This window comes from Malania oleifera, chromosome 10 (assembly GCF_029873635.1).
Source record: "Malania oleifera isolate guangnan ecotype guangnan chromosome 10, ASM2987363v1, whole genome shotgun sequence".
Taxonomy (NCBI): Eukaryota; Viridiplantae; Streptophyta; class Magnoliopsida; order Santalales; family Ximeniaceae; genus Malania; species Malania oleifera.
The window spans coordinates 37,030,148-37,102,236 of NC_080426.1; the positions used below are offsets into that span (position 1 = coordinate 37,030,148).

Consider the following 72,089-nt stretch of genomic DNA (forward strand, 5'->3'; position numbering starts at 1 on the left):
TGACCCTAACCAATTTAAACCTTTTTGTATTAATTTAATTGTTAAGAAAAAGGTTTTTTGTGAAGTGCGTTGGTCCCTAGGGTCTGTCTACAGTTGTTCTGAGCTATCCATTCACATCATGCATGTCATGCATTATTATAAACCAAATTATAAAAAAAAAAAATGCAATATAATTTAAAATAGATATCTTCTTCTGTCTTGCTCTTCAAACTTCTTGGAATACGCCAGGATGTATGATCTTGAGGTCTTTCTGGCTTCTATTTTCCCTTTACCTCGTGTGCATGTTAAGATATAAACATGTTCACACTCTAAATGCACACATAAGATACAGACACTTTCTTAGCATCAAAATTAGGATCGGACTCAGAAAGTCAACACGAGGGTAACACAGGCTCATCCGAGCAGTCGTTGAATTCTTCCAAGTCGTGTGCTTGGCTTGGTCCGTGCCGCTATCAGCTCGAGTTGAATATACTAGCACTGAGCTATTTTTCCTACGGCTGAGCCATTTTCTCGACTTATTTTGTTATGTTATTGGCTCATCTAAGCCGATTGATCTCACATAAGCTATTTCAGCTTCTGTCAAGCCATTTTTAGGTGGTTGTTCGGTCAGCTCATTGGCGCAATTCGAGCAGTTGCCTTGTTTTTTTTTTTTTTTTTCATCAATCCAAGTAGCTGCTCGGCTGATATTTCGTTGTAGGCCAATAAATTTGTTAGGGGAATCTGAGCATCATGAGTTGTGCTCATCTATTGAGATTTATTAGTGAGCAATGCTCAGTCTTTATTTTGCCTTATGAGCTGTGCTAATCTAGTGGGCTGTTCTTCACACTTCATGAGTTGTGCTCATTAGTTGGGCTAGTTCTTCGAGCCTCATGAGATATGCTCATCAATTAGGTCACTCTGCTGAGCAGTGCTCAGTCTTTGTTTCGCCTCATAAGATATGCTCATCAAATGGGCTGGTCTTCAAGCTTCATGAGCAGTGCTCATCAATTGAGCCTGTTCTTCAAGCCTTATGAGCTCTGCTGATTAGTTAGGTCGTTCTCCTAAGCAGTGCTCAGTATTTGTTTCACCTCATGAGTTGTGCTCATCAAGTGGGATGGTCTTCGGGCCTCATGAGCAGTGTTCATCAGTTGGGTCAGGCTTTTGAGCTTGACATCGACTCTTATTTGTTAAATAAACTTTGTCCAATTATGATTAGATATAGAATAAATTAAAAGGAAAAAGACATTGACTCTCCCTAAGGTAAAATAAAAAGATAATGATCTCTCTTGAGGTTTCAAAAATTTTAGAGATCTCTCTTGAAGATTGCCAAAAAGACACAACCTCTGCTTGTATTTTGCAATAAGTTTTTTTAGGGGATATATGTATTTTTTTTGGAAAATATCAAGGGTGGTATGTGATATTTTTGGAACCTCAAGAGAGGTCTCTGTCTTTTTGTCAAACCCCAGGAGAGGTGAGTGTCTTTTACCCTAAATTAAATTATAAATTTATGGGGTTGTTTCGAAATAAATCATTTTATTTATGGACATTCTCAAAATAATAGTTATCATGTATAGTTATGCATGTTGGGCTTTTGTAGAGCCTAGTTGTGTTAAATTTGGATGATGTCCCGACCTTTATTTAATGAGATATTTCTATCATAAGGCTTAGTCAGAACGGAACCCTATGCGCAACATATAAAAGGATTGCTTTTGGGTGATTAGGGTTTGTGATCAAACTTCGAGAGAGAGCGAGAGGGAGAGTATTGTACCGCTACATTCTCTGTAATATTTCTCCCTGATAATAGTGAAATCCCTGCAACTCCGTGGACGTAGGTAAAATTGCTGAACCACGTAAATACTGTCTTGTGCGTGTGATTCATTTTTCTTTGGCGTGTATTCTTTCTCTATTTTGTTTCTCATAGGTTTCAGAATTTGTTTTTAATTCCCAACAATTGGTATCAGAGCCTAGGGTTAGGTTCGAGTGGGAGCAATTGCAGAGGAAGCAGAAAAGGCATCTGGAATAGAAAAGTTTGATGGCACAAATTTTGGATTCTAGAGGATGCAGATCGAGGATTATCTTTATGGGAAGAAGTTACATCTACCACTTCTAGGAGAAAAACCTACTATGAAGGACGAGGAATGGACTCTCCTTGACAGACAGGTACTGGGAGTTATAAGATTAACTCTGTCTAGGTATGTTGCACAAAACATTGTGAATGAGAAGACTACAGCAGATCTGATGAAGGCTTTGTCCAACATTGTGAAGGAGAAGACTACAGTAGATCTGATGAAGGCTTTGTTTGGTATGTATGAAAAACCATTAGCAAATAACAAGGTACATCTCATGAAGAAATTATTTAATTTGAAGATGGCAGAGAATGCATCAATCAGTAGCCCAACATCTGAATGAGTTTAATACTATCACAAATCAATTATCGTCTGTAGAAATTGATTTTGATGATGAGATTCGTGCACTGATCGTTTTGGCTTTGTTGCCAAACAGTTGGGAGGCAATGAGGATGGCAGTAAGCAACTCTACCGGAAAAGAAAAACTGAAGTATAATGATATACGAGATTTAATTCTGGCTGAAGAGATTCGCAGAAGAGATGCGGGTGAAACCTCAGGATCTGGCTCTGCCCTAAACCTTGAGACCAAGGGCAAAGGTAATGACCGAAATTCAGATCGGGGTAGATCAAAATCCAGAAACTATAATCGAAACAGAAGTAAATCTAGATTTGGCCAAAAGGGACAATGCTGTAACTACAGGAAAACGGGTCATTTTAGGAGACAATGCAAAAGTCTTAAAAATAAGAGTGAGGATGATTCTGCTAATGCTATAATAGAAGAGGTACAGGATGCACTACTTCTTGTAGTAGACAGTTCACTTGAAAATTGGGTTTTGGACTCAAGAGCTTCGTTTCATACCATTTCACACCATGAAATCATACAGAACTATGTAGTAGGAGATTTTGGTAAGGTGTATTTGGATGATGGTACAACCTTAGATGTTGTGGGTATGGGAAACGTCCGAATGTCGTTGCCCAATGGGTTTGTTTGGTAACTGGAAAAGATACGACATATTCCTGCCTTGAGAAGGAATTTAATTTCTGTCGGACAGCTTGATGATGGGCATGCAATGTTGTTTGCTGGTGGCACTTGGAAGGTTATAAAGGGAGCTAGAGTATTGGCTCGTGGAAAGAAATCTAGTACTCTATACATGACCTTAAGTCCAAGAGACACAATTGCAGTTGCTGAAGCAAGTACTGATACAAGCTTATGGCACCGTAGACTTGGTCACATGAGTGAGAAAGGAATGAAAATGCTACTGTCAAAAGAGAAACTACCAGAATTAAAGTCCGTTGATTTTGACTTGTGTGAAAGCTGCATCTTAGGAAAGCAGAAAAGGGTGAGTTTCTTGAAAAGTGGTAGAACACCGAAGGCTTAAAAATTAGAGTTAGTGCACACAGATTTGTGGGGGCCTTCTCCCGTTGCATCCCTTGGAGGTTCAAGGTACTACGTTACTTTCATTGATGACTCAACCAGAAAGGTATGGGTTTATTTTCTGAGAAATAAATATGATGTATTTGAAACTTTTAAGAAGTGGAAGGCTATGGTTGAGATAGAGATAGGTTTGAAAGTAAAGTGTTTGAGGTCGGACAACGGAAGAGAGTACCTAGATGGAGGGTTCAGAGAGTATTGTGCTACACATGGAATCAAAATGGAAAAGACCATTGCTGGGAAACCACAACAGAATGGTGTGGCTGAGCGCATGAACAGAACTCTCAATGAGCATGCTAGGAGTATGAGGTTGCATGTTGGACTACCAAAAACTTTCTAGGCTGATGCTGTTAGTACTGCAGCTTATTTGATAAACTGAGGACCTTCAGTTCCCATGGAGTTTAGACTTCCTGAAGAGGTTTGGAGCGATAAAGAGGTAAAGTTTTCTCACTTAAAAGTTTTTGGTTGTGTTTCTCATGTTTATATTGATTCTGATGCTCGTAGTAAACTTGATGTAAAGTCCAAAATATGCTATTTCATTGGCTATGGTGATGAGAAATTTGGCTATCAGTTTTGGGATAAACAAAACAGGAAAATCATCAGAAGTAGAAATGTGATATTTAATGAACAGGTTATGTACAAGGACAGGTCAACTGTAGTGTCAGATGTCATAACGATAGATCAGAAGAAATCTGAGTTTATTAACTTAGATGAGTTGACTGAAAGTACCGTCCAAGAAAGGGGTGAAGATGATAGGGAGAATGTAGAATCACAGGAAAATCAAAATACACCTGTAGCTACGGTCCGTAGATCTTCCAAGGCCATTAGACCTCCACAGCGTTATTCACCTACTTTAAATTATCTCCTGTTAACTAATGGTGGTGAGCCAGAGTGTTATGATGAAGCCTTGCAGGATGAAAGTTCAAGCAAGTGGGAGTTAGCCATGAAGGGTGAGATGGATTCCTTGTTGGGGAATCAGACATGGGAACTAACTGAATTACCAGTAAAGAAGAAGGCTTTGCACAACAAGTAGGTATACAGAATAAAGAACGAACATGATGGTAGCAAGCGCTACAAAGCCAAATTAGTTGTCAAAGGGTTCCAGCAAAAGGAGGGCATTGACTTCATAAAAATATTTTCTCCAACTGTGAAGATGTCGACAATTAGACTGGTACTGGGAATGGTGGCTGCAGAAAATTTACATCTTGATCAGTTAGATGGGAAAACGACATTCCTTTATGGTGACTTGGAGGAAGACGTCTACATGATTCAGCCAAAAGGGTTCATTGTCCAGGGACAAGAGAATTTAGTCTGCAAATTGAGAAAGAACTTGTATGGTCTAAAACAAGCTCCAAGACAGTGGTATAAGAAATTTGATAGTTTTATGCATAAAATTGGGTTCAAGAGATGTGAAGCTGATCACTGCTATTATGTTAAGTTTTTTGACAATTCTTACATCATTTTACTTTTATATGTAGATGATATGCTCATTGTAGGGTCTAGCATTGAGGAGATTAATAATCTGAAGAAGCAATTGTAAAAACAGTTTGCAATGAAGGATTTGGGAGCTGCAAAAAAAATCCTTGGAATGAGAATTATTAGAGACAAGGCTAATGGTACATTAAAGCTTTTACAGTCAGAGTATGTGAAGAAAATTCTCAACAGGTTCAACATGAATGAAGCTAAACCAGTGAGCACACCCTTGGGTAGTCATTTCAAACTAAGAAAGGAATAGTCACTGAAGATAGAAGAAGAAAGGGACCATATGAGCAAGGTGCCCTATGCTTCAGCTATTGGCAGCTTGATGTATGTTATGGTGTGTACAAGGCCAGACATTGCACATGCAGTGGGAGTTGTGAGCAGATTCATAAGTAGGCCAAGAAAGCAACATTGGGAGGCAGTAAAGTGGATTCTGAGATATCTGAGGGGTTCATCAGATACATGTCTTTGCTTCACAGGTGCAAGTTTGAAACAGCAGGGTTATGTAGACGCTGATTTTGCTGGTGATAATGATAGTAGAAAGAGTACTACTGGATTTGTATTTACTCTGGGTGATACAACTATATCTTGGGCTTCAAATTTGCAAAAGATTGTTACTTTATCTACTATAGAAGTTGAGTATGTTGCAGCAACTGAAGTTAGAAAGGAGATGATTTGGCTACATGGTTTCTTAGACGAATTGGGTAAGAAGCAGAAGATGGACATTCTACACAGTGACAATCAGGGTGCAATTTTTCTTGCCAAAAATTTGGCTTTTCATTCAAAGTCAAAACACATACAGACAAAATACCACTTTATCCGTTACCTTGTTGAAGATAAGTTGGTAATACTTGAGAAGATATGTGGATCTAAGAACCCGACAGACATGTTGACTAAGGGTGTTACTATTGAGAAACTGAAGCTGTGTGTAGCTTCAGTTGGTCTTCTAGCTTGAGGATAGGAGGTTGAGTTGCAGGGATGAGAGATTGTTCATTCGGGAGGATTGCAGTTGATATTGGTGATTGAACTAGTCTCCAAGTGGGAGATTTATTGGGCTTTTGTGAAACCTAGTTGTGTTAAATTTGGATGATGACCCGTCCTTTATTTAATGAGAGATTTCTATCCTAAGGCTTAGTCCATGGAGTGAAGGCACAAGCCGTACTCGTGGGGGTTCGAGGGCAACGCCCTCGAGAAAATTTTTTAGGCCCATTCGGAACGGAACCCTATGCGCAACATATAAAAGGATTGCTTTTGGGTGATTAAGGTTTGTGATCAAACTTCGAGAGAGAGCGAAAGGGAGAGTATTGTATCGCTACACTCTTTGTAATATTTCTCCCTGATAATAGTGAAATCCCTGCAACTTCGTGGACGTAGGCAAAATTGCCGAACCACTTAAATACTATCTTGTGCATATAATTCATTTTTCTTTGGCGTGTTTTCTTTCTCTATTTTGTTTCTCACAGGTTTCAGAATTTATTTTTAATTCCCAACAATGCACCAATTAATTAATAGAATAAAATATAATAAGGATAATGGCTATCAACTTATATTTTAATTTAATTATGATTATATTTCTAGAAAAAAATTGATTTAATTATCATCAATTGTTATAAAAGTAAATTACATATTTACGTTGCAATCTTAAAATATTAATAATTTTTTATGGGTCAATTTTAAGATATTAATCAATTTATTAAATTAAAATTTTTTTGGGTAGTTTCAAAATTTCAAAATCAAATTTTGTATGTGCTTTTTTGGGTGGCAAGCAAGTAATTAACCTCCTGTCATCAAATACTTTTCAATACTTATCCACCTCCCAGCCTTATATTATTGTTAATTATTTTAGCAACAAATGGGTCAACAACGAATACATCAAATCAATGCTAGCTTAATGTATTACGATTAATTATACCTTAAAATTTATATGAATTTGAATCAAATCTAATTAATATTCTAACTTTTCCTCTTATTTATTTTAAAAAAAAGTAAAACAACTAGTTTGCATATTTTTGGAAATTATAAAGGAGTTTAATTTTCATAATGAATTACAAGAAACCTCCTTGTTTTTGAGTCAAACCATAAAGAAAATATTTATATATACATTTTTTAAATTTAATTGTAAATAACTATAAGCAAAAACACTTTAAGATTAATGGACACGAAATATATATTATATAAGCCCATTTGTAAGATTGGCGGAATAAAGCACTAGGTAGAAGATTACAAGAGTTTATTATAGAAATGAATCGGAGTTTATTATAGAATCAATGTATTCTCCTCATAGTGAAATGGTATTAAGTCCCTTAAATTAGTTTATAAAAGTAGACCATGGGGAAAGAAAGGTAAGGCATCTATTTCCTTATTCTTAATCTTAATCTAATATAAGTGACGACAGCTAAACCAAAGTTCTTTCAAGTTCTTTTTTTCCCCCTTTATTGCAAGTGATTGTCAAAAAGTTATGATCGTAAATATTTAGGTGTTGATTTCTTATGTGAGTAGGTAGAGTGTAACACCCCAACCCCGAAGGGCCTGGGATATTAACTTTTTACCATTAATTTACAGCGGAAGCAAATAAATTCAATTATTATTAAACCAAAACGCTAATTATCCATATTACAATCACTTATTTCAAAAGAAAAAAATTACACAAACATAAATATCTGAAATCATACTAATATTTCTAGTCAATCTTTATTTTTCTAATCCCCACCCGCATGCTTACTAAGCCTGATTTCCGACATGCCTTTTAAAGTTATTTGAAATAAAAATATGATTGGAGTGAGACGACGCTCAGTAAGTAAATAAGATTATTATTAGTGTGTGGCCAAAATGAGTTTTTTTAAAATTTCGTAAAACAATATTTAATAATATAACTTTAAAATTTCTTTTAGAATAAATATAAATTTAAAAATTTCTGCATAAAACTTTTGTCATCAATTACAACAGTAAAATTTTATAATCATATACTAAAACTGTTAAATTAAACTTTTAACTTTAAAACTGTAAAAATATTTAATGATAAACATGCATATACTTTTCCTTATACGTTTTTCTTAGATCGTCATTTAAGCACCAGAATGATCCCTTTCATGTAAACTTACACTTTTCCTTCAAATCATCAGTAACTTTGTACACGTAATTAAATATGTATAAATATATATTATAAAAACCATCCTTAGGCCTGTTTGCCGTAAGTCATGTTTACCCCCATGACTGGGTTGTGCGGTCCGAAGACTGGACTTAACTGGTTGGCAGACCAAACTAAATCAACGTACGTAAAATTTAAGTGAGATTTTCCTTATTAAGTCCTGGTCCGGAACCAGGTGTGCACTCAGGAGAAATTCACTAACATAAATAACCACTCTATAAACAGTGTGGGTGCACTCTGATCCGTATAAACTTTAAACTGCGCTACCGAGCATCTGTAACTTTGAACTTTCGTTGCCATAAGGGGTTTTAAAATCATCTTATTATAATTTATGCAATTTAAAATAATATCATAAAAATCTCATCTTTACTCATATTTTCATAAAAAAAATACAACGTAGAAATAAACTCATGCCACACAATTTTTGTGTTAAAAATATATATAATTTTATTTTTTAAATAGAAAAAAATGATAAAAATTTACCCGAGGGGATTAAAACATTTCTTAATCCAAAAATAGATGCAAGTATATTAAAGATAGAACTGGTATAATTAAATATGCGTAAAAATAAACTCACGGAAATTTTGTAGAACTAATTAACATAATTGAAATTTACTTATAAAATAAACTCGAGTATGAATTTTAAATAAAAAAGAAACTAACATAATCAAAATTTACTTACCTTCTTCCTTACGAACACTATAACTATCTCTAAGAAATGAGATCGGAAAGAGTGAGTGATTGAGAACTTATTCAAAAATTCTCTCTCCACCACAATTTTTTTCACTTACTAATCCTTCTCTTCCTTGGAAAATTGTTGTGAAAAATGAAGGTTGAGAGCTTCCTATTTATAGGAAAATTTTGGGGAAGAAATGGAATTTATAAAAGTGTGGGGAGATGGGTGAAATTATAATTTTTAAAAATTAAGGGATGGGTAAGGTATGGGTTGAGTATGGGATGGGGATGGAGGCCATGTGGGAGTGCTTGCTACCATTCCCATTAAATAAAATTTTATTTAATCACTTACCTAATTAATTAATCAATTAGTTAATTAATTATTTTATTATTTTATTATTTTATTATTTTTATTAATCAATATTATCATTATTATTATCATTGTTATTACTTTTAAATTATTTTAATATTTATTTATTTTATTATTTATTTTTGAACAAGAATTAAATTTAAATTTTGAAAACTCATGTGGGCCCCATACAACTTCAAGACCCAAATGGATCCTACGAAACTCCAATAATCCTCATACGATTTTATGAATCCTACATAGTTTCGAGACTCATGTAAACCTCCACACGGTTTCGGGACTCATGTGGGCCCCACACAGTCTTATGGGCCCTGCATAAGATACTTATATTGTTATTATTTTATCATATATTTCTACAAATTATGTCAGTCAAAACATTATTTTATGTACTTATTTACGTATATAAACAGTGTCTACCCTATTTTATCCTATGAAATTCCATTTTGACCAGGCTGACCTCTAGGGAGCGACTGAGCCGCAATGGTCTCTGAGCACTCGCTTAGACAAGGTCTTTCTTAGGCATCAAACATGGAATCAAGAATCCTAACAGAGAAACACTTTCGTTTTGATACTAACTAAATTACCATCATTATTATTCATTCATTTTTTTTTTTCTTTTTGGGTTATTACATAGAGTATATGCTAGTTAAGGCCCCACTATTTCTTAAGAGTATGACAATCTTTGTAACAAGGATGAATTTTAAAAAATAAAAAGCCATTGATTTGTTTTTTCGATTAAAAAAATTGCGTTCTATTAGTGAAATATACTTTCTATCTTAGACAAATATAAACTTTCCATTTTTTCAATTATTTCATGTATATATATACCCTTGTAATCCTTGTAATTTGAGTGAATCAATAGAGAGAATTATTCTTCTCTAATTTTAACATGGTATTAAAGCAAAGTTCAAAAATAAATTCAAAACCTAATTTTTTCTTCCTTTTCCCTAATTTTCTTTGTCGCAACCTCCCGCAGCCTCTCGGTTCTTTGTCGTCGTCTCGGTTCTTCCGTCTCTCTATAGTAGACAGCAGCGGACGACCTTGCTTCCCGATGGCCGTCCCTACCCTACGACGTCTCAGCTTTTCGCTCCACCTCGTCCATCTCCGCTTATCCTTCGTTGATTAATCTTTTTCGTCGTTGTCAACTCGTCCTCATCACTCGTCACTGGCAGACTACCCCTCTCAGTCTCTCTTGGCTGCCTTTATGTTTTTAACGTTCTCTCGTTCCTCCAGTGGCATCTCCTTCTCAGAGTTTTTCACCGTCGCACCGACGGTGAGAGTTTTCCTTTCTCGCTTTAACCGTATCTCTCAATTCGGCGAAGCCAGTGCAGCAGATTCCTGGTAGTTTCTCCCGACGATCATTTCTCAGTTCGGCGTTCAGTCTTCATTCTCGGCGCTCTCTCGAACTGTCGCCGTTGGCATCCCTCTCTACTTGTGTTAGCTCTAGTCCGGTGTTCTCTCAGTTCTCCGGCTTCTTTGATATCCATAAAGTTGATCTTTGATATATATCTGTTGAGAATTGAAAATTAATAGTATATCTCTAGAAAGTATTGAACACCGAAGAACACCACAATATATCCAAGCATTCTGCTTAACCTTGGATTTCCCTTATATGCAAAAGCCCTAAAGCCCTGGAGTTGTGTACCTATCGGTATTGGTCCTTGAAGATTGTTGTCTGAGACATTAAGGAAAGCCAAGAAATTGAGGCTAGTCAATGATTGAGGGATTTGGCTAGATAGATGGTTGTTGGATAGGTCTAGTGTTTCCAAGTTTCGAAGATTGGATATTTGATCTTAGATTTCCAAGTGTTTCCAGTTGTTTTGCCAATTGATCCTCAGTTAAGAGCTCTCAATCTGTAGGCTGCAAGTATAATCCTCGTCTTAGTTTCGGTTTGCCTTAGTGGTCTCAACACTCCGACGACACCTTCTACTTCTCTGATTAAACTCGAAGATTATCAAATCGAAGGTTTATAATTTTTGGTCGTTGCAAAGCTCTGAGTTGACCCAATTCAGCATTTTTTTATTTATCTGAACTATCTGACGTTATGGAAACATCTGGTTCTTCAATAGCTGAAAATAATGTCATAGGTTCTTCAACCTATTCTGAGATTGCTATCCCTGGTCTCACCAGCGAACAATACTGTCAACTCTTGGATCTTTTATCACCCTTGAACACCAACTCTGCCAATTTTGCTGGTAACCTCGCCTCTTGTCATTCTACTTCTCTTTCTAACACTGAATGGATTGTTGATTCAGGTGCCTCTGATCACATAACTTCCAATTTGTCTTCTCTTGATAATATTTAGCTTCTCAATTAGTCATGCCCTATTAAGCTTCCAAATGGTGACATTGTTTCTGTAACTTATATACTATGTAGTTTTCTCCTACTTTCTCTCTTTCTAATGTTCTTTATGTGCCTTCATTTAAATTTAACTTATTATCCGTCAGCAGACTTACCAAGGATCTCAATTGTGTTGATATATTTTTTCCCACCTTTTGTGTCTTTCAGGACCTATCAACGAGGAGACTAATTGGAACGTGTGAAGTACGGGATGTGCTTTACCACTATAAACCTCCCTCCGCCTCAGTTTTCCACTCTCAATGTGCTTCTGACACTACTCTTTGGCATCAACATCTTGGTCACCCTTCAATCTCATGTATTCCAAAAACCTTAAATATTTCTTCTTCTCATCTGCCTTGTGATGCTTGTGCTAGAGCAAAGCAGACTCATTTATTTTTTTCTTTAACTACAACTAAGAGCACATTTTGTTTTGATCGGCTTTTTTGTGATATATGGGGTGGTTATCCTACGACTTCACTTTCTGGTGCACATTATTTTTTAACAATTGTGGATGACTACTCACGTGCTACATGAGTCTATCTTATACGCATGAAATCTGATACTTTCTCTTGCCTTACGAATTTTTACGTCATGGTTAAAAATAAGTTCAATTGCACTATTAAGCACGTGCGCACTGATAATGGTAGAGAATTTTTATCCACTTCACTCCAAAATTTTTTCAATGATCAAGGTATTCTTCATGAGCGCACATGTGTGGATACACCTCAACAGAATGGTGTTGCTGAACGTAAACGTCGTCATCTTCTTAATGTGGCTCAGTGTTTACGTTTTCAAGCTAATCTTCCCATATCTTTTTGGGATGAATGCATTCTCACAGCCACTTATTTAATTAACCGCACTCCTTCACCTAGCCTCAATCATAAGTCCCCTTATGAACTTCTTTTTCAGAAACCACCGTCCTATACACACTTGCGAGTGTTTGGGTGCTTGTGCTATGCCCAAACTACTCGTCAACACCGTGATAAATTCTCTCCCTGTGCTCTTCGATGTGTTTTTTTAGGTTAGCCTACTCATTATAAGGCTTTTCGTGTCTACGATCTTGAAAACAAAAAAAATTTCATCTCTCGTGATGTCACTTTTGAAGAAAATGTTTTTCCCTATCATCTCATCTCTCCCACTCCTACATTTTCTCCAGTCCTTCCTCTTTCTATTCCTGATATACATCTTTCCTATACTTTACCTCCTCCACCATCCACACCTAACCTTAACCCCTCATCTCTCTCTCCTTCTCCCTTGGTCTCCTCCCCGACACCTCCACCTGCACCCCCTCCACCATGGGGAGTATTAGAGAAATATACTTTCCATCTTACACAAATATAAACTTTTCACTTTTTCAACTATCTCATGTATATATATACCCTTGTAATCCTTGTAATTTGAGTGAATTAGTAGAGAGAATTATTCTTCTCCAATTTTAACACGTTCGCCCAAGATTGTCATTGTAAGAATCTAGGAATGGAATTATGGATCCCTACATATACAAAAAGAACACCACAGTAACATATTTAGGTGCAGCAAGTTAAACGTCGACTAAATTTGAATATCTAAATAGGTCAACTTGGCCTACAAGATTGACGTGATGAATTGGGTACGATGACCAATCTCATGTGTGTTAGTTATAAGACTAACTTAAAGAATTTGGCACAATAGCAAACCCAAATAGTTTAGTTCACCTTATAAGACTATTCTGACAAACTATTGGTAAAATGGGGAGACTTAGACATATCAAACTGGCGCATAAAATAAACGTGACAAACTTGGCAAACTAGCTAATCCTAAACCTGTCATCAAGAATTGTAAGGTCGACTTGGAAAATTTGAAGAATGACCAAGTCCAATTAGGCTAACTCGAAGGCCAATTGATATCTCACCAAAATTATGAATTCTGATAAATTAACTTGCCATTGACCATGATGAAAGAGAAGGCAAGCCATAAGGGTTAAAATGACCTTTTTCCACATGACTAATGCCTTTGGCTTCAAAGGAATTTTTAATTCAGTTAGAATCATGACAGTAAATTAAGGTAAACCCTCTTCATTGTGTAGCGGGTATTAATTTCCAAAGCAACTCATAAGAATGGGTAGAAGAAAATTAAAGGCAAGACACCTATAGTTGTCATAATCATTCTATTTATTCATTCCTATGCTTACTATTTATTAAACTACAAAAAATTAGAAATTTAATTAAAAAAAACTTACTTTTACTTTAAATAAAAAATATGATTAAAATAATAAAATTATAAAAATAATGCAAATTAAAAATTACTATAATAAAAATAAAAAAATATTAAAATTATTTAATTTAATTATTATGCTTGCAAAATTTACTTTATAATAAAAATTTTATTAAACATGACAATTAAAAAATAGTAAAAATATTTTATAATTAACTTTATTATTATTATTTAAAAAAATATATTTATTTCAATAATATTTAAATTCATGATTATTTTATTTAATTATAATTAAAAAATATATAAAATGAACAATTTAATTAAAAAAACTATTTCTGCATACTAAAATTTTTAATAATTAAAAATTTTACAAAAAATATAAATTTTGATTTTTAATTTTTGGCAAAGAATAAAAAATTAACAATAAAAAAAAACTGATTAGATAAACAAACATGTTTTTATCATATAAATTTTTTTAAAAAAAAAAAACTATAACAAACAGACCCTAACTTAAGCATCTGGTTTTTGAGTCTTCATACCATTTTTTCTTGATTGCGAGAGAGTGCCAACAATCTGTAATCGAAGTGTGAATTTCGCCGTTTACAGAGTTTATTTTGTTAAATTATTCCAATGATTTCAATCCCAATGGACCTGTGATTTGGATCATGAGGCCAGTTGGCAGTTGCGAGTCAGTCGGCCTGTATATACTGAGTCGCGGCCCGGCTTGTCCAATTTTGACTTTCGTCCAAACGGGGCTTGGGCTAATAATGCCAGCCCAGTTCTCTTTGAGAGCAATCGAGTGGGCCTCCTCAGCGTAGAAGAGCCCAAAGAAATTAACAAACAGATCGTCGGCTCTCTCTCTCTCTCTCTGTGTGATTTGTGAAGAACCACAGACGAGAAATGCAGCGTCGAATCAAAATTTCAGCCGTAATGGTTGTACAAGTAACTGTGCTGTTGTAGAAGAAGAAGAAGAGAAAGAAGAAAAAAGAGTGGGAAAAGGAAGGAGGGAAGTGAAAAGGGAGGGATCCGGATCTTATCGCGGATCTAGAAATGGGGGCTCCTAGTATGGAGTTGCAGGAGTCCGGGTGGGAAGAGCTGAGGAAGGAGGCTCGGAAGATTGAGGGCGATCTCGACGTCAAGCTCTCTTCCTATGCCAAGCTTGGTGCTAGGTTCACCCAAGGAGGTTCACTCTTTTCGATGCTCTGTATTCGTTTTTGTCTTTTGATTTTTTTATTTCTTTCGCGCATTGATTGCATGTTAACGAAAAATCCTCGAATTGGGTTAATTGTATTGAAACTGCTTGGGTTTGGGAAGTATTTTAGGAATTGAGAGGTATAGAGGGCGAATTTTCGTGATGATTTTGGAAATGTTTTTGAGGATTGTTTTTATTGATTACTCAGATAAATCAATCGCAAGGTCAAAGTGTTTTTACTTGCTACTGATTTTGTGAGTTTGCCACTCTTCTCTTGAGATAGTGGACTTGGTTTGGGGAAAGTGTCACTCATCTCTGACGCCCATGACATAGTGCTATTTAGGGTAAAAATATAGAAAGGTGTTTTTCTCACACTTTTTGGGCTTATTTTGGGTGCCTGTTGAGAAGGAACTTTTAAAAAGGAATCAGAAAATGAGCTGATTCTGAGAACTTGTGAAAATTGTTTGATCTGTCTGAGAAAAAAGAGCTCTTAGAAAGAACAAGCTTATATACGTGTTCAATAAAAAAAATTTATGAAATGGCTGAAAATGTTAAAAGTGACCAAAATGGATACGTTTTTTTAAGAAATGTAATTAAGGTGTGGATAATTTTGGAATCTTTGGAAAAAACTAAGAGCGCTCAAGGAGTAGATTAATTTGTTAGAAAAGGCTAGATGTGTTATACCCAACATTTAATTTTTAAAAGGAGAAGCTCATCCAAAAGAGTTTACCGAAGTTTGATTAGTTTTAAAAATTTCACATTGCCATTATTTTTAGATTTTCTTTGAATTGTTCTTAGCTTTTTGAGCAAGCATGTACTAGTATTACCAGTTACATAAGTTGGATGTTCTATTTGTCTTGTGTAAATTAGAGTGGATTTTGAGCTGAATTTTCAAGGTCTAGGTTGTTTCAAAATCAAATCCATTGTGAGATTGTCAAGTTTCTTAAAAACATTATGTGGATTTGATTAGTTTTGACGATTTGGAAAAATGAAGAAAACAAAGCTTAAATAGTTCTTTACACAAGTTTGAGCATTTGTACTCTTAAATTTAAGGACAAAAGACACTAACATCCCCAAAGGTTTGAATAAAAGACACAAACCTCCTTTGAGATTTCAAAAATCCAATAGGCCTTCATTGACATTTGATTTTTGGGACACTTATATACCTGAAAATGGTTATCTTTTTGACAAACATGAGGGGAGGTCTATTTCCTTTAGCAAACCTGAGGAGAGGTTTCTAGAATTTTTAAAACCTTAGGGGAGGTCTCCGAAAATTTTGCAATCTCAAGGAAAGTTAGTGTCTTTTATCCTAAATTTAATATCATTATTCAATTTTCACTTTTTACTTGGATTTGGGCTTGGGTTGATTCAAGACTATATCCACTGGAGTTTCTATTTTGGGAAACCAATATCATGCTGTGGATGTCTTTATGTTGACTATTTATTTCCAATCGTCTAGTTATTTATTTATTTATTTTTTATTTTTTCGACTTTGAAATCGATAGGGGTGGTGTTGTTAGGGATCAAACTTTTACTGCTAAGGAGTGCTAGATTTTTTAGAAACCTTTTAAAAAAGGAAAATATTTGACATCCTATAATTAATGGTCAAGATCGGTGTCTTTTTGCTAAGATATCTACTTGGCTGGATAGATCTTTTGAGTAGGATGAGATTAGATCGGGTGTTTAGTATGGATAAGAAGAAGTCTCTAGGGCCAGAGGCTTTAGCTTAGCCTTTTCCAAAGTTGTTGGGACATGGTTAAGGGTGATTTAATGGTGATCTTTCGCGAGTTTCATGCAAATGGGGTGATTCCCAAAAGCATGAACCATAACTTTTGTTCCAAACAAGGGCTGTTTTGTTCATGAAAGTGACTTCTAACCCATTAGTTTGACCATGGCTGTCTATAAGATCATTGAGAAGGTAATGGCTAGCTGGGCTAAGGGGGTGATAGGGATCCCCATTTGTAGTAACCATGCAGCTTTTGGTGGGGGTAGGGGGTAGATGTATTTTTGGATGTTGTGGCTAATAAGGTTGTGGATGATGTTAGGAGGAGAAAAAAAGAGTTTAATTTTTTTAAAGTTGGATTGTGAGAAGGCCAATGATTGGGTTATTTGGTCATTTCTGGACAAGGTTTATGTATATATATAAGAAGGGGTTTGGAGCTAACTGGCATTGTTGGATTAGAGGTCATCTTTCTTCTCCCTCATTTTATTGTGATTATTAATGGAAACCTAAGATTTAATTTTCTGCATCTAGGGATGTGAGGCAAGGGGATCCCTGCTCTCTCTTTCTCTTTATTTGGTAGCTGGTGTGTTGAGTAGGATGAGTGATAGGGCCATTGATGTTGGTCTTATTCAATGTCTTGTTCTTGGTAGTGATGATGTGATTGTCTCACATGTGTAGTTTGCTCGTGATACCATTCTATTCTTGTTAGAGGATATAACTATTTTTGTAATATTCTAACAATTTTATAGGTCTTCAAGTTAGTTTTTAATCTCAAGAATAGTTTAGCTAAGTATGGCTTGGTTGCTATTAATCTAAGTTCGAAGGTGACTTCTAGGTTTGTTGTTCTTGTAGGTTGTGGGATTTTACAATGTCCTTTAACTTATTTAGGAGTTTCTTTAGAAGGGAATCCTTGGTTTGAGGGGTTTTGGTTCTAGTGATTGCTAACATTTATTAATGTCTTCACTTTGGAGGGTTGCATCACTTTAATCTAGGCATGCCTTTCTTCAATTTCCCTGTAATTTTTGTCCTCGTTTAAGATTTTGATGGGGGTTTCAAATTACCAAGAGAGGATTATGAGAGACTTCATTTGGCCAATGTCTAGTGCGAGGGGGGAACATCTTGTGAGTCAAAAGGTAGTTTGGAGGTCTAAGAATGGGCTTGGATCTTTGTAAGTTGGTGGCAAGAACATCACTTTGTTGGGCAAATCGTTATGGTGTTTCGTTGGAAATAGATTCTCTATGGTACAAAGTTATTAAAAGTAGATTTGGTCTGCAAGAGAATGAGTGGGATGCTAATATTATAACTGGAGCTGCTCATGAAAGCTCATGGAAATTCATATTACAAGTATCCTTTTTTTTTTTCTCTCTTTGTATCAAATATAAAATATAAAACAAGAGAGTAGTAATTGTGTTTTCTACTCTCCAAAGACTCCTTCTGACCTATCATCCCTCTCCATCGACCCCTTCTGACCACTCGTCTCTCTCCGATAACTCCTTTTGACCTATCGTCTCTCTCCATCGACCCCTCGTTTCTCTTCGACGACTCCTTCTGACCTATCGTCACTCTCCAACAACCCCTTCTGACCACTCGTCTCTCTCCAACGACCCCTTCTGACCTATCGTCTCTCTCCATCGACCCCTTCTGACCACTCGTCTCTCTTTGATGGCTCCTTTCGACCTATCTTCTCTCTCCAACGACCCCTTTGGACCACTTGGCTCTCTCCGAAGACTCCTTCTGACCACTCGTCTCTCTCCAGCGACCCCATAAAGCCTCTCGTCCCTCTTCACGACATCCTACAACCTCTCTGCTTCGAGGTCTCTTCTCAGTTTGAGCTTCGAGGTTTCTGCCAATGTTTCTAAAAGTTGAGGTTGTAATCGCTGCAACGCCATGTTCACAGAGGACGATAATCCCGAAGGTACCTGCAATTTTTGAGAAAGTTTGAAGATTAACTTAGAGTGTTGATATATGCTCAAGAATGGGGGGTTCTATTTTCTTTTTCGTAGAATCCAAGACTTTTGAATTCTCAGTTGAGGAGGGTGCTTCTTATTTCATGTTATGCATTTTTGAGGGAAATCGATACTCTCTCCTATCGGTTTGCATGGGCAAAGAGTGAATGTCCAATCACCAATGTAATTCTTGGTAATTTTGCACGAACATTCAAAGATGGTGAGAAAGTATTTATTTTATAGTTGAGATCCAATGCACATGGCTGTTTTTTAATGATCTCGGAACTTATACATGGTCGTACGAAAGGATTTTTGGTGATGCTAGAAGGAAAATTGGGCAGTGGGTGGAGAGGGTTTGGATTTCATCTACGGAAAGCCATTGCTCTTGAGACGTTAGCCAACAAACATACATTAGCCAGCAAACAGACATCCCAATCAGCACTTAAACTCATAAGGTAGAATTCCAAAACCTTTCTGTTGGCAACGGTGGAGGGGGGTCAGAGAGATGATGGCGGTAGCAAGAATGGAAAGCAATTAATGTCATATTCTCAAAATTCAAAATTGAGAAATCATAGCCACGATAGTCGTAATTTGGGTATTGGGAAGGAACAAGCAAAATCAAAGGCTGATGTTTCGGTGGAAATTACTGAAAACATTAGTGGTAACACAAACTCTTATGTATCTTTGAATATAAGCCTCAAATTGCATAGTAGGCCGGATGGAGAATGGGAGGTAATATGGTCCAAAGTTATTCAAGCTCAGGAAGTGGGTTGTACAGAGAATATCAAGGAAAACAATAAAAGTTTTAAGCCCAAAGCTCCCTTCAAGCCAAAGCCTAATCCCAAGACCATCTCAATCTGGCGCCCAACCATGAACCAACACAAGCCTTTCAAAACAATAAGACCCAGAATCCAGAATCGTCATCTTCAGCCTTGGGGAGTTCAGTGAGAAGGGGCGATGTTGTGGTTCTCGATTCGAAGCAATCTCAAGTTGATCACCGAAGCGCGTTGATGCTAGCCTAGTCGATGAAATCTTTCGATGACACTGGGACTGACAGTATCGGCACCGATGAGACCGATATTGATCTCTTAGGTTTCGACAAGACCGATATGGAGCATTTAGGCTATGATAAGGCTGATAAAGAGTGCCTCGACACCGGTGAGTCAGCAAACACATCCGATGGTGAGGAAAACTTGCAGCGAGACATCCAATTTATTCTTCAAGAACATTCTGGCAATATTTTCAGGAAGTGGGGAAATTCTGAGCAGTGGATGCTTGAGTTGCGAGATGGAAGAAGAGTTGTGGTTCCAATTCAAATTTCTTTGCCACCTAGTGAAGTCACAGAGGGTTTAGAAGGGCAAAACCAATTATCCTTGGTTCCGTTGAAGCCTGCAGATACTTTGGAGGTGTTACTAGCTCTGTTTGATGGGAATGATGTACTTGTGGAGGATTGGGCCTCGGACAACGATACAGAGGTTGCTGAGCTACCTAACGAAAGGGGTTTGTCACCTTTAGCAGTGGAACCACTAGCTTATTCTTTACCCTTGACTATGGAAGGACAGGAAGTTGTCGATGTGGAGAGCCCAGTGAGGGAAGTACCTTATTTCGAGTGGTTCCAAAGAAGATTTAAAGGGTTTGACTAATTTCTGGGCCTTACAAGGTTTGGAAAATCAAGTGACCACTTATTTGTTGGCTGTTGAGGCTGAATTACACCGTAGGGCTACTTTAGAAAAAAATGCATGTGACTTGAAGAGAACTGGTTCTAAAGGTTCAAGAGAACTGAAAGGTTTATTCAGTTCAATTGATTGTGGTTCTACTTCATCTAGACACAATGGTTTTAATAGGGAGCAGGCTCTCTCTGTTTCTAAATGAAACTGAAGATACTTTCATGGAATGTCAGAGGATTGAATGAGGTTGAGAAGAGGCCTCAGATTCATAATTTGTTGCGTACATGGAAACCTGATATTGTATCTTTGCAAGAGACTAAACTTGAATGGATTACTAGAAGAATTGTCCGAAGTATATGGGGTTGTCCATATGTAGACTGGTTGTACTTGGGTTCAGAAGGTGCTTCTGGAGGTATTGTCTTGATATGGGATCGAAGGGTAGTGGAAATGGTGGAGGAAGCAATGGGGTATTTTTTTGTTTCATGCAAATTTAAAAATGTTGGTGATCAATTTGCGTGGGCTTTCACAGGTGTTTATGGGCCAAATTTGAACAAGAGGTGTAGGAAAATGTGGGAGGAGCTGATAGGGCTGATTAGTTGGTGGGATTCGCCATGGTGCCTAGGAGGTGATTTTAATATAATTTGCTTCCCATCAGAAAGACTAGGGGCTGTAAGTTATACTCGGGCTATGCATGAATTTTCGGATTTTATCTCTTTTCATGGGCTGATGGATATATCTATGGAAGGAGGCCTTTACACCTGGTCCAATTCTTCCTCGGCTTCTAGAATAGATTGGTTTCTTTTCTCTCCGTTCTTGGTGGATCACTTCACTCAATTTTCACAGAGAAAATTGTCCAAAATACTTTTGGATCACTACCCAATTCTGTTGGAGGGGGGGAGTTAGCGGAGAGGTAAAACTCCTTTTCGCTTTGAAAATATGTGGTTGAGGGTGGAGAACTTTGTTGATAAAGTGAAGGAGTGGTGGGCATCCTATTCGTTCCAAGGAAATCCTAGTTTCATACTAGCTAAGAAATTGGCAGCTTTGAAGTTGGATTTAAAAAAGTGGAATGAGGCGGAATTTGGGAATGTCACTGTTAAGATATAACAACTTTGGAACAAATTGAATGACATGGATGTTAGAGAGGAAACTCATCTTTTAATAGCTAAGGAAAAGTTAGAACAAGCTACTCTCCGCACCGATATTGAAAAGCTCACTCTTTTAGAAGAGATTAGTTGGAGGCAGAAGTCTAGGGTGCTACATTTGAAGGCGGGGGATGCAAATACCCAAATTTTTCCATGGAATGGCTAATTCTAATAGAAGAAATAATGGTATTGAGAGCCTTGTGATTGATGGTGCCTTGTCTTCCGATCAAGGTATGATTGTTGATTGCATCACTCAATTTTTCATGAATTTATACTCTGAGCAACAAGTTAGTCGATCATTCCTAGAAGTTTCAGTATTTCCAAGAATATCCGGTGAATAATGCAGATTGGCTAGATAGACCATTTGAGGAGGTGGAAATTTTTGATGTCATACAAAATTTTAATGGTGATCAATCGCTTGGACTAGATGGATTTATAATGGCTTTCTTCCAAGCTTGTTAGGGGATTCTCAAACCTTATCTTATGGCTGTGTTCCATCATTTTTTCGATAAAGGCCAGTTTGAGAAAAGCCTGAATGCTACTTTAATCACTCTTATCCCTAAAAAAAATGAAGCAATTGAAGAAAAGGATTTTCGCCCTATTAGTCTTTTTTTTAGGGGGGGGGGGGGGGGTGTTATAAGATCATTGCTAAGGTCTTAGCCACCAGACTTTGCACGGTTATGAAAGATATAATTTCAACTTCCCAGAATGCTTTTGTGAGGAAAAGGCAGATTCTTGACCCTGTACTTATTGCTACTGAATGCCTTGATAGTAGATTGAAAAATGGGATGCCAGGGCGGCTTTGCAAATTAGATGTTGAGAAGGCTTTTGATGATGTAAATTGGGGTTTTCTTATGCAGTTACTAGTACAGGGTGGGTTCTCTGCAAAATGGAGGTGGTGGATTTTCTTTTGTATATCTACAGTTCGTTTCTCCATTTTTGATAAATGGCGCACTCCTTGTGGATTTTTTGAGAGCTCTAGGGGGTTGAGGCAAGGTGACCCATTATCTCCTTTGTTGTTTGTCTTGGTTATGGAAGCCCTGGGGAGAATGTTGGATAAAGCTGTCCATGATGGTCACATGTCAGGCTTTGGTGTGGGACGTATATAGGGAAGAGCTTTGGTGGTGTCTCATCTTCTCTTTGCGGACGACACTCTAATTTTTTGTGACACTAATCTGGATCAGATTTTGTTTCTCCGTGTGACACTTATGTGGGGCGGCCTCTGGTTTAAAGATAAATTTGGGCAAGTTAGAGTTAGTTCCTCTTGGTAAGGTGTTTAATTTTGACTTATTCTTGCACGTCCTTGGCTGTAAACAAGGTAATCTTCCTATGAAATATTTGGGTCTTCCTTTGGGAGCCAAATTCAAGGATAAGACAATATGGAACCCAAATTTGGAGAAGATAGAATGAAGGCTAGCAGGGTGGAAACGTTTGTACTTATCTAAGGGAGGTAGAGTCACGTTAATTAAAAGCACTCTATCTAATTTACCCTTACTTTCTATCTTTATTTCCTATTCCTGCTGCTGTGGCTAACCGTATTGAGAAACTTCAAAGGAATTTTTTATGGGGTGGCATTGGTGATGAACCAAAATTCCATTTGGTTAAATGGGATACTGTTTGCTATCCCATTTCTTCAGGTGGTTTGGGGATAAGGAAGGTAAGACAGTTTAATGAAGCTTTGCTTGGGAAGTGGTTATGGAGATTTGGGATGGAGAAGGCTGCTCTTTGGAGGCAAGTGATAGAGGTGAAATACGGCTGTGAATGGGTGGTTGGTGTACTAAGCTTGTTAATGGTCCACATGGTTGTGGAAAAATATTAGTTGGGGATGGTCTTCTTTTTCTTGCCATGTTCTATATGATATTGGAAATGGGTCTAAGGTGAAATTTTGGCAAGACCATTGGTGTGGTGAGTAGTCTCTTGCAGTCAGCTATCCTGATTTGTATAGATTTTGCTGAGATAAAGAAGCTAGCGTGGCTGAGCTTATGAAGTTTGATAATGGAGTCTTGTTTTGGGATGTAAGTTTCTTTAGGGGTATGCATCTTCGGGAATTAGAGGCCTTGGCTGGTTTTATGGATACCATATATGGTGCTTCGGTGAAGGGGTCTGGTGAGGATAAGATGTGCTGGAAATCTGATAGAGAGAAGGGCTTCTTGGTTAAAGGTTATTATGGTATTTTAATGGGCTCCAAAGATTGTGGCTTTCCTTGGAAAAGTATTTGGAAGCAGAAAATTCCATATAGAGTAGCTTTTTTCGTTTGGACTGCTGCTTTAAGGAAATGCTTAATGATTGAAAATTTATGAAAAAGAAAGGTTTGGATATTGGATTGGTGCTACATGTGCAAGTATAATAATGAGACGGTTGATCATCTTTTTATTCATTGTCCGGTTGCAATGGACTTTTGGGTTATGGTATTTGGTTTTTTTGGAGTGAGCTGGGTTATGCCGCAATCTGTAGTGGGACTTCTAGCATGTTGGCAAGGCAGCTTTGGTTGTTATTGAAATGGGTTTATTTGGTTGATGGTTCCTTATTGTTTATTGTGGTGTCTTTGGAGGGAGAGAAATAGTAGGTGTTTTGAAGATAAGGAAAGATCCATTTCGGACCTGAAGCTATTTTTCTTTGCAACTTTGATGGATTGGTTGGCTTCTTTGTGAAACCAATCATTTGCTTCTGTTTTTGATTTACTAGATTCTTGTAATTTCTGTTTTTGATTTGTTTACCCCATGTACACTCCTTGTGTAATTGGTGTTCATTTTTGTTATCAATAAACTTATTACTTATCTAAAAAAATAAAAATAAAACAGGAGATGGCTGTAGGGTTTGGCTTTGGAAGGACTTCTAGTTAGGAGATTTGTGTTTTTCAATTACCTTTCCTTCAATCTTTCATCTTATCTTCTGGAACCATGCACTTATTTCTTCTTTTCTCATATTTCATGACATTAGGTTTTGTTGGGATTTTAAATTTCATAGAAATCTGAATGACAGGGAGATCGAGGAGGTTTCCTCTCTCTTAGATTTGCTGAGTTCTTTTAAGAATTTTCATACTGGGGATATTAGATCTGGTGCTTAGATGATTATGATATTTTCACTTTTTAATCATTTTTTTCTCTTATCTAATTTGATCTTCCCTTTCTTTTTCATATTGCCAGTTGTGTGTGGAGTGCTAAAATTCCTTCTAAATTTAAGGCATTTGTGTGGATCTCATTCTTAGTAGGGTAAACATTAAAAATTTATTGCAACTTCAAAGTCCCCACATGGCTCTCTCCCTGATGCGGGCATTATGTGTTATGCTAGTAATGAGAGTCGTGCTTAAATTTATTTGCTGCTGTGTGGCTCGGTGTCTATGGAGTAAGGTTTTTCCTTTTTTGTTGTGAGAGTGTTGGATGTTTTTATATGATTTCATGTTGATTGATTTGTTGGCTTTGGGAGGCAAAAGAAGTTGAAGATTTTGTAGTGGTGTGCAGTTTTCGTAGTTATATGGGTAATTCGGTTGGAGAGAAGTGCTCAAATTTTTTGGGATTGTGCTTCATCCATAGATCTGAAGGATTCATGTAGCCGACCCCCACCTAGTGGGACTTTAGGCTTGTTGTTGTTGTTGTTGTTTGGCCTCTTTGTGGGTGTTCAATTCTGGGTGCTTTGGTAGTGGGTGTTCAATTCTGGGTGCTTTGGTAGTACAGCCTTCTCTAACATTCAGTGTGATTGGATTGGCCCTTTAAGCTTAGTTTCTTGGTTTTGTTTTTTGTATTTTCCAGCTTTCGTTTTGATTTCCTTTTGTTTTTTCAGGATGTCTCATCCTATTTTGTAATTCCTTTGTTCCTAATCATCTAGATCTTTTAACGTGTTCTTTGGATTTTGCCACTATATGTTTAGAAACAAATGGCACTAGAGAATTGTACCAAACACATGTTTTATTACATCTTGATTATGTTGTGTTTTTCATCATCACAGACATGCCTGTGCTTATTTATATTGATTCTTGTCAACTTACGAGCAATTTGAGGCATAAATTTGATTTCCATGATCAGTCTAGGCCCAATGTTACTCTTAACTTATTTTTTCTAAGATAATATTTATGCTTGTACTTCTGTCCTATGTGAAACCTTCAAATCCAGCCTGGCTTATGTTTCCCTTGACATCTCCATTTGTGTTTGGTTCAGTTTGCCAAGGATATGGGGGAGTCCAAGAAACAAGGCTTCTCCTTTTGTGTTTTAGAGAACATTGTTTGAGACTTTCAAAGGCGTTGCTGAAATATGATGGGAGAGAGAGCTACACTCTTTGTGCATGGCTGAAGATGCTAGCTGCTAGCTTCTCTGTGTCTCTATTCACACACAAACCATGTTATACATTATTTGGTCTTCACAAGGTCCCTGATACATGACTTGCATCTTTGGCTGTTACTATTTGGCATGGACCTTGGGAGGTGTCTAGAACCTCTATATGTTGTTAACAAGAAGGTTTTGGATTGTCAGCAAAAAGAATCTGACTTTTACAGGCATGTCAGTTTCCAAATCCAGTCTACTAGATTGTGTCTCACAAGTACTTATTTGGGGAGTCTTCTTTTTTTAAAGGTAGTTGCTTTGGCAGTCAACGTGAGATCATTAGTGATACATAAGCGATTTGGTATTGGGCTTTTTATTGAGGTTGGGCCATAATATGGGCCTGCTTCCTAGCTTGCACTTCAGCCATAATTATTTGAAAATTTTCGTGCGGAACATAGATGTATGTGAAAAAGATTCTAGTCTTTCCCTATGAGGAGTTTAAGATAGTGTAGGTTTCTCCACTCCAAAGAACATTTGAGGTTGGTGCAGAGACATGGTTCATTGTTTAGTTGAACCTACCAAAGAGAAATTTGTGCCCCCTAAAAGCATATAAAATTGCATGGAGATTGCCCTGTGATATAGATCTTCTCAATATCGTTTTAAATGGCTGTGGAGCCCAAATTCCATTTCTTTTTTCCCCTGAAGTGTTTCTGACATAATGATAACATATTCATAGTATTGCTTATAATAATAATATTCCACATCCATGGTATTGTGTTATGGAACGTTGCTGTTTTGGTGTGTGCTCACTAGCCCTTCCAACAAGCTTATCATCTTGCAAGGGTCCTTTAGAGGCTGTTTTGTATCATTATCAAAATTTATGAAAAGAAAACCAGAAATGAAAACTAAAACTGGAAACAAAAACTAAAAACCAAATACCAGCAACCTTTGGTTAATATTTGTAAAGTCAAAACAAATTAAGAACTTGATTGATTAAATGCTTACTTTTGTCTTGGAATCAAGTGACAATTAGGGTACAAATTAAAACAAATATTGTAATAAAAATAGAAATTATTATAATTATTTTGCTTAATAATTATGTTTAAAACTTAGTTTTTGGTGCTTGAAGAACAATCTTATTATACACGACAATTGAAAAATAATAAAAGTATTTTTTAAATGAATTATGAATTTTTTCAAATTTTTAATTCTGTATTTTAAAGTATTCTGACAACAGATAATTAAAGCAACTAAAACCATAAAATATGGATTTTCAGTTTTTGTTGAAAACAGCTGAAAACTAACAAGAGCGCTGCCATAATTTGTTTTTTACTATACAAAAACAAGAAACGGGAAACGGAAATGATACTAAACAAACACTTAGCTTTGGAAAAAAAAATTTTGTCATCTTGCACGCGATACTGCACAAAGTATAAAATTGTTAATTGTTTGATGGTCGGGCTATGAACACCATAAAAGTTTGATTAGTATCTCAAGAGAGAGAGCTTCATAACTGAAATATAAGGAGACCATATTGTTTGATGGTTGGGCTTAGGCCTTTGCAAAGTTTCTGGGGCCAAGGGCTTCCTTTCCCGTTTCTGCTGTGCCTGCTAACTTAGTGCTGATTTGTGATCCAGGATGAGCATGTGAAGAGCTTGTTTACTTTTTAAAGAGACAATAGGCAACTTCTGAAGTAAAACTGGTCCTTTTAGAACTTCAGCGTTGGAATGCCTTTCAGTATCTTTGCGTTTGAGGAAGATGGTGACTTTGTTTATTTTGCTTGAATGAGTCTCTAGGGTGTCGTTTCTTTTCCTCTGAGAGTGTCCACGAGAATAGGATGCTTGTGTGTTTGTCTTCTTCTTCCTCTATTATACATTCCATTGCTCTATTCTCAATCTTATTCAAATAAAGATTGCCTAGACAGTTGAATGAGTAAGTTTATATGCCCCTATGAGATGTTTTAATGACTTGATCATTTTCAGTAGTTTAACAAAGTTTTTGTTGTCAATGTTATTCAGTGTGTTGGATCCTGCATCTGAAACTTGTTGTAAATATGCTTTTCTTACTTTTGGGGATTATCAAGCATTGAGATATTAGATACAATAGACAATTTTTTTTTAATTTTTTTATTGAATTTTGATTTAACATTTTCAACTGCTGCTAAATTCATAAATCGACGTACCAATCTTGTAGAGGTAAAGCCTACAATTTATGGATTTTTTAAAAAATAATATAGAAGAGGGAGGTTTATTAAGAGAGAAAGAAGATGCAATTTATGGTTTAGTATTGTCACACGCAATTGCAAAGTTTAAATGTCGAGTTGCTCGGGATTCCAACTGTCACTCTTCAATGAGAGTACATGTTAATGCTTCAGGTTATGGGGATGCTGGGTCACCAACTGTTGGGTCCAGCAGGTCATGGAAGTCCATGGAAATGGAGATCCAATCTTTGCTTGAAAAGCTTCTAGATACAAATGATGCTATGAGTAGATGTGCTGCATCTGCTGCAGCAACTACTTCAGTTACTCAAAAGCTAGCAAGGCACAGGGATATACTTCATGAGTTTACCCAGGTTTATTTTCTACAGTTTTTAATTTTATTTGCTACCATTTCATTGTGCTCATTTTTGCTCAAGTTATCCTCCAATTTTTTGCGCAGAAAGCATTATAAACATGATGTGCATATTACATCGCTCAGGATACAATAATGTAGTGCATACCATTACTTGCGCAAATATATTTCCAGCCTTTAGTTGTTATTTAGTAAATAGATATGTTCTCCTTAGCATAGAAAGTATGAATACATAAGAGTTTTATACATGTACTTGGGCTTGCTGCAAAATTCGTGCATTAATTTAGTCTCCATGTGTTTACTACTTAACTGCATTCCATAATCCATATTGATAAGCTCAAGTTAGGATCTCAAATAACATTTGTTTGCTCTGTTAGTTTGTCTATTTTATGTTAATTTAGCATTGATGTTCTTACATTCAGGTCGGGCTTACATGTTTATTTTCCATAGTTTTCTAGCTGTTGGCTAAGGCTAATATGGTAATTTTGTGAATTACACCTTTACTGTTTTTAAGGTTTTGTCTGTAGGATTGCTTGTTTTTTTATTTGACACTGTCAACTTCACTGATTACTTTCTAGACATGACCATTTTTGTGCCTTTATGAACATATTATCATATGATTCGGATGTGCTGTTTGGTGTTGTATGCCCCATTGGACCAATGTTATATATCTTTCAGGAATTTAGGCGAATAAAAGGAAACATAAACTCAATGAGGGAACATGCAGAGCTTCTTAGTTCAGTCAGGGATGACATCAGTGATTACAAGGTGAAGTAAGATGAAAAATCTTGGCAGTTATTACTGTTGTTACCATTACTGGTGGTGGTGGTGTTACTTGTTATTATCATCTCATGGGTAGCTTTATTTTAACTGCCTTTGTTGCAGGCATCTGGGACAATGTCTCCAGGAATGCAGTTACTACGAGAGAGAGCTGCCATCCATGGAAGCATAGCTCATGTAAGATTTGAACCCTCTTTTATACTCATATTTAATGTAAAATGTATTTTTGAAAGAAGCAACATACTAGGTATAAAAGTAGGCATGTCAAGATGGATGAGTGACACCTGAAGTTATGGGTAGCACCAACTGAGAATTGGCTGAGATGAGTCCTCAGCCAAACTCTGGGCGCGTGCATGTGTATGCATGCATATGGTTGGATGCGCATGTATGTGGAACCATTGTTACTTGGATCTTGACAATCCCACAGAAACCACTATCGGTTGTGAATACCGATTCATGTTGCGCTTGTGATGTAGGTCTCTTGGGGTCATTCTAGATTGCCAAAGATTCAAATCTACTTAACAATCAACAAAAATCAGATGAAAAGATCAAAAATAAAAACTGAAAAATTGGATCTTCTTTCTTTTGCATGGAAAACCACAAGATCTAACTAGAGAAAGGGCAGGGGAAGTGTGCTTTGAAGTCGGGAGTCATCTGTTTCCCTACAAGTGACATGTAGCATTTGGTCATGAATTGCTTGGAGTTGATGCTGCCATGGGGAATTCGCAGAATATCTTGGATAGAGAGAGAAAATGTGTCTGAAAGTCGTTTGCAAGAAGAGAGAAAGATAGGGGAGAGGGACAAAGAGAAATAAATCTTTCCTTTTTTATTTTGTTATTAAGTTTTTTAAATAACTGATTTCGTGACCTCCTGAAAACAAAAAAGGAGAGAAATAGAAGGAAAAAAAAAGAGGGAAGGAATACTTATTGATTATATATTTTTAAAAATTGCATAATTTTTTTGGGAAAGTGAGTCAGATTTTCAGTTAGGCATTTTGATAGGGTTTGATTTTGACTCAATCACTCCTTGAATAATTTTTTGAAGACTATATAATATATTGTTTGATTTATTCAAATAAAAAAGCACTCTTTGGCTTATAGTCAATGTTATCGGTAAAAGAATTACAGATTAATTTGTGAAAGAAAGACATTACTTCTAACAAGTTAATTGAATAATGATTTACGATGCATTGTTGTCTGTGTAGTAGAAAAATCATTGCAAAAATATTTTTTTTATGGAAAAAATCTCTTATTTGTTCATTATTAGTTTAATACAGTTACTTTTCTACACGATCATGATCCAAAGTAGTGTACTAAGCAACCTGATTAAATATTTAAGAATGTACCATGATCAGAAATAGTGCAGCAGCAAGCCCACTCTTGTACCATGTACCATGCCAAACTAACTGCCATAGCCTATCCTTATATCCCTATACCCATATCATGACCCAAAGTGAACCACGTTCTAGGTAACTATGTGTAGAAGAACAAATTAATGCTGGGTTCTTTTTGTGCAGATAGATGATGTAATTAGTCAAGCTCAAACAACAAAGTCTGTCCTGGGCTCTCAAAGGACTTTGTTTGGTGATGTTCAGGGGAAAGTGAAGCTACTAAGCGACAAGTTTCCTGTTATACGTGGCCTTATTGGTACTTAAATGAAACCATCGATTATAATTGTTTAGTTGAATACATTTTTCATTAATCTTGTAGCTGCCCTTCTCAGGTTCAATCAGACGGAGACGATCGAGAGACACTATCATTTTGGCTGCAGTCATTGCAGCTTGTACACTATTTCTTATCATCTATTGGCTTTCTAAATAACCAGAAATGCAATTTATTGAAACAGAAAAATAGGTACGATTTTGCTTTTCTAGGAAATTTCACTTCTGTTAAACAATTGAGTTCACTGTTTCAGAATTTGGTACCATATTGTGGTGCCATCAACACCTGAAACTTCTTAGTCTGCTTTGTATAAGAGTAACATTTTGGAAACTTTCGCCAATTATATATGTATGCTGTTGCATATAGAAATGTGTTGAGAGAAAGAGAATCGAAATGTAGTAGTACCAGTAGAAGATGATATGCTTATATATCAGACAAGAAAGATGATTTCTAATGCACAATAGATAGACTAGATGGTATACTAGAGTAGCTGATACTTTGCTTGCTGGATATTATTTGTTACATGCTAGAGATGGGTCTGCCAATGCATTGAATCTTGATCCAGTTATTCATTGAATGCGTAAGGTAGTTCATCATTGTACAAAGTGGTGTGCCGAGCGTCGAGTTTAGCCCATTTCTTCATAGCTCTCCCAACCACCTTTTCAAAACATATTTGCATTCATAACCTTCTGATACCATCTGATGATTGCCCCCGAAGCAAAATAATCTTGGAATGCAGAGCAGGCTAGCCTCTTATATCTGAAACTTAATTTTATGGGCTGCTATAAACTTAATTTTATGGGCTGCTATAATCTATGGGCTACGTAGCATTGCACAATTACAGCTATTCTGTCTTGTCTGGGGAAGAAGATTAATGGTTGAAACTTGAAAGAGACGAAGTGGAGATTGAGTTTATTGAGTCTGATTTGCTAGAATTTTTGTTTCTTTTTTTGTTTTGTTTTGTTTTGTTTTTCTTTCGTTGGTACATGGAGGTTGTGTTTGGCATTCAGGAATGAACCATGAGAATGTGAAACAAACTGGTGTGTTGGGAACAACAGGAATTGGTAATGTGACATCGGATTCAGGATATTTAGATTGGTCCAGTGGGGGAGAGGGTGGGAAAATTGAGTTTTATGTCTCAAGTATGACTATATTACCTTTTTATCATAACAGAAAATAAAAATTCCTTACATTTCCTAATCATTTCAATTTCAATGTTGTGAATTAACCATTGTTATTTTGGAATAATATTCTATAATTCATTCTCTCTCTCTCTCTCTCTCACCTTATTTCTCTTTTGCGCTTCTCCTATACAAAAAAGAAAAAAGAAAAAAAAGGTGGGTTTTGGTCATTATGCGCCCGACTATAGCTATAGTCATTCCAAGGTGGTATTTATGACCCTAGCGTTAGATGTGATTGCCATATGGGGTTTGCATGACAGCGCAGAGGGAATTGCATGACATTCAAGCAAAATATACAATCTTTATGAAATGCTATGTGGTTAAGAATTTCAAACTTGCTCGGGGAACCTAGTGTCAGTGGAATCAAACCACGAACGTCAACAATAAAGCACATCTATTGTAGAATCTCCATAAGAAACATCTTTGAAAACCAGCACAATTGAAGATAATAATATTCAAGAAGCTGTTCAATCAGAAGCGATGAAGTTTGCTTCTGAGAATGTTTTGTTAGAAACTCCTATCTTAATTACATACCACTAGTCTCGAATCTTCAGGAAGACCTCCTTGTAGGACTTCGTGAAATATAGCTAAACAGATGCAAAAAACCCCTTCTTATCTAATTCTTCATCACTTGGTATATTTTCCTATCTGACAAAAGCTTTTACCCTCCCTTCAAGCCCTATTGAGTGGAGTGTGTTTTCGTCTTGACTAGTTACAAATTGAAGCTTATGATGTCATTGGAACTTCTCAATTGCAAACTTGCAGACATCTCAATACCCAATACAAAATACAAATCCTTTTCGTTGATACCCATCTGTTGAGTAATGATACAAAAGGATCCACATAATGTAATTGGCTAAAGTAAAAAAGTAAAGAAATAGTGCGAGGTTGAGCGCACAATTTATCTTTTGTCGCTATAAAGCCTAGATCCATGGGCGTTGTGGTTTGCAAAAAATCACCATGAACAAGAAGACTACAAAGGAGATCAAAGTTTTGTAACACTTTCATGTTCCAAAGCCTCAATTACACACCCATAAACAATATGAAAAACTCTTGGAAGATGTTTTCTTTCACTCAAGAAAGCCTCAACTCGAAAGATAAATTTCCAGGACATCCTTCACAAGTTGCAAAATACGAACAATTAAAATAACTAGTTATTTAGAGCTTTTTTGTCCAAGAATCGGTCAATCAATTCACAGGAAATTGGTTTTACAAAAGCAATAGAGAGCAAACAATTGTTGGGAGACCCATTTGTAAACCCAGGGTTGCGGTTTGGAGATAATTGAGTCACTAGATAACAACTATTCTCATCCATAGTTGGCAAAGGACGAAGGACTGAATGATAGATCTCACTTGTTCGCTCAAACAACCACACCTCTATTCCTTCCTCTGAAACTCGACTAACTTGAGCATTAGTAAATTTCTTCCCGATGGTCATTCTTAATTGAGGTCGAGTGTTTTTCCTTTCTCTCCCCCCCGACAGTTGGATCCCTTGCCACTAAAGAATACCAACCCTAGAATTGTGCCAGACCACCCAACCCAATTGACATGGATGTTACCAAACTGTCCATTTTGTGCGCCCCACCTTCCTACTTGAATCCCCTCCTAGCTACTTTTAAAAGTTAAGATCAGTTAGACCCAAATGAACCAAGTTTGACCCGAGAAGCCGGACTGGAGGCATGCACATTGCGCACACTTTAACACATTTTCCCGGAAAGCTTGGATGGGAACATGACACTTAGTAGATGGTACAGGTAAAAAAAATGTAATGCCCACTTTGGACCGACCTACACCATACCCTAACCCAGTTCTTGACCACCCTACGCACCACTGTTCAAGAGGAGGGGGTTTCCCTGGCTACCTACCCAGCCTGGGGGTGTGAGTGATTCGAACCCTAACCAGTCTCTTTTGAGTCTCGTGGGAAAGCTAGGTTAAGTTGTACAGGTGGTTCTGTAGCAAATGTCTTTTACAACATGCCTCGAGGCCACATGCATTCAGCAACCAAACCAAAGCAAAGGAAAGCAACGGCATGCATCTATGAAGATGCCTACAGCTTTAGCAGCTGCCCTCGCCTCTCTCTCTCTCTCTCTCTCTCTCTCGTACGTACTTTTGTGTCGCAGAGACTGCCATGCATGCAGGTCAGGTTCAGCTTCGATGCATGCCAAACAAAACAAAATCAGTTTCTACAGCGAGCAGCTCATTAAATATATTGTCATCGCCTTTATCGATTTCCACGTAGCCCCCCAAACACCTACCTACACACACTAAAACACAGATCCACAGCCCCACTTCTCATGAACTTTCACAGAGACGGATATGTTGTACATTTGCTTTACTTGCTTGCTTGCATGATCAGTACTGCAGCTGTTCTGTTGAGCTGACACTTACATAATTTTAAGATGCTAGAGAGGCTAGGTAAGTTCGTCCCAAGATGCATAAACACATTTATGATCTTTGTTTTTTTTTTTGTTTTGAATTAAAAAAAAAAGATTTTAATTAATTGATGCTGAGTTTGATTGCAGCCTGTCCATTGATTTCTTGTCTCTGTAGTTCTGAAATTTTTGCACCTGAAAAATTCCTTTTAGATGCGTCACAACTTCAAAACTTCAATTTGATAATCTGGATGTACGAGTAACGAGTTGCCCTTCTTTTGTGGGTTGGTTACCCTAAATACGTCTTTACATATGCGTGGAATAGGACTTGTCACAAGGGAGAGCTAAGCAATTTTGGTACAGAAAAATGATCCTTTTTTTAAAAAAAATTATTTATTTTTAAATATTTTAATTTCTTTTATTCATTTATTATATTATTATTTTATACAAAGGTGTATTGTGAGAGAGGATAGATTTTTGGGCTTACATTTAAATTTGTATGAATTTGAAATAAACTCAATACAAATTTATACTACTATTTGTCCAAATTTATACAAATTTAAATTCAAAATTCAAATTTTATGCTTCTCAATTAAGGTCATTTTAATTTTTTTCTTTAAACTATAAGCCTATTTTTATGAATGACAATTGAAATATGGGACATAATAACTATCTTAGTCCATCCAATTAAATTCAGTCTATTATTATTCTTTTTTAACCCAACTATGTTTGGGAAAAAAAAAAACGAAGAGAGAGAGCGAGACAGTTAAAAAAAAAAATTAGGAGCAAGAAGTCAAAGAGAGAAAAATATGACAAGGAGTTATTGTGCCAATAAATTAACAAACTGAAAGACATCTGCAGTGACCTCAGGTTAAAGAGGTTGGAAGGTCTAGCCTGCCTGAGTGAGATGATTTAAGGGATCTGTGTAGTCATGAGGGATAGAAGGGTCATTTAACTTAGACTCTAGCTTATTATAAAATCTATTTTGGACTTTCAAGTTTAATTTTAAGTCAATATTATTAAAATTGGTCCTCGCTTTGTTTCGACATACATAACTTAGACTCTGGCTTATTATAAAACCTACCTTTAGGCTTTCAAGTTTAATTTTAAGTCAATATTAGTAAAATTGGTTCTCGCTTTGTTTTCGGGCGTACACAACTTAGACTTTAACTTATTATAAAACCTACTTTTGAACTCTGAAGTTAATTTTAAGTCAATATTATTAAATTGGTCCTCGCTTTGTTTCGGGTATATATATATATGCTTTGATAATTAGTTTTAATAATAATATCAGAATTTAATACATTATTTTACATCATTTATTCAATAGAATTGTCAAATGTTGATAATTATATGAATAGCATAACAATATATATAAAAGTTATGCGTAGTATATAAAATTTTGAAGATGTTACAGACATGTACATATGAGTGTAAAATTAATTGAGGAAAATAGAATACAGATGTAAACCATATTAATATTGAATGAGAATTTTAAATGTAAAATTTGAATAAAATTTAAATATTTTATTTTATAAGATATGGGAGGGTGAATAGTTATTAAATTTACATGTGTTTATGTATTTGCATGGAGTCACTTTTATGATATTATGCATGTAAATAGACACATAACATGGTATATATATTTTTATTTTTTTAGTAATATAAATTATAAATTAATTTTATGATATAAAAGTATTGAAAAAGAAAGTAGTAGAAATTGGTCGAGTTGAGATCCATTTTAGAAAGCAAATTTATTTTAATAGAACTCATTCATGTTGAGATTTTTAATTTTTTCTTTCTTATAAAAGAGATTGAGAAAGGAGTTTAAAAAATATTTAAAAATTTAATCGGGCCAGATGTAAAGAGAGATAGGAGTTTAAAAAATAAGCTAAAAAATAAAGAGAGAGAGAGATGGGACCCTTCCTCTACTGGCTCATACATATTTAGAGGAGCTTCAAATTGGGGGAAAAAAAAGCATTGAGCTCACACGGGGCCATGCCTCTGTTAGTTGATATATATATATACAGAGAGAGGACTAAAAGAACAACAAAAGTTGGATGTAAAAAGAAAAAATATCACCATGTGTCAAGTCCATGAGAAGCCGGAGGAAAGAGAAAGAGAGAGGAAAAGAAGAAGAAGAAGAAAAGCTAGATGAAAAAAAATTTATCACGTGTTAGCTTCACATGCAGTTAGGGATCGTTTGAAACCACTTATATAGAAGCATTTTTTTACAAAAAGTGTTGAATTTAATAAGTGTTAAACCAAAAAAGTGTCGAAAGTTATAAGTAATGTTTAGTTGTATTTAAAATAAGTGGTATTTGGAACTCAAGAGTGATTGTTGCTGAAGCAGTGTTGTAATTTGTGGACATAAGGTCTATTCATGTATATGAAATGCAAAGAGGAGAGATTATGATGTTGCATATTGGGAACTCAAGCTTAGGACAGAAACTACAAAATCACAGAGGGGAGGAGTTTTTAAAGATAACAACAAGTTGATGGAAGTTTAGTAGATCAATATACATCCACCATGAGGCGACAACTTGGCTTTGAGGCTATCTAGAGGAAATAACTCAAGATGGGGAGCTGTGGAAGGGAGACGAGTACATGTACAGGCGCACGAGTAGGTATACTTGCTACTGTGTCAAAAAGAAGGGTGCTTATTAGCACTGAATGTGACGCCCCGATTTTCATACCCCCTTTTTTTCCTTCCAATAAATAATAAATATTAATCCAATATCGAGCACGTCAAAAACTTTGATACCATTTAAACATAACTTGACCCGAAGTGGGTTTCGGGTTAATAGTCATACAAACAACCCTAACAGTGGAAGTCCATATTTATAAACCATTCAGAATACAAATAACTAGAGTACTAAACATCTATATACATGTATATACATATCTAACACATCCCCAATAATCAACCAAAAACTCTATGAGAATCATACATCCTTACCTTAAAACACTTACCTTGTCTATCAGGGTACTAGCTCCCCTTTATCTCGAAGCTTTATCTCTTGGTCTTTCATGGTTCCTTGAAATATTTAGATATTTCGGTGAGACACATCTCACTAAGACGAAATAAATTATTTACAGTGTGTGGTAGTAAGAGTTTTGTTATATCATAATATTCTCATTTCAGTGATAATACTATCTGAGAAAAATATACCAATTATACTCATAATCATATAGATTTAAAGCACAAACTTTTATAAGTTTTATTTCCATTTTTCAAACTCATTCACATGCAACCCATATTTATCAACGAAAGTTCCCGAGGATAAGGGAGATTACATGCCCATACATGTAACTCCCCTCTACTCTGATATCGTTTGTAACCTTACCTGAATGGTTCAGGTGCGGCTACAACTGATACTTATCAGGGCACTCACCTTACTCAGTAAGCCTTCAGACGAAGAGTTTTACTTCACCCAATTCATTTATGTTATTAAACTCACGTTCTTTCATCTCTCATTTCCATATCACATCTAGCTCATGAGTGTCCTAAGTAATCAATCCATGTGCCGTCTATAACTCATGGCTACCCTAAGGATATTCTCCATACGATGCATCCCCCCATGGTCAAACTTGTGTGACCCGAAAACTGGATCTAAACTGTGGCTGGCCAACCCGATTAGATCAAAATAAGAACTCTACATGTCCGTCTGTAGTACGATTGACCTGCTGCAACCTAGTCCAAACCCAGGGGCAGTCAACATCTCTCCGAAAGCCCAATCAACCGTCATGCCACACTCTCCACGAGACCGTGTGGTTGCACTAACACCTCACTAGCAACGGTACCGAGCTCTTTATCAACAACCGTCCATCAGGGTTCTCATTTCCATATTTCATTATTCACATTTTGTATTCATATTTCAATATTCATATTACATCATTCACATTGCAATATTCACATATCCATATTCACATTCCGGTATTCACATTTCAACTTTCACAATTGCAGTATTCACATTGCAATATTTACATTTTCATGTTCACATTTCAATATTCACATTTCACATTCTCATTGCAGTATTCTCATTGCAGTATTCACATTACAATATTCACATTATCATATTCACATTTCAACATTCACATTCCTATATTCACATTTTCAGTATTCATATCTCATCTCATAATAGTATATATCACATTTTAATATTCTCATCATTTTCTGTTTATTTCCCATTTTTTCAATACCCATTCCATTCTTATAATAGTATAAATATCTCATTTCGCGAATTTCCACATTTCTCAATAAAACATAACATATTCTCATATTTCCCCATTTATCATGGAAAACATTTCTATAATCATATTTCATATTCCTAAACATCACAATGCAGTATTACTCATATGCCACACAATCTTATCTGATATTCGTATCATAATAATTTTAGGCAAAATATCATATTCTCATTTTCACGTATTAATTCAACTAGAAATTCTCAAAATGTCTGTTATAATTTATTCCCTTTACCTGACTTACTGAGAGGCCCGTTAAAAGCCCAAATCCTATGACCACGGCGTCCGAAACTCAAAATCCTAAAAAAATCACATTTTTCCCACATCAATCAACTCATCTCCCAAAATAATTCTCATTTAACATTTCTTAGGTCCTATATACTCAAAATAAATACTTAAATCTTAAAAAGCCTTACTTACCCTGATTTTGGAGTGGTGCCTAAGAACTCCAAACCAACAATTCGCTTTAGCTAAGTTGTAGAGAATCTCCTTACGAACCCCATGGTGACTTCTGATTGTCAAAATGGCCTTTAACGGAGCAAAAATCGGAGAGAGAGAGAGGGAGAGAGAGAGAGAGAGAGAGAGAGAGAATGAGAGGAAAGAGAAAATTCACGTTGAAAATGACGATTTCCCTATTTATAGGCCAGGCTTTGTTGACGAGTTAAAGTGATTTGTTGACAAGCCCATGAAAGTCCTTTGTTGACAAGGAGGTTTGTTCGTCGACGAACCTGAAATTCTCTGAAATTTCCTAACTCTCAGTATTTTCTTATTGACGAGACACGTGTACTTCGTCGATGAGACCTAGAGGGACATTCATCGACGAGGACCATTGGTTCGTTGATGAACCCCTGCTGATCCCCTTTTTTCCTTTTTCAAAGAGAAAATTCACGTTGAAAATGACGATTTCCCTATTTATAGGCCAGGCTTTGTTGATGAGTTAAAGTGATTTGTTGACAAGCCCATGAAGGTCCTTCGTTGACAAGGAGGTTCGTTCGTCGACGAACCTGAAATTCTCTAAAATTTCCTGACTCTCGGTATTTTCTCATTGACGAGACATGTGTACTTCGTCGATGAGACCTAGAGGGACATTTGTCGACGAGGACCATTGGTTCGTCGATGAACTCTTGCTGATCCCCTTTTTTATTTTTTCCTTCTCTTTCCTTTATTTTCTTTTATTACTTTAATTAATTTAATTTTTTCGGGTCTCTACACTGGAGAAGTCCATAGGTGTGCTTGATACACATGTGTGAGCACCAACTTGACCCAAAAACTCAAGCCTATTAGGTCTTGGACTCAATCATATATATAAGCACCCATCATCCACTTACTTTTTCCAATGTGGGACAAACTTACAAATGGAATTCTCAACAATCTCCCCTTCACTTGTGAGTTCTAAATGCTCTCCCTTGAACGGAAGCTCCCTCACTTGTGAGTTCCAACTGCTTCCCCTTCAACGGAAGCCATCTTCCCCCTCACGGGACTAATTCTTCAATAATTTGCTCAAGTAGGCCTTACCACTGCATTTTACGTGTCTCAGATTGTATTTCAAGTGAGACCTCCAAACCAATCCTACCTCCTATGTATTAACCCTATTTGGATCCATCTTGGCAGCTTAGATGATTCTTCTTTAGCCTTGGTCATACACTCCCACACCCAAAGTTATGAATCGTCAGCTCTAATACCACTTGTCTGATTTAGAGTTCTTCATTGCTTCTTTGAAAGTGTAAGGAACATCATCATCTACAACTGAAGTGCATAGGCCACTATACTAATATACCGAGCAGGTTTTCGAATTTCTCATCTTGGTCTCTGAGAAACAATTGATTCTTATTAATTGCAGTGAAGATTCTCGGATTGAAATCTTCTTTTCTTGTACACTATTCCCTATCGTAACTAGAGAGTTACACCATGTAGTCTCATTTCTCACTAGGTTTCCCAAAATTGTCTCAACCTCCACCTATTTTTGAGCACCACTGGTCTTTTCTTCAATTGGTGACTCCTTGCGTATTGTTTTCTTCATCATCTTAAGTTCATCAAAAGTCACATCCCTTCTTAAAATCAATTTTTTGTTGTCTTTAGACACCAAAGACGGTCCTTTGACTCCTGCACTAATCCCCAAGAATATTGCTTTCTTGGCTCTTGGATCCAACTTAGATTCTTTAACATGATAATAAGTCATAGTACCAAATAGATGTAAAGAATCATAATCACTAGCAGGATTTCCAGACCATCCCTTATAGGGTGTTTTCCCCCTATTGTAGATGATAGTAGACAGTTGATGAGATGACACACATATTTAATAGCCTCAGCCCAAAACCTTTTGTCCAACCCATCATTAGACAACATACATCGAACTTTCACCAGCAAATTCCGATTCATGAGCTCTGCTACCCCATTCTATCGTGGTGTATCTCTAATTGTGAAGTGTCGAGCAATACCTTTATCCTGACATACCTTCATAAATGGGTCACTTGTGTATTCACCACCATTATCTGATCTGAGCCGTTTAATCTTTCTACTAGTTTGAGTTTTAACTAATTTTTTCCACTTAAGGAAAATATCACAGACTTCATTTTTATGCTTCATAGAATACACCCAAACTCTTCTATAAAAATCATCAACAAAAGTGACAAAATAATGCATACCACCCAATGAAGCAGTTTTAGTAGGTCCCCATACATCTGTATGGATCTAGTCTAAAATATCTTCAGTCTGGTGGATCGTAGTGCCCAATTTCACTTTAGTCTATTTTCCTAGAATACAATACTCACAAAATTCAAGTTTGCACACTTTTGCACCCTTTAACAAACCTCGCTTAGTCAATTGTTGCAAATATTTTTCTCTTGCATGTGCCCCTTCCATAACCAATGTGGGACAAGCCCAACAGTGCCAACTTTCTAAGATTTCTTGAGAAGAATGAAGATGGAAAATCATTCTTCCTAGACCCAAAAACGAATAAACTGAGGCTTGAAGTTTCATGGATCCTCTTGGCGGTGAGGAAGATTTGCAAGATCTCCAAAATGGTACTGAAGGTAAGCAGAAAAAGGGGTTAAGGGTAGCAGAAATACAAATATAGTGAGGATTGGACTAAATTTGTGCAAGCGATCAAAAATTCAAAGTTCCATGAAGCAGGAAATAACAAGATCAAGTTCTTAGATTCAGGCATTTTTATAGAACTAGATCCACAAGAAGTTTCTAGAAGGAAGGAGTTTATGGGAAAATGCTTGATTGGGAGAACAGATAAAGGGCTGAAAGTCAATCTAAAACTTGAAGCTTGGTGTAAAACATTTTGGAACCTAAAAGGAGAGTTCTGCATCAGGAACTTCTCCTACGACTATATTCTCTGTGTTTGAAAGCAAGGAAACAACCTCTAGGGTGTTGGTAGCAGGGGATAGGAGATTCCACAATTAAGAAGAGTTGAATCATTTAAAGAATATGCTTACCAATGGAGATAAATGGCAGCACAGGTTCATCCTCCAATTGAGGATAAGGAAGCAGTTTTTTATTTTTATTTTTATTTCTCAACACCCTCAAAGATCCATATTTTTGCAATCTTATCAGACACGCTCCCCAAAATTTTGCAGATTTGGTAACCAACGAAGAAAGAATTAAAGGGACATTTAAGATGGGAAGGATGAACAATCCAAGTATTGGGCAAGAAGCTGTAAAGAAAGGAATGGACAATAACAAAGATGGAGGGGTGCAAGCAATACAAGGTTACCCTTATTGAGGAAGTAATTCTAGACAAGAAAGGGTGCTCACTTAGTAGAATTCCATGTTGAGTTGACTGGTTGCCAACTTTGGCAATGGATTAAGACATGTGCTTATGTGCCCAATGGTGATGGAATCAACAAAATCCTTCATTCTTGTCAATAAAAGGACAACGCCCCATAAATTATTATTATTTAGATTAATTTGAATTTAAATAAAATAAAATGTAGTTTAGTCTTATCTTACTACATCATCCTTTGACTATTACCTTTTACTAAATTTTGTTTGATTTTGCTTGTGTCGTGTAGGGATACATAAAATGATTTTACAAATACGGAAGACCTAGAGCCAATAATTGGTTTTGAGAATCCATTTAATGGGCTAGGGAAAAAAATGAAAAAAAAAAAAGAAAAGATAAAATGAAAAAACAAAAAGATGAAAAATTGAAAAAAATAAAAAAAAGAAAAATAAAAAAAACCCCTCATGATTGGTGCTCTAGTAGTGCGCTTCAATAGTTTTAAAAGGATGAACTAGTCTAGGAGAAGATTTTAACAATTCATAAGGGTCCTTGTGGGAAATGGATTTCAAATTATAAAGGGTCTTATCAGGAGAAGCATTGCTGTTAACTGACATAGATGGAGACGACCTACTGCACTGTGTCATATTTATCTTAGTGACATGTGTGTCTTTTTCATGAGATCAATGAGTAAGGTTCCTTAACTTTTTATTCTAAATTGTGGTTCGTGTCTTATGAGTGTAATGACTATTTTTTGATATCAAATTATGGGTGGCCATCTTTGGCCAGCCAGTATTTCTAACAAAACCAAGCAATGCATTGACTTACCACTACCCATTTGAGCCTTAATTTTAAACCAACTTTTTCGTATAGTCAGTTTATCAAAAAATTAACCTGGGCTTGTGTCCCCCAATGTTTGCCAATTCATTTGAAGCAATGGTTACTATCAAAAGGATGACATGCCATTTTTCTAGTTACCTAAAAGAAAATCAGATAAATAAACCCATTACTAGCTCTGTTGAGCCTGAAAAATTTATTTCTCAAATACATCATTAGAGAATCACTCCTCACACTGGGGCAATTTCAAGAAGATTAACATGAAGTCCTAAGATAATCCAAAATAAAAATAGGAACCAAGGTCCCTTCATAAAAGGAAAAGCAAAAGATATTGTAAAATAAAAGAAATACAAAAAAGGAAAAAATAAGGAAAAATGATTAGAGGCACACTTCATAGGTGATCCTTGACTAATGTTACCCTAATAAAATTGATGACTTTGATTTTTATTAAATCTTTTTCTTCTTTAGCCAATATCACTAGCCTACATTACCGTCCTAGCTTATGTTTCGTCCCATGTCTTAAAGTCTACCTTGAGATTCAAATGCATATCAAAATGCTCAAAAGACACTGATTGCAATTCAGGATGGAAAGGCTAAAATAGAACATAAACCAAGAAAGAACCATTGGAAGTGGACATCAAATTTATAATGGAATAATGAATAAGCATGTATGGGGTAAAAAAAAAAGTCAGGGGTGAAAGAAAAGAGAAAAAGGAAAAATTCGAATGCGTTTGCCCGTTGATTTGATTCTCTAAGTTACCATCAAGGTTACATAACATCAGAGTACCGGCAAAGCTACTACTTGTTAAATGAGCACGAAAATCAGGTAAATAGACAAGTTTGAGCATTTCATTTGTATCCCTAATGAGATTGTGTTATCTGATTGCATACTTATTCATTTAACTTCAAAATTATTTAAAAATTAAAAGTGCAGTCCTTAGGGGAGTGCCATTTTCAGGAAAATTCAGTAAAGCATTGGTAAAAACAACATTCTTAAGATGAATAAGCCAAGTTGAATAACTTGGTCACAAGTAGACTGGTGCAGATGACATGCCATGTTTTGGGGAGACAATCCAGGAGCATTCACATCAGACAATGCAAGCGGTATTTTCCACTCAAGATCATCATTTCTCGAATAGAGGCATCATTGACAAAGCATGAACCTTCTTCTACACATAATGGAATTTGAAAAATTATAAGCGAAATTGAAAATTCGGTTCAAAATCTTTTCTGTTTATTGGATAGACATTGGCATACTTGAAGAGAGAAGTTGTGCATCTTCATGCATAGCATCGATAGTGATAGGAAGTAATCCATATGCATTTTATAAAAATCACTGCATAAGTAGAGTTAGGATGTGTCCTCATGTCATGCATCATCGTGTTCATATCATACAAATTTCTGGCATAAATTTTGTAAATAGTGTTTAGTCTACTTTTCACCCCTTCAATTCATGATTGTTTTCCACAAATTGGAATGATTTGCATTTTGCTTCAGATATTTGGGACATTAGTTCCCAATTCAAGGAGCCATTTCCAAATTGTTCTACCTACATAAGATATATGGGTCTGAGTAATCACTTCTAAATTGTTTTGTTTTAGATATCTAGGGCATTAGTTCCCAAATTTGAATAGTCACTTTCAAGTTGTTTAGACTACTTTGGATATTTGGGGATTTAGTTCACAAATCCGATTAGTCACTTCTAAATTGTTTTGTATACTTTGGATATTTGGGACATTAGTTCTCAAATCTGAGTAGTCACTTCCAAATTGTTCTAACTATTTTGAAATATTTGGGACAATAGTTCCCAAAGATGAGTAGTCATTTCCAAGTTGTTTCGACTATTTTTGATATTTGTGGTATTGGTTCCCAAATCCGAACAATCGCATCCAAGTTGTTTTAGCTATCTCAGAGATATGTTGCATTAGTTCCTAAATTCGAGTAGTCGCATCAAAGTTGTTTTGGCTATGTTAGAAAGTCTAAGTAGTCACATCCAAGTTGTTTTGACTACCTCAAAAAATCTGAGTAGTTGTGTAGTAACCCGAAAAATTTCGCTTAAATTTCTTTGATACCACCTGTAATAACCAAAATATTTCATATTATAATAATCATTGATAAAGACAACGGAAGTCCTCAAATTCTAATTACCAGAGTACTAAACTATCCCAATATCACATTAAAGATCTAAACTTATTAAATAATGGATATCACAATAAAACTTTGAACTCATCACAACACAAATAAAATATTAACAATTCTAAACAAAACCTTCTATCCCACCCACGCTTCCACTGCGCTACTTTGATTACTTGCTCCTCATGGCATCTAAAAAGTGTTAGATAATTATGGGGTGAGACTTTTCTCAGTAAGATGGAATAAATTATTATTAGTGTGTGGCAGATGAGTTTTTACATAAGCAAAACATAGCCTTTAATTTAACTTTAATTGAAAAGGAATCTGTATATATCATAAGTCACACCTATACTATTTAAAATATACATTTTCTACTCAAACATACTTTTAGATAAATAAATAATTTTGCTTTCGTAAATCAACATATATACAAGGAAGAATTTCTCCTAATTGGACTATCATATATTGTCATGTATAATCCCCCATGATTGGGTTGTGCGGCTCAAAGGCTGGACTTAACCATGGTTGGCCTACTAGGCTAAGTCAAAACTATTATGTCAGTAGTATGATTGCCCACCCAACTTGGTCTGGACCCAGTGGATAACCTGCTCCTGCAATACTGATACGCCAAGGGCCAATCGATTGCTATCCACCTATACTTTCCTGATAGTGTGGCTATACTGCATGTAATACTAACTACGATATTGGGCTCTGAATCATAACTAGTCCATCAGGGTTCTGATACCATATAATACAATTTATATAATAAAACTATAAAATGATCTCATTTTCATAATTCTGTATAAAACTTGTCATGTTCATGATTCTGTAAAAAATCTGTCATATCATATCTCTGTGTGTCATTTCATAACTTGGCACAAAGCCATCTGAACTTGGCATAAAGCCGGCTGAACTGTCATTTCATAATTATATAAAAACCATCATGTTTAATCATACGATAATAACTGTTCTCATGCCACACGATTTGATCAATAAATCATACTATAATAAACTGTCCAAGGAAAATATATATTTTTCTGAAAATTAGGGTATGATTAATTTCACCTATTTACTTTAATTTCATTATATTCTAAGAAAAAGCGATATACTTAAATCCCTACAGATTAATTTGATTCCAAAATATTCCCAAAAAAATATGATATAATCAAATCCCTACAGTTTAATTTAACTTAGGCATATTTTTAAAATAAAATCTGATCATAAATATAATTAATTTCATATGCTCAGTTTAAATTAGGCATATTTTAATTAACATAAATCTAATTAAATTCACGTACTCAAATTTAATCGGGAATATTTTAAAATAAACCTGACATAATCTAATCCCCTTACCTTAACCCTGGAGTGGTACCTACGACGTTCAAATGATGAATCGACTCTAGTTAAAACGTTCAGGAGCGAAACTGGGACTCGGATATGATGTTTGTTTTTTGATTTGGCTGGGAAATAGCTGAGAAATCTGAGAGAGAGAGAGAGAGAGAGAGAGAGAGAGAGAGAGAGAGAGAGAGAGAGAGCAATTCGGCCTCTAGGATTGAAATTCAATTTGGGTGGGGGTTCTCAATTTATTAGGAAGTCTCTAAGACTTCCCATATACACACACACACACACACACACACACACACACATATTACTATTTTATATCTATATGTATATTACTATTTTATATTAATATATATATTTATTCTAATAAGTTTTTTATTATCATTATAATACTATTCATTTTATTTGTTTATTTAATTAATTAATTTAATATAATATTAATTTTTTTAACACTTCTATGCATATTATTTTTGGGGTCGTTACATTCTCCCCTCCTTATAGAAATTTTGTCCTCGAAATTTATTGAATATAATCCAAAATAAAATCCATCGTTAAACCAACAAGTTTTGAGTTAATCTCGTAACCAACTCTATTAAAAATTGATAACTAACACGAACCGATGGATTGGACATCCTGGTCTAATACCCCTTGCTTCACCACCAACACTCAACAACTTTAATTCTCATTTCCAATTCCCAAAAATCTAACACCGACATAACCTTTCTCTCTCTCAACAAATAATATATTATGGATCATTCTTTAAAAATGGTACCTACAAAATTCAGTAACCAAATTACAATATGGTTAGGATCCCTAGTAACCACCCCCTTATCATCCTTTAGCTCCAAAATAAAATTTCTTCCGAGTAAAGAGGTATTTAAGGCTTTTATCGTCTGAATACAGTTCAAATTTGTTGCTATATAAGTATGAACAGTATAATTTTAATGCAAACATAATAGTAGCTAATTCCAAGTCATGGGTCATATAATTGCACTTGTGAGGCTTTAAGTGTCATGATCCCTAGGCAACCACCTTTTCTTTATCAACTTGATCAGTGGCACAAACATTCTAGAAAAAAAATTTCACACTAACCTACGATAATACCTTGCCAAACCCAGGAAACTATGAATTTAAGCTACATTTTTTAGGGGTTCCCTAACTCAATGCAACATCAACCTTATAAGAATCAATAGATAACCATTCTTTGATTATGACATGACCCAAAAATTTCTCACTAGTTGACCAAAACTCACATTTCCTGTTTAGCTTATAACTGATGCTCCCATAATGTTTGTAAAGTTAATCACCAATGTTGTTCATGCTCTTCTTTAGTCTTTAAATATATCAAAAATCATCTATAAAAACTATAATAAATTGATCCCAGTATGATTGAATAACTTGATTCATCATATTCATAAAAATATAAGGTGCATTGGTAACCCCAATGGTAACACAAGAAACTTATAGTGATTATACTGTGTACTAAATTCCGTCTTTGGGATGTTTAATTCCCAAATCTCAATTGGTGGTAATTTGATTGTAAGCCAATCTTTAGAAATTTTGAGATTTTGCCAATTGATCAAATAGTCCACCAATTCTTGGAAGTCGATACCAATTCTTAATGTAACCCGATTCAACTTCCAATAATCAATGCATAGCCTCAAGGACCCATTATGTTTCTTAACAAATAACACAGGTGCAACCCATAGTGATACACTAGATCAAATAAATTCCTTGTCAATGAGATCTTCTAGTTGTACCCTAGGTTGCCTTAGTTTAGCTAATGCCATTCTATATGAAGCAGTCGACATAGGCTCCGTTCCTAACATCAAGTCAATATTAAATGCAATCTCCTTTTGGAGGCAGCCCCGATAAATCATTTGGAAAAATATCTAGAAATTCATCACCTATGGCTAAGAAGTTTTGGTTTCATTAACTTGTGTATTTTCTTTCATTGCTATTACAAACCCTAGACATGTGCCCAAATTCCATCCTTTCACAAGCACTTAAGATATCAAACATGAGAACTTGTTAGTTGGAAGGAAAATCGTCACTCCATTTGGATCTTCGAGTACTACTTTCTTTTGGAAACAATCAACTAAGTGTATGATAAATGAATAACCACTCCATTTATAGGATTACATTATAATCCACAATATCCATGTTAATAAGTCAACTGGAAAGTCATTCCCACCAATATTAAAAATACATGTCTGCATATTCTGTCCATATTCCTTCCCCACAAGTGAAGCAACTCACAAGACAATACTCTAAATGTTCAAATTATAAACACAACATATTAGCAAAGGATACAACAATGTAGGAGTGGGTAGAACCAAAATCAAGTTAAAATCTTGCCCAAGTGTTGTGTAAAAAAATCATACCTTCAATTCCTCAGTGTTGACTAGTTCTTGGCAAAATCGTGATAATTCAACAAATTTGATTTTATATTATTAGCTACCAAACAAATTCCTTTGACTCAACTACATAAATTCTTGTAATTTGGCTTCTTGGAGTGCTTTCCAAAAATATTTCCTATTGAAAACTATTTTAAAGTTCCTAATTCATAGCCTCAACCCTCACCATCTCTTACCCGTTGTATAGATTCCCACCAATAGTTAGCCTCACCTTTAAACAGAGAACTTACAATGATGGCTTTATACTCATCAAGCACCATACCTATTGGGATATCTTAGACTGGAATGTGTAATCATTTGTCTGTTAGATCAAATGTATAAAAGGCACTTCAAAACTCTCATCATAGCTTTGTAATTCATTTGAGCAAAAAATATATGGGTTTCTAAGCATTCCTTGGAATTCTAATCACCCAATTCCTTTTCATTGCCAAATTAATGCACATGCTTACACTTTTCAATCAATTTTTTTTTTTGGAATCCCACAATCATATAAAGGACAAGCATAAACACAAGCATGAACATGTCTAATAGCTTCAAAATACAAAATGGCCTTGTTTTAGATGCCACGTAATGGAACACGATGTCTAAAGAGTTTTGGGAGGCACCGCTTCAACACCGTACCTGGAAGAAGGCTACAACAATACACTAGCTCAAGATTCAAAGACTTGGCAAAAGGTACTCACCAGACAATTTTACAATGTAATTGATCACACTTGCGAACATGTTTCCTAGTTTCTTATTAACCATTAAACCATGTCATGTCTGTCCTAGTAAGCCGACTTGCTATCTTCATAAACATTCATTGGAGATAAATTTTCAATCATATTTAAACAATTGGAAGAACAATACCCCTTTTAGAATATCCACAAAGGTTTGAATGCAACTTTCAACTTGTTCACTTCTCTCATCATGCCTTGGCTAAAGGGCCAAGTCCATTATTAGATGCTTGTGCTACTAAACATTACACCAAAAGACACTAGAAATATCAAATTTCTGGAACATCCAAACACCATAATGCCTATGTTCCGAGCAGTTATGGATAAGTGATTAGGCATTCTCAGAATCTATACATCTTAGTGCTGCCAAGATGGATATTGTATCTAGAACAAAGTGCTTCAAGCAAGACTTCCTCTTTTAAATCATGTGGAACACAAAACCTACGCAAATAACAAAGTCTCCCATGAAAAGATTTTGTCCACCCTTCAGAGTGTGTACCCACTTCAATACCTCTCAATTATTAATATAATAATAATAATAATAATAAAAATAATTTTATTATTATTATTATTATTACTACTACTACTACTTTAGAGTGTGTACCCACTTCAATACCTCTCAATTATTATTATTATTATTATTATTATTATTATTATTATTATTATTATTATTATTATTATTATTATTATTATTGTTGTTATTATTATTAAACTAAGGGTCCTACTCTTGTCCTATGGTAATTCACACCAATAAAGTTGGTTGTGCCTTTAAGTCATATATACAAACTTTATCTCCTTTATGGCTCATCTGATGGTTAAAAGAATCCACTGTCTCCAAAATTTTCCACCTTCAAAATTTTAAATTTGCCAATGTATATTGAGATTTCTTTCTTAGAGCATCTATCACATCATTCACCTTGGATGATAATGGAGTTAAAAATCCTAATCTTCCAAATACTCCACCCACCACCTTTGCCTTAAATTCAATTCCTTCTGAACTAGGAGTACACTCTAATGTGCAAAGGTGCACACATTCCAAAAATGCATAAAATTCTATTTCAAATATTCCAGTATTGCAAATTGTAGCTCATCCCTTGCAGTGACTATTTACACGAGACAAGATCATAGTGTAGCATTCCGAAGGAAAAACGTTAATGGTTTGCCGTGACTTTTCTAGATTGTCGGCTGTTTCAGAAAAAGTCATAGAAAGCACTTCAAAACTCCAAATTTTCAATTTCCTTGTTGTAATTTACTCCGCTATGCATCCTATATTTAATTGCTCTTACAACACCCAGCCTACCCATTCCTATCCTCACCCTACTTCATGCTTATACTCTGGTAATAATCATCGCTAGAGTATACATAACCTATTCCCTAGGCTCAGATACCAACTGCAGTAACCCCAAAAATTTCGCTTAAATTTCTCTGATACCACCTATAATAACATGAATATTTCATATTATAATAATCATTGATAAATACAACGGAAGTCCTCAAATGCTAATTATCAGAGTGCTAAACTATCCTAATATCACATTAAAGATCTAAACTTATCAAATAATTCACAATAAAGCTCTGAACTCATCACAACACAAAATAAATATTAATAATTATAAACAAGACCTTCTATCCCACCCACGCTTCCACTGCGCTACTCTGATTACTTACTTCTCATGGCATCTGAAAAGTATTAGATAATGATGGGGTGAGACACTTCACAGTAAGACGGAATAGATTGTTATTAGTGTGTGACAGATGAGTTTTTACATAAGCAAAACATAGCCTTTAATTTAACTTTAACTGAAAAGGCATCTGTATATATCATAACTCACACCTATAATATTTAAAATACACATTTTCTACTCAAACATACTTTTATCTAAATAAATAATTTTTTTTTTTTGTAAATTTACATATATACATAGAAGAATTTCTCCTAATTGGACTATTATATATTATCATGTATAATCTCCCATGATTGGATTGTGCAGCTCGAAGGATGGACTTAACCATGGCTAGCCTACCAGGCTAAGTCAAAACTATTATGTCTGTAATACGATTGCCCACCCAACTTGGTCCGGACCCAGTGGGTAACCAACTCCTGCAATACTGATACTCCAAGGGCCAATCGACTGGCATCCACCTACCTAATAGTGTGGCTGCACTGCATGTAATACTAGCTACGATATCGTGCTCTGAATCATAACTAGTCTATCAGAGTTCTAATACCATATAATACAATTTATATAATAAAACTGTAACATGATCTCATTTTCATAAGTTTGTATAAAACTTGACATGTTCATGATTCTGTATAAAATCTGTCATATCATGTCTCTGTGTGTCATTTCATAACTTGGCATAAAGCTGACCGAACCGTCATTTCATACTAAACTCGGCATAAAGCCGGCTGAGCTATCATTTCATATTGACTTCGGCATAAATCTGGCTGAACTAGGCATAAAGCCGGCTGAACTGTCATTTCATAATTATATAAAAACCATAATTTTTAATCATACGATAATAACTATTCTCATGCCACACAATTTGACTGATAAATCATACTATAATAAACTGCTTAGGGAAAATATATATTTTGCTAAAAACTAGGGTATGATTAATTTCACCTATTTAATTTAATTATATTATATTCCAAGAAGACCCGATATATTCAAATCCCTGCAGATTAATTTATTTCCAAAATATTCCTAAAAAAAATATGATATAATCAAATCCTTGTAGTTTAATTTAATTCCAAAATATTTCTAAAAATATGATATAATCAAATCCCTGCAGTTTAATTTAACTTAGGCATATTTTTAAAATAAAATTTGAATATACATATAATTAATATCACATGTTCAATTTAAATCGGGCGTATTTTAATTAACATAAATCTAATTAAATTCACATACGCAAATTTAATTGGGAATATTTTAAAATAAACTTGACATAATCTATTCCCCTTACCTTAGTCATGGAGTGGTGCTTACAATGTCCAAACGACAAATCCACTCTGGTTAAAATGTTCAAAAGCGGAGTTGGGACCTGAATATGATGTTCATTTTTCAATTTGACTGGGAAATGGCCGAGAAATCTTAGAGAGAGAGAGAGAGAGAGAGAGAGAGAGAGGAGAGAGAGAGTCAGAACAGGCACGAGTGCGAGGAAGACACGAAGATGCCGACAGAGAGACCGCTCCGGGTGTGTGAGAGACTCAGTTAGAGACTGACTTACCCGAGCTGATGATCCCCAGAGATTGAGACGCGGCGGAGCTTACAACACTTGTGGGGAGCCTTGAGAGAGATGGGATCGTCCGACAGTATGAGGGAGGAGAGGATATGGAAGTGGAGACCGAACGAGAGAGGAGGTAGAGGGACGGCAGGAGAGATGGGGGGGGAGAAGAGAGAGAGAGAGAGAGTAGAGAGAGAGAGAGAGAGAGAGAGAGAGAGAGAGGAGGGAGAGTTGACCTTATTGTTCATATCCCGTTTTGATTATGACGAATATGCTAATATTTAATGGTTGATGAGTTTGTGTGCAGGACGAATCGAAAGTATCATATGGTACATGCTCATGACCAATGAAGTGAAGACCTAAAGACCTTGAAAATTATTTCATGTTGTATTGTAATTTAATCCTTTATTTGGGTCTGTAATAGTAACATAGGAACATGGTCTGTAATAATTAATGTCTTACCTGCATGGTAGGATGGATAAGCTCAAGACCATAGATGGACATTAGGGAACACCATTTAGTCGACCGACGCTAGATTTTTAGGGTTAATTCTCAAATACCTTAGACTGACGTTAGGACCCAAAAATCTGCATGAAAAAGTTTCCTTTTGCATTTAAAATAAACATCATATGAATAGGGTGAATTTATAAGGGAGTTGGAACCGAAATGCATTAAAAATGCATGTTTGGTCGACCGAACTTTCACAGTGTAAATCTGTCGATCAACCGAACTGGTCAAGTGGTCAACATTTTGACCATAGCTCAGTCGACCATATTGTACCAAGTTCATATGACTGGTCGACCAAACTCCTACCGAGTCAACGTTTGACTCTTCGGTTGACCGACCAAATTTAAATGGGCAACACCCTGGTCAATCGAACCCATACATGGGAGAATCCAACCCCTTAGTCGACCAAACTTCATAGTTCAAAATGACCCGATTGACTGAACCGCACGGAAATGGAAAATTGCTCTTAGAACACTAAGTCTAGTCGATCGAACTTTCAATTCAAATTTCGCCCGATCGACCGAACTCAGTCACTTGGTCAACCAAACCTCGTGTCCGGTTGACCGGTGCTCTCGGGTTGGACATTATTTTTTACCGCAGTTAAATTTTTTAAATGAGGTTATTTGTGGTAAAACGTTTTAAAACAATCCTAATAATTCCCTACATGTCCTAAATGATTATATTTCTGGGGAACTCTATATATACCCCTTCATTTGCAAAAATTAGTATGAGATTAGCAATAATAATTAGCAAATATCCTCTAATTTTCAAAAATCCAAAATCTCATATTCAAGCCATATACTACTCTTACTCTTTCATATTGCAAATACTTCTTTGTAAGAGTATTTTTGTGTTTTATCTGATCAAGCTTAAACTCTCTCTTGCTTGTTCTGATTGAGATATATTTTTCATAGAGAGTAAGCTTCTAGTTTTTCTGAGGGGATTCGTAAATAAGCCTTCCATAGGAAAACTTCTTAGAGCTTCCGAGTTTTGCATTTCCATTGCAATACTCAAGAGTTCATATTGTATTTTGATTGCTAAAATATTTTATACATCATTTTCAAAAATATCTCTTGTGCTTATCTTTGAGAAATTTATTTTGAGATATTTGCTTGAGCACTAAAAGATCTTTGTTGTTATACCTTTTGATTGAAATTATAATCTTGATACAAAGATCAAATAAATTTTTACAAACCATTTTTGAATATCTCTTGTGGGTTATATTAAGAAAAATTATTTGTTGAGATATTTGAAGTGTGCTTGTGATCTTTGCTTATGCATTGTGATTGAAATCATTATTTGACACAAAGATCATATCATTTACACTCTCATGCACTGATTGCAATATTTGCATAAATATTTAAGAGTAGACACTTAGACTACACTGAACTTATCAAATCCTATCTTTTGGTAGTGTATTAATTATACTGTGCATATTGTAGTACATATCTGCTTAGTTAAGAAGCACATTTGTTGTACAAAAATTTTATTTAAGAAATTTGTTGTATTCCAGGCGTGGCCTGAGGGGGCAGTAATCCAACTCGGAAGGATTGTGTAGGTTGAGGTCAGTCCTGTGTTAATTGACCTGGTTGTAAAGGTTGAGGTCAGCCCTGTGTTAATTGACCTGGTTGTTTAGGTGCTGCTCCACCCGTTAAGTGAGCCTATAGTGGTAATCCTTGTGCTTATTAGCCAAGGCGGGGATGTACGCAGCTTGCCAAACCTCGATAACATTTTTGGGTGTCGTTTCCTTTACTGCTTTATTGTGCGTGCTTGGTTAAATTTCTATTGCAGTTTAAATTCCGTTGTATATTTACAATGATTTATTTTACATGCACTAGATTGAACTTAAGCTTGTGTAATACTGTTGTTGGTGGATTGACCTAGGGAATAAAATTTTTAAATACCAATTCACCCCTCTCTTGGGATTGTACCAAAGCTAACAAAAAGAGAGAGAGAGAGAGAGAGAGAGAGAGAGAGAGAGAGAGAGAGAGAGAGAGAGAGAGAGAGAGAGAGAGAGAGAGCAATTCAGCCTTTGGGATTGAAATTCAATTTGGGTAGGGGGTTCTCAATTTATTAGGAGATGAGGCTTCCTATATATATATACACACACACACACACACACACACACACACACACATATATATATATTACTTATATATATATACACATATATATATTACATATATATACACACACACACACACACACACACATATATATATATATATATTACTTATATATTGCTTATCATCTATAAACACACACACACACACACACACACACACACATATATATATATATATCTTTATTCCAATAAGTTTTTTATTATCATTATAATAATATTCATTTTATTTGTTTATTTAATTAATTAATTTAATATAATGTTAATTTTTTTAACATTTCCATACATATTATTTTTGGGGTCGTTACAAGTCGCATCCAAGTTGTTTTGGCTATCTCGGAGATATATGACAGTTTCTAAATCTAAGTAGTTGCATCCAAGTTGTTTTGACTACTTCAGAAAGTCTAAGTAGTCGCATCCAAGATATTTTGGCCACTTCAAAAAATCTGAGTAGTCACATCCAAGTTGTTTTAGCTTTTTCGGAGGCACATGACATTAGTTCCCAAATCTAAGTAGTCACATCCAAGTTATTTTGACTAACTTAGAGATATGTGGCATTAGTTCTTAAGTTCGAGTAGTCGTATCCAAGTTGTTTTGGCTACTTTAGAAAATCAGAGTAGTCGCATCCAAGTTGTTTTGGCTACCTCAGAAAATTTGAGTAGTTGCATTCAAGTTGTTTTGGCTATCTCGGAGGCATGTGGTATTAGTTTCCAAATCCAAGTAGTCACATCCAAGTTATTTTGGCTATCTTAAAGGTATGTGGCAGTAGTTCCCAAATCTGAGTAGCCACTTCCAAGTTGTTTTAGCTATTTCAAAGGTGTGTGGCTTTAGTCCCCAAATCTGAGTAGTCGTTGTCAAAGTTGTGTTGACTTATGTACCTAAGTGGTATGTGGCATAGTTTCCAAACCCATGGTAGTAATCTTTTTCATAAATTAGGAAAATTTACACCTTACTCTGTAAGTTTGCTGAGTTGACCTAGGTCTCATGCATCTTTGTAGATCCACACATTTTTCTTTTCTTAGGGTTTTGTTAAATAAGGTCTGGTCCAAAAATCGTGTCTCTTGTCTTTATAGATTTTTTACTATAGAATGCTAAGAGACAAGTATTTTTGTCATCCTAAGTAACAAACCTATAAAGAGAGGCTGTTATAAACACCCTATTTTGTTTGGGGCTTATATAACAAAAATTAGGCAAAATTTATCAATTTCGTAAAATGAGAAAATATAGGAAATATTTTTGAATATATAGAAAATGAACTTTTACATTGAAAATAAAAAAAATATATAAGAGGAAAAATGAAATAAAAAGAAGTGGGCCAACATCTTCAGCTTCAAACCTGCAAAAGAAAATCCAGCAATTAGACATACGGGAAATGTGGAAAATTTGAAATAAATTTGATTGATTAAATTGGGTGCTGATTGATCTAATCAATATTAAATTGAATAAATCCCTAAGCCTGTAAATAGAGGATTTTAGAAAGGGGAAAGGGGAGACAAACACATATGGACACAGGTAAAGAAAGGTATTGCTTAAGAATTGTTAAGAGTATGAGAGCTTGAAACTGAGAAGTTAAAGGAAGATAGAAGATCAAGAAGTTTGAGTTGCAGAAGCAGTGGGAAATCGGTAGTGGAGATTCAAAGCAACATGCTTAAAGATTGGAGGAGTTATAAAACAAAGGTTGGTTTCCTTTAATTTCATTTAGTTCTGTTTAACTTATTGGATAATTAAAATTGCAAAATTTTAAATTCAAAATTTTGTGATTTGAATGTAACTACGAATTTTAATCCAAGTTGATTACCCATATTTGAATTCAATAATTCAGATTTGGATTTGAATTTGATTACTTGAAATATGACCTGAAAACCTGAGTCAACTTGACCCACGTCCAGGTCAACCAACCGAATACCCAACCTAGATCCAATGAACTGAGTCTTACCCAAACATTTGGACCCAAGTCAATGTTGACTTGGGTTAGCTTAGCCAAATTAGCTCTTTTCTTCTCTCTTGACCCAAATGGGCATGATGGGCCTGATCAAATTAAATTCAAACCCAGTTTAAGCCCAATAACCAACACCTAGTTGGGCCTGACACAATTGAGCCCTATCAGCCCAATTGAGTTTGAAACCTAACCTAAACCCAAACATGAGCTTAATCTAACCCAACTGTGGTTAATGAAACCCTAGTTTGGATCGTCTTTGGTCTCCCCTCATTTTTTTCCCTAGAAAGATGAATGAAAATTGAAATAAAAATATGAAAGGGAAAGAGAAATCGAAAAAAAATTTGTTACCTCCTAATGATTTAAACTTATATCTGCAGCTCCTTTGCCTTCTTTTGATCCAAATATGCAAAATAAAAGAAAAAAAGAGAGTGAGATATGAGGTGAGATAAGGAGAAACGAAAGAGACTGAGTGAGGTAAAGGATGAAATAGGTGAGATAGATAGAAAGAAAGATCAGATATAGAGAGAAGAACAAAAAGAAAAGAGAGAGATCTGTGTGTGTGTGTGTGTGTGTGAGAGAGAGAGAGAGAGAGAGAGAGAGAGAGAGAGAGAGAGGAGAGAGAGAGAGAGAGAGAGAGAGAGTGTGTGTGTGTGTGTGTGTGTGTGTGTGTGAAGAGTAGAGAAAGAAAGAGGGAGGGAGGGAGGGAGGGAAGGAGAGAGAGAGAGAGTGAAGGGCATAGAGAAATGAAGAGAGAATTCTACAAGAGAAAAAAGAGAAAATAGGAGGGGATAAAAGAAAGGAGAGAGAAAAAAAGGTTTTTATATATACTCAAGTGGGATACGTGTCACCGTATAGATAGTGACACATGGCACAACCAGGGCTATGCATGTGGAAGGCAACGTGATGCAATAATAGCCATCCAATGCGTGTTTTCTCCAGACAATTGGATCGCTGCCGCGTCAACAATTTGCGTTAAATCCCCAGAGCTAACCAGGGGTTGCCACATGTGAGTGATGTCATGATGATGTCACCCTGCTGTAGAAAATTCAAAAAAAATAAAAAAAAAAATAAAAAAACAAGGCCACATCTCACCATTTATTGGCTAACACGTGGCCGACCATCTTTTCCTAACCGGTCGTTGACTCGTTTTAGACTGATTGGACTAGTCTGACTTTTTCGAATTGCCTGTTCATTTACTTAATTTTAAAATTGATATTTAATTACTTTTTAATTTTTAAAAATTAGAAACAAATAGTGAAAATTGGAAAAAAAATTCTTAAAAAATAAAAAATAAATTAAAATTATTTGAGTTATTTTTATTCTGATAAAAAAAGGGAAAATAAAAATATAAAAAATAAAGGAAAAAACATTTAAAAATCCAAAAAATTTCAAAAAAATAAAATAAAATGTTGAAACAATTTTAGAAGATTATACATTTTTTTTTTTTGAAAAATATGGGAATGTTTAAAAGAATATTTTGATCAAATTTGATGAATTTATTATCTGTATGTATTTTATTTTTGTATGTGTGCATCCTAAATGATTAAAAAAAGGGTCAAAAAAGTATTTTAGACTTCACCTATACTAGTTTTGAACGAGGTTTATCGAATAAGATTTCTCGTTTGGAGGTTTTTATTATACATTCTTAAATTGAACCTTATTTTGTATTTCATTTTAAATTTTATTTACTTTTATTTTTTTAAAGGATTTAATTAAAGACCATTAGATTCAGTTTAGAGATAAGACAAAGTTAATGAGGTACCGTTCGTAGAACGGGTGTGTAGGGCGTGGTAGCACCTTCCCCTCACATAACTGAATTCCTAATTCCAACTTTGGTAAAAGCATATAGAGACTATTGGTTTCTTGGCCTAAGGTTAGTCTGGAGACCAATCAACAAGTGGTAATTAGGTTAGCTAACTGCACCTAGATAAATAACAGGTTAGTGGCAATTCCATCAAACTTATATTATTATTATTCTCACTATTTCAAATCCTTCTTTGGGACTTTGCGACAAGAATGTTAGAGATATTAATAAGCTGAGGAAGAGATATTAAATTAAATCTCTCTTGGAAATGTGGAAACCATATATAGTGTGTTTTCAAGAAACCAAAATTTCGAAGATAGATAAGAAGGTTGTGAAATCACTGTGGAAGGAAAAATCAGTGAACTTCAAAGGTATTGAATCAAATGGAGGGGTTGGGGGTATATTGATTATATGGAAAGATGAGTTTATCCTTAAGAAGAATTCAATTAAAGGGGAATACTCCCTATCCTTGTAGTTAGGAAACATAATTTTAGGAAAGGACTATTTACTATCGGTGGTGTATGGTCCAAATATTGGGTTGGAAAAAAAAGCCTTGTGGCTTGAACTTTCAAATGCAAAGAAGAGTTTACCCTTCCCATGGTGCATTTTTAGGGATTTCAAGGAGATAAGATTCCCATTTGAAAGATCAGAACCAAAAAAAAAAAAAAAAAAAAAAAATACATGAAGCAATTTTTGGATTTTATGATTAACTGGGACCTTATTAACCTTCCTCTTAATAGAGCAGATTTCACATGGTCTAGCAGCCAAGAAATGCCCACTCTCTCCAAATTGGACAGGCTTTTGATTAGTGAGGAATGGGAGGAAGAGATCCCCTTACTATGTCAAAGATCACTTCCAAGATGTCTCTTTGATCATAATCCCATCTTGTTAGACTGCAAAGGTATTACATGGAGTAAAGCTCCTTTTAAATTCGACAGCAACTGGCTCAAAACCAAGGAATTTTCTGACATGATCAAGGAGTGGTGGAGAAAGCAACAACCGAAAGGTATGTTGTCCTTCATTTTGGAAAAAATGGGCTCAAAGGCTCACTTAAATCTTGGAAGAAAGATAACTTGGGGAATAGAATATCCCAGAAATTTGGTATCTTGTCAAAAATAGACGAATGGAACAAGATGGAGGAAGAATCTGAGCTCACTTATGAGAACTTAAAGAAAAGGGACTTGGCAAAGAGAGAATTGCTTCACTTGTTGGATGAAGAGAAGCATCTTAGAGGCTAAAGTCGAGAGATATTTAGTTAAGAGAAGGGGACAAAAACTCAAAGTTCTTTCACAAAATGGCGTCATTGCATAGGAGAACAAACTACCTAACTAGCCTTCAAGTTGAAGGTAAGTGCTACTAATTTGTGAATGAAATAAAAGATGGTGCAATTAAATTTTTTTCAAAACCTCTACAATGAACCTCATAGTTCTACCTAAGTTTAGGAGTGACAACTTCAAAAAGATTCCCTATCCATTAGTAGTGAGTTGGAGCGGCCTTTTTCAGAAGAAGTATGGAACACTATCAATAAGCTAAATGTGCATAAGGAGCCAGACCCTAATGGATTCATTATTGCTTGGTTGAAGAAGTCTTGGAGTTGCATCAAGGATGATTTCCTGAAGGCCTTAGATGAGTTCCATTCCATGGAGAAATTTGAGAGGAGCCTAAACTCTACTTTCTTGGTCTTGACAGCAAAGAAAGGTGGGCAGTGGATATCAGAGACTTTAGATCCATCGATCAGTATTATAGGTATTTTTTACAAAGTGCTCTCAAAGTTGTTGTCAATGAGACTACATGTCTTACCCATGATCATTTCAAAGAAACAATTCACTTTTCTTATGGGTAGAAAAATTCTGGACCCTACCCTTATATAAAATGAATTCATTGACTACTAGAGAAAAAGGAAGGTAAAGGGTTTCTTGTGCAAATTAGATTTAGAAAAGGTTTTTGATCATGTGAATTGGGAGTGCCTTTTGAAGATTCTTGAAAGAATGGGTTTTGGGGACAAATGGATAAATTGGATTCGGTGGGGGCATTTCCTTAGCTTCAATTTTAATCATCATGAACGGCAAAGTCGTAGGTTTTTTTCAAAAGCTCAAGAGGACTTGGACAAGGAGATTCCTCTATCACCCTTTCTTTTTATAATATTAGTGGAAGCCTTGGATTACATGCTGCACTACAAAAAATAAGGTTATTAGTGATGGTTTCAAATTAGTCGGTAAATCTGTGATGACTAATAGTTATCAGTGACAAATTCAAAAACAACTAATAATGGAGTATTAGTGATGATTTTATTCCGTCACTAAAAGCCTAAGAGCATCACTATAAATTATACATTTTCTCGGCTCAAAATCGTCATTAAAGGCCAAGCATTAGTAATGGTTTTCAAATCGTCACTAAAAATGGTACTATTAGTGATGGTTTTAAAACCGTCACTAATACTTACTGGTGGTCCTATTAGTGATGGTTTCAAAACCATCATTAATATTCAATAATACTTTAAAATAAATAATTTTTGTTTTGATTTCATTCATTAATTCCTGTAAAAACCTGTAATTACATTTTAGCATACATAATATTAAACCATTATTACTGAAAAATTCATAAATTATTCAAAATTAAAATAAAAATTGTTCAAAATTCAAATTAAAATACAAATACAAATTCAAATTAAAATACAAAAATTTATTCTATTCAGATAACAAAAAATACAGAAAAAGTCAAAAGCTACATCCGACTATAGTGCCTAGCATCGTCTTGATATTGTGATAACCACAAATCCTACAAAGTAAGGATTATACAAGAAATTAGTATACGATTTTTGAACATATATGTATATGTACTATAAGTATAAATGATTTGATAGCAAAATGATCAAACATTCAGACATAGTTAAAAAAAATGATACAATTTTAAATAGTTAAGTTTGATTAGTCGGAATTCACCCCACTCAATTTGGACATTGTATGCCCGACTTGAACACCTAAGTGCTAAAATCCACTAAGTTTGCTAAGTTTTTTTGTATTCTAACTTTGCTTCTAAGTGGGTAAAAAGCTCCTAGGGAAGAGTTTTCTGCCACCGTCAGCTCCGGCACATCGAGCTCAATGTCACGGACGTGTCAGTATTGACCCCACTTAGCTTGGACTTCGTATGCTCGATTTGGACACCCTTGTGCTTAAAATAAACTAAGTTTATTAAGTTTTCCAATAAGGATATACTTTTTAATCAGGGAGGAATTTTTAGGCACCGTCAGCTCCGGCACCTCGAGCTCAATGTCATGGATGTGTTGGGACTAACCCCACTCGATTTGGATATCGTATGCCCGACTTGGACACCTAAGTGCTAAAATACATTAAGTTTTCTAAGTTTGTTTGTATTCTAACCTTACTTCTAAGTGGGTAAAAAGCTCCCAGGGAAGAGTTATTAGACATCGTCAAATTCGGCATGCCTAGGTCAATGTGATGGACGTGTTGAAACTGATCCCATTCAGTTTGGACCTCGCATACTCGAATTGGACACCTGAGTGCTTAAAATCAACTAAGTTCATTAAGTTCCTCTAAGCGCATAATTTTCTATAGGTGAGGAATTTTTAGGCATCGTCAACTTCGACATGTTAAGCTCAATGTCACGAACGTGTCGGGACTGACTGCACTCAGTTTGGACCTTGTATGCTCGACTTGGACACTTGAGTGCTAAGATCTACTAAGTTTGTTAAGTTTGTTTGTATTCTTACTTTACTTCTAAGTGCACAAAAAAGCTCCCGGGGAGGAGTTTTTAGGCATTGTCAGCTTCGACACATTCAGCTCAATGTGATAGACTTGTCAGGACTGACCCCAGTCAGTTTGGACCTCGTATGCTTGAATTGGACACCTGAGTGCTTAAAATGAACTAAGTTTACTAAGTTCGCCTCTAAGCGCCTCTAAGTTTAAACTTATTGGAACTTCTAAATGGAGTTCATTTGAGTTGGAAAATGTAATTTTGAACATGTTGCATTTATTATTTGTTGACTATGCTCTTATTTTCTACAGGGATAATGTTTTAGAGGCTGAGTGACTAAGAGCTTTACTTCTTTGTCTTTGAGGCAACATCTAGTCTCAAAATTAATCTTCTTGTTGGGTATGTGACTCATATTTGAGTGGAACGCATGCACTGGCAATGTATCGTAAAGTAGAGAATCAGGGAGAAGTTTGTAGGAAGAAACAGTTGCTAGTTTGGGCGACAATTTGATCGATAGATTCAACAATGAGGGGTAACCGTTGACAGTTTCACTGTAACCATCGACGATTTCAGACGTGCTGCAGAAGGAATGCTTTTGGCTTTATACCGTTGACAATTTGGCTAAAGCCATCGACGGTTTTGTTCAGCGTAGTTTACAAAATTTGAATCAGGAGATGAGTAAATTGGGGGGGGGGGGTTGGGGATTTTCATCCTGGGATTGCTATAGGGATGATTTAGATGGGTTCTAAGGTTCCTGTACGCTTAGGGTTTGTATTTAATCAATATTTGTCAACCTATATGTAGTCTTGACATTGGTGATAGTGAAATTTCAGTTGCTGCTCTCGTGGACGTAGGCAAATTACCGAACGATGTAAATCTTGTGTCTTTGATTATTACTTTTAATGATTCTAATTGTGAGTGATTTCTTGTTCCGTATTATTCATTATTGAGTGCATGCATTACTTGTTTCCATGATTGATTCGAGTTTGTGTGAGGTTTCCGCTGCGTACTCGCATCAACAATTGGTATTAGAGCGCCAATTGGGTGAATAATTGGTATCAAAGCTATTGGTTCACAATGGCTGGGATCTCTTTGGTGAAGTTTAAACTTAACAAGTTATATGGAATAGGAAGTTTTGGGATTTGGCAGAAGAGGGTGAAGGACTTGTTAGTGCAGTAAGGTATGGTGAAGGTACTATACAAAAAGAAGCCAGAAGGTATGGATGACACGAGTTGGAAGGAGCTGGAAGCAAAAGCTGTGTCCACTATCCGACATTGTCTGATCGATGATGTGATGTATCACGTTATGGATGAGGAATCCCCGGCAGTGGTTTGGTTGAAACTAGAAAGTCGATACATGTCCAAATCATTGACGAACAAGTTGTATCTTAAGTAAAAACTATATTGGCTTAAGATGGTAGAGGGTTCGGACCTGACTCAGCACATCAACACATTCAATCAGATCATTGGTGATTTAAAGCGAGTTGATGTGAAGTTCGAGGAAGAGGAAAAAATATTGATGCTGCTTAATTCCCTACTAACGTATCCTATATACAAGAATTTTGTTACAATTCTGACTTGGAGGGAAAGGAACCCTGGAGTTGGAGGACATCACGAGTGGATTTGGGGTTCCATTAGAGGAAGAAGGCCAGTGATGAGGGTTCACAAGGTGAAGGGCTTATGGTGAAAGGGAATCAGGATCGTGGGAGAGGCAAGTTCCAGGGTGGATCGAGCAACCATAGGGTTTTAAGTGCAGTAAAAAGGGGCACATAAAACCTGAGTTTCTAGAGAGGATGAAAGGGAATGCTGAAAACAAGGAAGGGTCATCAAGCACAAAAAATGTAGTAGAAGAAAGAGACTTTAGGAGTGATGACAGTGATATGATCTCGCTTTCATCTGGGTCGGATGAGTTCGCAGATTCTTATATCTTGGACTCATCGTGTTCTTATAATATGACGCTCAACAAAGACTAGTTCACTATGTACAGATTGGTGAGCTCTGGTTCCATTCTGATGGGAACTGATGCTGCATGCAAAGTTGTAGGGATGGGGAATATCAGAATTAAGATGTATGATAATGTAGTGAGGACGTTATGTGATGTGAGGCACATACCAGAGTTGAGTAAGAATCTAGTTTTGTTAGACCCCTTGGATTGTAAAGGGTTTAGTTACCAATTTGAAGGTGGGGTAATGAAGGTGAGCAAGGTCATTCTGACCGTGATGAAGGAGAAGAGAGTGTTGGGGAATATATACACATTGCTGGGTACAATGGTTGTAGGTGGAGCTGCGACTGTGGAGTCTGAGTCTAACAGTGACTGTTTTGTGGCATATGCATTTAGGGCATATGGGTGAGCGTGGAATAAGGAACTTCACAATAGAAATCTTCTGAAGGGGGTCAAATCATGTAAGCTAGATTTCTACAAGTACTGTGTGCTTGGAAAGCAAAATAGAGTTCAGTTCATAACAACCACGCACAAAATGGAGAGAGTACTGGAATACATTCATTTGGACATTTAGGGGCTGGTGAGAGTGGCATCACGAGGGGGACATGTGTACTTCATGAGTTTCATCAATGATTACTCATGGAAGGCGTGGGTGTACTTCATGCGGCACAAGTCAAAGACATTTGCGAAATTTAAATTGTGGAAAGCTGAGGTGGAAAACTAGACTAGGAGAAACTAGACTAGGAGAAAAGTTAAGTTCCTTAGGACAAACAATGGAATTGAGTACATAAACTCGAGTTTCAGAGACCTCTGCAAGCAGCATAGCATAAAGAGACATTTTACAGTATGTCAGACACCGCAACAAAATGGTGTGGCGGAAGGGATGAATCGAACCCTAGTTGATAGGGCTCGGTGTCTCAGGTTGAATGATGGGCTCGCTATGAATTTTTGGTCTGAGGTGGTTAGTATGACTTGTTTCTTTATAAACATATCACTAAGGGCATCACAAGATGAGAAAGTTGCTGAGGAGGTATGGATAGGTAACGAGGTAGACTACTCCGGATTGAGAGTATTTGGGTGTCTAACCTATGTGCACATTCCTAGTGAGGAGAGATTAAAGCTTGAGGCGAAGTCTAGATGGTGCATCTTTTTGGGATATCAGAAAGGCATGAATAGGTTCAATCTGTGGGATCTGGTGGCAAACAAGGTGGTGATTAGTAGAGACATGGTTTTCGATGAAAAAGCCATGTTGCGGCGTACTTAGGAGGAAATAGAGAAATAGGTGCCACAAAATCACAGCAGCAACGAACATGCGATTCAGATGGAGTTGGTGACTCAGGGTAGAAATGCAAGGAGTTCTAGCTAGAGAGATTAGCCAGTGGTGTAGGTGTAGTTAGAAACTTAGTGTGGAGATGACAATGTTCTAAACATAGGGAGTTCTGGCTCGGATGACTAGCAGCTGCATCGCAGTATAGCCCTAGACAGACCCAGACGCATCGTTAAGCCCTTCCCAGGTATTATTTTGACGATCATGTGTCTTATGCTCTTATCACTAGTAGCGGGGATTCTACTACCTTTTAAGAGGTCATGCACAGTTAAGAGAAAAGTAATTAGATGAGTGCTATGGTAGATGAGATGGAATCGTTGCATAAGAATCAGACATGGGAATTGGTGGATCTTTAAACCAGGAAGCGGGCGATTGGATGCAAGTGTGTATACAAGAAGAAAGAAGCAGTTTTAGAAAGTGAGAAAGAGAAGTACAAGGCTCACTTGGTTGCAAAGGGATACTTGCAGGGGAAAGGAGTTGATTATGATGAAATCTTCTCCTCTTTGGTCAAACAAACTTCCATTAGGGTAGTGTTGGGATTGGTGGCACAACATGAAATGCATTTGTAGTAGATGGATGTAAAGAGGACACTCCTCTGTGGTGATCTAAAGGTACTAATTTACATGACACAACCAAAAGGGTTTTGCTAACTTGGATAGGAGCACTTAGTTTGCAAATTGAAGAAGTCATTTTACAGGCTGAAGCAGTCTCCAAGGCAGTGGTACAAAAGGTTTAACACCTATATGATTTGTATTGGCTATAGGAAGTGTGAGTATGATTGTTGTGTTTATGAGAGGAGTATTGAGGACGAGTCTCTCATATTTCTGTTGCTTTATGTAGACAACATGTTGATTGCTATTAAATACATGATTAAGGTAAATCAATTGAAGACTCTATTGGGAAAAGAGTTTGACATGAAAGACTTGAGTGTAGCCAAGAGGATACTTGGCATGTAAATTCCTAGGGAAAAAGCTACAGGGAGACTATGGTTATCTCATGGCAGCTATGTGTAGAAGGTGTTGGAGAGGTTTAGCATAACTAATGCTAAACCAGTGAGCGCATCGTTGGTGAGTCATTTTTAGTTATCTACCGCCCAACGCCCAAAGATAGACGATGAGGTTGTGACATGTCGAAGGTCCCCTATGGCAGTGTAGTGGGGTGTCTGATGTATGCCATGATATATATGAGACTGGACCTAACACACACCATCAGTGTGGTGAGCAAGTTCTTTTCGAATCTGGGTTGACAACATTGAGATGCGGTCAAGTGGATTCTCAGGTACTTGAGGGGTATAATTGGATATGACATCATGTTCAGTAGACAATAGAGGGATCAATTAGTTGTAGGGTACATGGATGCTAACTACACAGGAGACTTGGATAATAGGAGGTCTATCATAGGGTACATATTTATCCTTATGGGAGGACCTATTTGTTGGAGGTCCATGGTGCAGTCACTCATTTCCTTATTTACTACTGAGTTGGAGTACGTGGCAATGGCTAAGGCTGCCAAGGAAGCATTGTGGCTCATGGGATTGGTCAGGGAGCTGTGTAGAGACCCAAACTAGGAAAATAACAAAATTAAATAAGAAAAGGAAAAGGGGATTTCAGTAGGCTTCATCAATGAAGTCCATGTTCTTGTCGACGAAGGCCCTTATGTGGTTCGTCGCCAAAATTCAGAGCATCTTCGACGAAGAGATCTAGAACGATGGAAAATATCAAGCTTAGGGTTTGTCAACGGAGCCCTTCTTTCGTTGACGAACAACCTTTTGTAGTTCATCGATGAAGGCGCCATTTCGTCGACAAAGTTGATTAGGACAAGCGTCTCTAAATAGATTTTCAATTGCTTCTTCATTAAGAAATAGAAATCTCTCTCTCTCTCTCTCTCTCTCTCTAACCAGTGCCCACACTCTCTCTCTTTCTTCAATCTTTCGCCGATTGTTGCCCATTTCGACGATCGGAAGTTACTATGAGGATCAGGGAGTGAATATCTACAAGTCTAGTAGAGTGGATTCTTGAACTCGGGAAAAAACTAGGGTTTAGTTTTTTAGCGTCTCGGGTTGTTTTTTAGGAAATAGGTAAGGGGATTATATTATGTCAGCTATGTTTATGAGTTTTAACGAAATGAAATGTTAAAACGATTTTTAGATAATCAGTTACGACTTTTCTAGGGTTTCTGGGCCTAGGGTTCGGTTAACTAATTTTATTTTCGAAACCAACTGTTTAAATTTAAGTATGATATTTTTAAAGTATAGTATTATAGTATTAGACTTTATGAACGTTTTCACCTGTTGGAAAGTTGTTATTTCAAACTATGTGACAGTTTTTAAACCAACCAAAGAAAGTAGGGCTGATTGTCTCCATTTTCCCCATATTTAGCTATATATCTATATTTAGTAAAATAATAACCCAAAGATATTCATACCCTAGTTTTAGCAGCGGTATTCACTTTCTTAAGCAGATGATTTATTTATGAGTTACTAGATGAAAACTTGTGTGACATGAGTATATTTTTAATTGACATTAAATGAGTAGGTTTTGTGTAATACTGAAATGTAACGGTTATAAGCCAAGATATGAGATATGACGGCTAAATGCCGAGTTTATGAAATGCTAGTTCTTACCGAGCTAGTTATGATAGATATGATACGCTGATTTTTACCGAGTTAGTATCTAGCATATGTTTTCATATAATTATGTACAACTTATGTTACGTACGATTTTATGAAATGAATTATGATTACAATTGTCGCGACGTCCCGGGAGCGCGTGTGCCCTGGGCGGAATTAAAAAAATCAATTTTAATATTTTCATGGAAGAACATGGATATCGGAGTCGCCACTAACCTTTAGTGCGGTTAGAACACATGATTACTACCCCGTTAGGGGTAGAATCAGTCTACATTACCAGAGTTGGGGCCGGGAGTTCGGTTACGCGAGGGGAAGGTACGAGCACCCCCTACGCGCCCGTTCTTACGAACGGTACCTAATTAATTTGAAATTATCCCTAAGTTAATCTAATAATTCTTTAAATTATTCCTTTTTATGAATTTATAAATACATGAAAAAATAAATAAATAAATATATACATATATATATATATATATATATATATATATATATATATATATATTCCCTCAGAGCTTAGGGTACGTGAAGCCCAAAGGCTAATACCCCCCGCAATTAAATTATAGGGATATAAATACGAAAATACTTAATACAATAATACAAAAATACTAGAAATAGTAAATATTGTAATACAATAGAAACATAGAAAATAGTAAAATATATATATATATATATATATATATATATATATATGATAATAATAAGGCTAATACATCATAATGATAATACACTACATGTAATAACTATTCTACTATGATAGTGATACATATATATATATATCTCATAATATTAATAACATATAAATGTTAAAACAATATTTTAATATTATATATCGTAACACGTAAGTACTAACATTGTACAATAATAGTATTATTAGAATGATAATATACCTATATCACACTATTAGCAATAGTAATACACATATATTATAACAATACTACTAGAATACTAATACACATATACCACAATAATATACATATCTTAATACGTAAATATTAATATTATACCATAATAATACTACTATACTAATAATACATATATATCATAATTTTAATAACTATACAATATGATAATAATACATTTTAACAAATACATGCAAAAACCCTAATTATAAATAATCAAAACTTTAACATAGCACTAACAAAACCCTAATATTAAGAATAAAGGAAACATTTAAGAACTTGCCAATAAATCAAACCCTAAAGTTAAAAACAAACATGGAAACAAATAAGACGAAATTATGGAATTAGCCAATCCCTAAAATAAATATACAATATATGCAATATTAATTATGGAAATAATTGAAGCCTTACCATTAATGTACAATAAAAATGTGGAAACAAATTAAACCCTATAATACACATGCGATATATACAATAATAGAAACTATTACACAAGTAATATTACCGAAAGCAATTTAAACCCTAAAGTTAATAAATAAAACACGCGACAATAATTATGGGAATAATTTAAAACCTTACCATTAATATATTATGACAATATGAGAGACCAATCGAACCCTAAATAAAGCATATGATGAACAAAACCCTAAATATACCATTAAAACCCTAAATACAACACGTAATAATTTAAACCCTAAATACACAATATATACTAAAATAAATAACATACCACAAGATAGTAAACAACAATAACATAGATACCCTAAATAATAAATAAGTATATCACAATGATTGAAAATACAATGATAATATAAACACTTTGCACCGATATTCAAACAATAAATATGGACATGTAATAAGGTATTAAAAAAAATAATAATCCAACAATAATACTAATACATATAATAAGAGTCTAAACATGAAAGCTATATATTACAAAACAAAGACACTAAATATTACACATACCTGCATAAAAATAAAATAAAATAAAACAAAACAAAAACCCGAATATTAGATATTAGTAAAGACCAAAATTAGAAGAGAAATAAATAAAAACAGAATAAAACAAAATAACAAAAATAAAATGAAATTGCATGCCTGTGTGTGTGTGTTCTGTGCAGGGAGACTCACCGGGGACTTACCATGAAGGGGGTACCACCGGAGTTGGCTGGCCGCAAAGGAGTTGCAGGCGAGGGCGGTAGCAGCAGCTGTTGGTGGAAAGTCTGGGATAGTGCTCGGCTATTGCTGGAGGTCCTGGAGAGTCTCGGGTTGCTGCTGTTCGGCGGAGACTTGCAGCAGAGGAGGTTGCAGACGGAGTGGTGGCTTGGGGGCTGCTGTGTGGAGGTTCAGAGGGCTGCTCGGATGGAGGCTTGGGGGCTGCTCGGATGGAGGCTTGCTGCAGAGGGTGGCCGGAGCTCCTGGATGCTGGCTGGAGATCTTGGATGCCATGGAGCAGGGGTGATGCCGGTGGTTATGGTGACGGTGGTGCAGGGGTAGTCGGAGTGTAGCTGTGGAGAAGGTGGAGGCAGGGAAAGATGGAGAAAAGAGAAAGAAAAAAAAAAAAAAAAAAAAAACAAAGGGAGAGACCGCAGGCCGGGGAAGAAGAAGAAGAAGAAGAAGAAGAAGAAGCAAATTTTTTTTTCGTTTGCTCAGTTGCGCCCCCTGTGTGTGCGCTTGGCCTCCCCCCTTTTTGTGAACCCTTATTGCCATTATATAAAAAAAATTCCAAAACCCTAAAACAACTTTCCTTTTGGGATTTTATTTTTCTTATTTTATGGTATTTTTTCTTTTGGAAATAATATTATGAGTATAACTACTATTATGGTAATAAGGAAATAATAATAATAATAATAATAATAATAATAAGGTAATAGAAATAAATAAAATAATAACAAAAATAAATAATAACAATAAAAATAATAGTAATAGAATAATAATAATAGTAATAATAATATAAGATACTAAAAATAATAATGATAACAAAATAATAATAATAATAATAATAATAATAATAATAACAGAAATAAATAATAATAATAGTACTAATAAAGATAAAAATACTAATAATAATAAAAGTTAAAAATAATATTAATAGTAATGAAAATAAATAATAATAATAATGATAATAATTAATAATATAAATAGAAGTAAAAATAAAAATAAAAGTAATAATAATAATACTAATGAAAAATAATAATAATAATAATAATAATAAATAAAGTAATAATAATAGTAATAATAATAAGACTAATGAAAATTAATAATAATAATAGTAAGAATAAATAAACTAATAAAAATACTAATAATAATAATAATAAAAAGGGAACCCCTTGTTCTATTTGGCTAGGGCAAAAATAAGGTGTCTACAGCTGCCCCTCTTTGTAGGCT

At 35.6% G+C, this 72,089-nt stretch overlaps 1 protein-coding gene across 1 annotated transcript; it reads left to right on the forward strand.

Moving 5' to 3' along the window:
- Nucleotides 1-14,411: 14,411 nt before the first annotated feature.
- LOC131166029 (Golgi SNAP receptor complex member 1-2) lies at nt 14,412-30,979 on the forward strand. Its single transcript, XM_058124248.1, has 6 exons — nt 14,412-14,862; nt 27,980-28,176; nt 28,854-28,943; nt 29,061-29,132; nt 30,472-30,601; nt 30,678-30,979. Exons 1-6 carry the CDS (start codon nt 14,730-14,732, stop codon nt 30,773-30,775), a joined length of 720 nt encoding a protein of 239 aa, XP_057980231.1. The 5' UTR covers nt 14,412-14,729; the 3' UTR covers nt 30,776-30,979.
- The last annotated feature ends 41,110 nt before the right edge of the window (nt 30,980-72,089 follow it).

What these genes read in the sequence shown, in the direction of transcription:
- LOC131166029 (XM_058124248.1), top strand. Translation starts at nt 14,730, where the DNA reads ATGGGGGCTCCTAGTATGGAGTTGCAGGAGTCCGGGTGGGAAGAGCTG. An exon ending in TGCTAGGTTCACCCAAGGAG is followed by an intron (nt 14,863 to 27,979) that starts GTTCACTCTTTT and finishes TTAATGCTTCAG; the next exon opens with GTTATGGGGATGCTGGGTCA. An exon ending in TGTTATACGTGGCCTTATTG is followed by an intron (nt 30,602 to 30,677) that starts GTACTTAAATGA and finishes TGCCCTTCTCAG; the next exon opens with GTTCAATCAGACGGAGACGA.